The sequence below is a fragment of the Tauraco erythrolophus genome, chromosome 3, assembly GCF_009769465.1.
Source record: "Tauraco erythrolophus isolate bTauEry1 chromosome 3, bTauEry1.pri, whole genome shotgun sequence".
In the NCBI taxonomy this organism is placed as follows: domain Eukaryota; kingdom Metazoa; phylum Chordata; class Aves; order Musophagiformes; family Musophagidae; genus Tauraco; species Tauraco erythrolophus.
In genome coordinates, this window is record NC_141467.1 from 47,303,194 (window position 1) to 47,362,418 (window position 59,225).

Consider the following 59,225-nt stretch of genomic DNA (forward strand, 5'->3'; position numbering starts at 1 on the left):
GGTCTCCTTTTATTTTTTATCAGCTGCTGGGGTGAACGTTATGATCCTGCTTCAGTCGTCTCTGCCATCTTACCATTGTGGTACTCTTCTCCCCAACACTGGGTTTCTTGTCGGAATTTAACTCTGGGGAAGGGCTCGGCCTTGTGCCAGTATTCTGAGAGCGGCTTCCCCCTCTGACTTCACAGCTCTGATGTAGATATGTATATAAGGAGGAAATCCACAAAGATTTATCTGATCGTTATCTCACAGCTCCTAACGCAAAAAGAAACGCAAATCAACAGCCCTCTCTGTTCAAATAGTGCTAAATGGTTGGTCCCTTTAATTAAAAAAAAAGAAAATATTCCAAGTAATTTAAGCTATTTTTACAATCATTAAGTTGTAAAAATCACCAGTGGTTTAATATTTTCTCGTTCAAGTTCCTTAGCTATGTAATTGCTTGGAGGCCTCCCTTTGTATCTAGTGAGTAGTTACAACCAAGCCCCCTTAAAGCCGGAGAGAAGCAGCATTTTCCTGTGGGACGCACGCAGCACAGGTAAGTTGCTGACATAAGGCTGCAGGGACTTCTCCTGTTTTCATATTCCTGAGGCCCTTATATACTCCATGTGCAGTATTCATGCCGTGGGTTTTGTGTTGTCCAGGTGGACAAAGTAAAGAAGCAAGTGAGGTCTAACGTGTTCTGCAACTCTATTCAGCAGCATGTTTTTAATGATGCCATCTTATGCAGGAGCTAGTAACGGGTTCCAGCAGCAAGCACACCATGACCCTAGCAGAACAAGAAAGCAGGCAGAAACAGACCCCCGTCTGTCAGAGAGAGGCAGACTGGACCCATCATACCAGAGGCAGGAGCAAGAGCTGCGCGAATGCAGCTGCCCCCTCCCTCTTCTCCTTGCTGGAACGTCTCAACACATACCATGGTTTCACCCACCTTAAATTAGCATTGGTTTGGGGAGACGCTGCTGAGAAGGTGGACAGGCACAACCCCTCAAGGCGTGTGTTTTTCAACTAAAGCCTGCCCTGGAAACCCTCAGGATTGTCCCAGTGGCAAATACACCCTCATGCGCACCGATGCAGGTCAGAGCAGACTTTGGAGGAAGGAGGGGAGATATTTAAGGCCAGCAAGGAGGTACAAGTTCATAGGTGAACCATGCTCCCGTTTTAATGGGGAGCGAGCTGAGGGCGCGGCTTAACCTTGTGGCATGTGGGCTGCAGCTTTTACTGATACACACACGTGTTTTGGCTTGCAGGAGGAGAAGGAACCTGCACAAGACACGTAAGGAGTAAGGTCATGGCATTTCTTCATCAGTAACAGCAGCTTCTAGCTGCCCATTCCACTACTGTGGGAGAAAAAAAGCCTTAAATATGTTATTTTCAGCATCATAGGAAAAGTATGCCTTGAATGAGGGTCTTCAAGCTTCACATAGGTGAGTCTCCATACTGTCTGCTACACCAAAAGCATTCTTTGGCAGCATGGACCTTGCTAGCAGGAAAAAGCCATTCGAGCAGCAAACGGCTGTGCTCCAGCTCCCCACCTCCTCAAAGGCTGTGCCTTCTTGACAGTGTTTCCAAGCTCGTATCAGCCTCAGATGTGAATTTCCTCAGATTCACCTGGTTTTGAGACAGCAGGAGGAAGAGGAGAAGTAACAGCATCATAGACTCACTGCTGGATCAGGTCACACCTTTCATATTTTTTCCTCAGAGAGATGAAAAGTCACAGAAAACTCATTACAAGTCAGGAACAGACCTCAGGATGGCTCAGTAGTCACCAGCGAAAGCATCCATCCATCTATCTGATACCAGATCCTCTTTCAGCCTGCTGGGAGGAGCGGAAAGCCAACTCCCCATGATGAATTGAGCTCTATTAAAAACAGCTGCTCTGATGAGCATTTCTTGATGGTTTTCTGCTCCACGGAGTCAAATCTACTTAGGAGTCAGTTCTGGATCAGTTGCTGATAAGGAGGCAACAGGAGCAGAGTTTTAACTAGAAGGTCGAGAAGGAGGCACAAGGCCTCTGAAAGAGAAGCTAGGAACCAGGAAGGAGTTTGATTCTCTCTAGCTGGATTTGAGTGTTTTTATTCAACAGAATTACACTAGCATATCTCCAACTGAGCTACTGAGCTATTACAAGATAGTTAAACAAGTCCTTTCATACACTGGGCTTTGTTTCTGACTTCTGTTCGAGACACAGTGGCATGAGTGAAGTCATGTTTATGTCTTTATTTATGAGGATGGGTATGGCATGATGTTCCTCAGATCACGAGACAAGCTTCTTCCACCACCATCGACCGTTTCCATGTTAGGCACTCATCTCTGGAAAAAATATCAATGGCTGGGAGTTGTCAGACCCTGTTCCTTCCCTGTGCAAGTGCCACACACAGCTCAGTCCCAGCTGAAACCTGCACGTGCTGGTGATGCAAGATTGAAGCCAAGAACTGCTCCATAGCATGACCTTCTATATGCATCAGGGCAATGATCTACAGTTTATTAGTGCTTCGTGGCTCCTCTTTAAATTGTTCCATGTCAGAAATATTACACCAGTTGCAAGAGAAAGGCGTGTCTAGTTCTTACCTCTGAAAAGCACATTTGTGTCTCTGCTGTGTTTTGAACCATAGACTTGCAAAGACCGAGGTTTTCCAAGGCTTACCCTTACACTAAATGCAAACATGACCAACGTACAAATTGTACAAGAACTGCATTTGTTTTTCTGTCACCTAGAGATAGTTAAAGAGGAAGCACTTGAAAAAGGCCTTCAGAATGCACTCCCAGATATCTGATTTGGGGCTCCTCTAGTTTATTTGCAGTGTTGACCAGAAACACAATGTTATGATCTGTGTTCTTAGCATACGCTGCACCAGCTTCCCTCCTTGTGCCTATATATTTTTTATTTTTCTATTAGCCAATAGAAGCCAAATTGGACAAAGATGTAAGTAAGTCTTCAGAGTGCACGGCTTATTTGCCAATCCATGTTCTCTGCAAGGCTTCTCCTAGGCTAGAGGCACAGAACTAGGAGCTAAGCTCCCTTGATCTTTTGGTTTCATCACACACTAAATTAACTGCTGCACAGCACCATATACATTTGGGACACAGTATGTTCCATTCATTTTATTTCTCCAACCTGATCTCATGTGCTGGCAGCCCTGGCTGCCAAAGAAGTTAAGCTGCAAGTAGTTTAGCAGTGGAAGACCTACAAACCGAGTGATTTGTCCCATATGGAATGCAGCAGCTGTACAAAAATGAAACAATTAGTGTTGGTATCTTCAACAACTGCCAATGTTACTAGGACGGGTGAAAGTTTTTCCCTCAGTAATATCCTACTCAAGGAGCCACCTGACAGAAAAAATGGTAACACAAAGAAGTTCTCAGATAAATTGTTTAAACAGGTTCTATTTAAGAAAAAGGACAAAAGGGATCAGAAAAATCCAAACAAGTGTTCTTACTCTGTTTCTATACTGTTTACATACTGTGCCTGCTGCGCTGCGGTAGAATGTCATTTTTATGAACAGAAGTCCGTATTTTAAGATATAGTGTCTGTCTTGCTTGAGTTGGAGTATGCTTGCTTAAAGTGCAGGATTTTTTTTAAAAAAAAAAAACTTTTTATTTTTGTAAAGTTATAGAAGATATTTTTCTTCTCAACTATGTTCCAGATTGAACTGCCAGGGAAGTTTAAGCACTTGTTAAACTATTGACTGAAATAAAAAAAACTAACTGAAAAACTAAGGATTTCTCTGCTTCCTATACATGTTAGTTTTTTGTTCTGTTGACTTTCTACCTGTAAAAAAATGATAGATGTCTTGGAAAGCAATAACCAAAAATCCCTCTTTTGAGTAACTTGTGCACAGGAAAGCTCATTTCCTACTATATAAGCAAAAATGTTTTCTTGCATGAGACCACGTCACTAGAAACAGCTCTGATGGATACCGCTGGGATGATTAGGGTTTCAGAGCACATCTTCAGTTACTTGGAATAAAATGGGGCTTGAAGTGTCCAGCAAGTAAAGACGGCGTTGGCTTGCAAGGAGAGTAGTCAGAGTAGTTATGTCAGGACAAAGGGTGGGGTTCAACAGAAACAAAATATTTTTCATAAATGAGATGTAAGCAAACAAACCAGCATTACTGCTCTGCTATTCCATCTCACTTGCTCTAAGGGCTACGATCTGGGGGCAGGGGGAGGAAAGGAGGGAGGGATTAGAAAAGATACTTCTCAAAGAGGAAGAAAAACCTCAAATTAACTGAGAATGGAAAGAAAACCACAGGATGGCAAAAGTATCTTTCTTCAGTTCTGAGAAATTTCACTCCTGCCTCACTTGCACAAAGAAGGAGGAGATGAAATGAAGCCAACAAGAGTTCCACCACCATCATCAAAAGCTTTGGAGTCGATCAATTTCTGAGTTTTCAGAAGCGACTCAGGAGATCCCTGAAAGATGAACTTGATTTTCAGGAAGCATACCCTAAATTACAAGGCGCTCCAAATGCAGTAGCCACAGCTGTGAAGAAGTAGCCTCCCTTCCACATAAAGTGGTGGGCATGGATGAATTCAGGCATAAACAGATTCTGTGTGGCATAATTTACTCACTCCTGACATAACAGGGAAGGCTAGGTAATAAAAAATAGCACCACTCATTATGAATTTTTTCATGAATTTTCCATCTTACTACAAGTATTTACCAAGAATTTTTTCCTGCTAGTCTTCTCCTCTTCAGTGCAATCACTGTCGATTTTTTTAATTACTATTTGCTGCCAGCAATAAATAATAATAAGGAAAAAAAAAATCCAATCCACTGCTGAATCAGGCAGAAATAAACGTGACTGTGAGGAATCAAACCATGAGTAGCCTCAATAGATAAGGAAACAGCAGTGTTGGCCTGAGTGATTATTTATCAAGCACCTTCTCCCCACTTCTCATGAGTTTGCTCCAGGGTATAGGAACAGTCCATTAGATGGATTCTCACTATGGTGCTATGAAGCCCTGAGGACAGCAATTAATTCCTATGTGTCCTCCAGTAATGGGAACTGCCTGTGATTGCTGCCTCAAAGCGGGCAGACATGATTCACGACATCCTTTTCCCATGGGAACCACATCAGTCCCTGTCCGCTGTCATTTCCAAGACAGTCTATTAGAAAATGAGAGCGAGCTGCACAGCATAGTGCTGTCTTCAAATAAAGAAATAGGAAAAGTTTGGGAAAAAAGTTTACTCTTGAAGTTGTCAGGAATTAGATCCCTTAGATTAACTGTGCTGAATTCAGCAATTCCACAATTCCACCCATGGAAAAAGCCCAGGATCTGACCTACTACATACCTTCATCCAGAGGACAGACACTTGCTAGACACATAGAATCATAGAATGGTTTGGAAGGGACCTCAAAGATCATCTAGTTCCAAAACCCCTGCCATAGGAGGGACACCTGCCACTACACTAGGTTGCTCAAAGCCTCATCCAACCTGGCCTTGAACACTTCCAGGGATGGGGCATCCACGACTTCTCTGGGCAACCTGTGCCAGTGCCTCACCACCTCCAGAGTGAAGAATTTCTTCCTTATTTCTAATCAAAATCTCCCCTCTTTCAGTTTAAAGCCATTGCCCCTCGTCCTATCACTATATGCCCTTGTAAAAAGCCCCTCTCCAGCTTTCCTGTAGGCCCCCTTTAGGTACTGGAGGGCTGCTAGAAGGTCTGGCCGGAGCCTTCTCTTCTCCAGGCTGAACAACCCCAACTCTTTCAGCCTGTCTTTATAGGAGGGGGGCTCCAGTCCTCGGATCGTCTTCGTGGCCCTCCTCTGGACTCGCTCCAGCAGCTCCATGTCCTTCTTGTGTTGGGGACTCCAGAGCTGAACGCAGTATTCCAGGTGGGGTCTCACGAGAGCAGAGTAGAGAGGCAGAATCACCTCCCTCCACCTGCTGGTCACGCTTCTTTGGATGCAGCCCAGGATACGGTTGGCTTTCTGGGCTGCAACCATGCATTATAAATTTATTTAAACACCCAGATACTGGATTACTTTTCTCTTAGCACCAAACAGTAGCCTGAAGACTCCCAAAGACGAGCAGAACAAGATACCGACATCAGCTTTTACCAAGTGGAAATAACCCCATCTTCCAGCAAACGCAATTGACAGTTTCACGGCTATGAACGAGAGACAGACAAACCCCCAAACATTCTGCCACAAAACCGAGCTCTGGAGCTGAACTCTCCCGCGGGACCGTGTGGCTGCGGCCGACGGCTTCAGCGCAGCGGCCGGCGGGGCCGGGCCGGGCTGGGCCGGGGCCCCCTCACCGGAGCGCGCTGCGGGGAACGGGAGCGCTTGGGGCCGGGGAGACATTGCCATCTGGCGGCTAAAACCTGCTGAACGTCAATTCTCCTGCCAGCTTTCTCCCCCAAAAACCCAGCGGTAACACGGTCAGGGGAGCGGGGAGACCCGAACCAGCCAAGGTTTAAGGTCCGCAGTCCCCTCCATGGAGGCTGACCAGCAGCCGCACAGCTCCGGTTAAGCGGAGGCCGGGCACGCCTTCCCTTGGTCTGATGAGAGCAAGTAATTCAGACCACTGAAAAGGGCACGGCAGCAACTACGGGGCAGAGGAGTGCCAGCAAGGTAAGAAGGTGACGTCATCATCTCTTATGAAAGACAGAAAGGGTAATGGGAGCCTGGGGAACTGGGCAAGTTAACGGGAAACACATATTGGCCCTTAAACCAGTTTCTCTATTGAGCCCACAGTTTTAGCACACAGAAAATAAAACATACACACATCTTTTAAAGGTATTTTACACGCCTTCCCCGAGGATCAGACTAATACTACAATTTCATTCCACGCGATACTCTGTCCCCACCAGAGGAGCACATCAATCAGGGGAGCGGTGGCAATAAAATAAATCATAGGAACTACACTCAGAAGAAATCTAAAGTTGCGCTTTCAAGAGTTAAGAAACGCCAAAATGAAGCTTTGCCCCTGCAGCCTTCGCTGCAGCCCCTTCTGCATGCCCAGTGCCATACGATCGGGGCAAAACTTTTTGATTCTAAAAGGAATCTCTTCTCCACACTCCAAAAGTGATACTGGGGAAATGACTGCATGGTCTAAGCAGTACCAACCATTTCTGCAGGTTTTGTCTTAAGTTAATACTAGAAGGAAAATACTATTACTGAACTGTAAAATTTGCATTGCTTCAGCATATTCCCATCTGTCAAAAAATGTATATATAAATGGCAACTGGAAAACATAGAGAGATATATACACACAGCTCATATAAGTACTTTATTTATGGAATTACCAAAATTTTTAATGAGTAGTATCATGCATTCACTAAAACTGTTCGAAGAGCTACACGAACTCTCAAATACACTATATGTGCTAAAAAATACTACATTTTGACAGACAATCTAATTTTAAATCTTAGACTATTATTGGCTCAGCCTATTGTAAGAGCAGATGCTTTAGTTTCCACGATTCCAACTAGGACTAGGAGATAACTATCAATGAGACACAAAAGGGAGCATGCAGAACTTGGTGGCCTACAGGCATGAGACTGGGAAGGATTTTCCTACAAAAACAGCTTATTTTCTTTAAACCTAAAAATGCTTTTGCATTGACAGCTGAGATCTTTGGACTTCACAAAAGCAGCAGCAAAGGCTTCTGGATGTTGAAAATTCACCTTGTGTCAGCATCCTCCTGCTTAAGCCTCCCATTTCCCTTTAAAGGTCTCAAATTAATACTTGCAGAGGCTCAGAGTGCATTTGGGAGGGGGTTTTGGACAAGACTGCTCCCATTTGGGCATTTTTCTACACCCAGTCACAATCAGTTAAAATCAGCAATTTTAAGATAGCTCAAAACTCAGGAACAGATAAATGAGGAAAATGGACTAGGAGAGGCAACTGAAGCAGTTAAAAATACATGATACAATATAAAGTCCTATAGTAACCTGGTCCACTGTAACCACCAGTTTGCATACCGGCACCCCAGGAAGATTTCTGTTCACAGATCAGATGCAGATATGAATGCACACACACACACACACACACACGTTTCACATCATCCTATTATTATGCCTGCCCACAGGGGAATCAACGTTTGTGTGGCTCACCTAACAAGCCGCCCTCCATGCACAGAGCACCGGAGGACTCGGGTCACGCGCTGCTCTTTCCGTGCTGCGCTCTCAGAGCAGTAGCCAAGGAGATCAGGAGGCCCCTGTCCGTGTGCTGCCGGTTACGTTGCTGAAAATACTTACTTTTGATGAGCTGCTCCATTTCTAGGCCTCTAGTTTCACAAGTGCAAGTTCTACACAGCTCTAGAAGTGGACTCATAAAACCACAATTATCTTCTTTTCAAAAATCACAGGTCCAAGAGAAGCTTTGAGGTCAGTTACAGCTCCTCCGAAAATCAGATTCCTTCTCCCACCTTTTTGTGACCATTAAATCATTTTATTTCCAAAGTGCCTGAGAAGAGCAGGTTGGAGAAGTGAGGATGCGTATGTGCAGGGTGCTTCCAACTTTTAGCGTTTCTCACCTCATTATTTAGCATTTCCTTGCATCACCTCCTTCCTGCCCCACCCCACACCCCCTCCATGAGCTTACCCTGAAGACAGTTCAAGTTTTTCCCGGCTATCGCCGAGGTGTTTGATCTATGCCCATGCCGCCAGCTTGGCAAGCTCGCCAGCAGTAACTGGTCAAACAGCAGCAAGTGAGACAGGTATCTTTTCAGCTCACTGTGCAGGCTGGCCCTGGATGGGAGCACCAATTTAAATGTCTTTCATCTCAGCTCTAGTTTTCCTGTAATTGGAGCTAGCTGGTATCTGTGAAACATCAACCTCTCTATCAAGTGTGGCTTGAATTAGATTTCAAATTCACATGGGGAGAAGCAGCACAAAGATGCTGCAATCACGTAAACCTTGTCTCTAAGTTAAGTTTCTCCACAAATACACTGACCTTCCTTTGCCATTGTAATCTGGTTCCTGGGGAGGCAGGATGAAGAGATAATTTCACCTAATCAGGAAAGCAATCTGTTCTGATTTTCTTGAAGCTGGGACATGGAACGAGAGGCCCAAGGGCTAAAGTATTTCAAGGTATTACGCAAGGAAGTGAAGTCTGAAATCAGTGCCATGAAGATGAAGGCTGCGTTGGAAATCCGAGGTTAGACAATTGTGTCTTAGCTCAGCTGGCAACTAAATGCCACACAGCCACTTGCTCACTATCCCCACCCCCGGGAAATAAGGAAGAGAACTAAAGGAGAAAAGGGAAGGAGACTCATAGGTTAAGAACAATTTAATAATAATAATAATAATATAAAATTAAAAGTAGTAGTAATAATACTAATATATTAATATATATCTGTATAATGATAATAATATATACAAACAAGGATGCACAGTGTAATTGCTCACCACCTGGTGACCAACGCCTGTCTCGTCCCAGCAAACAATTCCAAAACAGGTAAGTCCCAACACCACAATCCTGGACAAGTGAGAGGCCCAGGAAAAAAAAAAGAAGAGCGAGAGAGCACTCCGACAGAGTGCAAGCCCTCAGAATAATGAGTGCCCTTCTTCCCAGTCAGCCCTCATCTATATACTGGGCATGACGCTGCATGATATGGAATACTCCATTGGCCAATTTGTCCCTCAATCCTAAGTCTAAGTTCAAATCATAAGGAGAGTCGTGGACCCTCTGTCCCGGCCATGCTCCCCCCCAGCTTGCTGTGCTCCTGCACACTCGCAAAACACAGGAAGCTGAAAAGTCCTTGATGTCTCAGCTAGGACTAACACCCAACTACAAACATCAGTGCGCTATCAACATTCTTCTCACAAGGAATCCCAGACTAAAACCAAAACACAGAGCTCTTCTAGCTACTAAAAAGAAAAACTAACTCTGCCCCAGTCAAAACCAGGACCACAATCCTGGGTTTGAATTCAATGAAAATCCTTCTCCTGGCATTCTGCTTACAAGGCTGGTCACCATATTTGAGGCTTTACACTCTCAGGTTGGAGAGAAATTCCTATTCCTGGAGCAGGCCACAGCAGTTTCCAGCATATGCCTGGGGAGAAGGCACCATGTACGGACCTTTCTAACAGCCCAGCTGTCCTGGGAAGACAAAGCCATCAACGAAGCCACTTCTGAAGGAGCCCATCTCATTCTTCTCTTGATCATCTCTTCCTACCACACTCCCTTTTTCTTCACTGACACCAACCACTCCTGAGATGTGGGACAGGTGTCTCATATTTATAATTTCAAAATTTTAAACTAACCTGAGGCGATTAAGGCAATCAAGAAAAATGAGCCACTGCATAAGCTCTCACCTTCTATGAACTACTACCCACTTCAATATCCAAGCTGCACTTTTTAGTACCTCCGATTACAGCTCTAGAGGGCTGTGTCTCCATCCGACCCAGGGTTCAGGTGTTGTTTGCTGTAGACTTTCCTCCTAAGCCTTTCCATAACACAGCTCTGTAAACTCGACTCTCCTACATGATTTAAAGCAACGCCTCTCAACCATTAAGAAACAGAACACCATCTTTATAATTAAGATCATTACTAGCTTCTCATTATTAATACTCCTCAAACCAGCCCTCATACCAGCACAGAAATGTACTGCAGTCTGAAAAGCAGTAGTAACAGCAAACCATACACTAATTTTGAATGAAAACACAGCCGTGGATTTATAACCTCTGGAAGAATCTACAATTGCTGGAGCATCTTTGCTTGCAGGAGTCAAACATGTTTAGGTTCTAAAAAAAGAAGTGCTTGGCTCTCATGAAGATGTGTCTCCGAAAATCAGAGCATAGCTGATTGTATCATCTGTATTTGGACTATCAAAGCAGCAACAGAAAAATATTTTGCCACTCCCATGTGTAGAGTAACATACACCACCACTAACAGCATAGCTGTACAGATTTAGGACTCTGTTTTGTTTTACTTGAAAGGTACAAACAGCGCTGACTCCACAGAAGCTTTTCTGCTACACAGACACACTTTTATGTTCTAAGACTACAAACATAACACACCCAAACGTTTAGCATCTCCTCCCCCCACTCCCCCTATTTTTAGCAGAGGTCAGGCATCATAATCCAGTGGGCACAATCCACTGTTAAACACCTCTCCAACAGCTATGTTTTCTGTCTGTTTAACACTCAGCTTCAGGAACAGACAAGGCAACAGCTCAGCCTTTAGGAAGGTGCTTTAACATCCTGTAAAAGATTCTCAAGCAAAATGAAGCAGCATTCTGGAAATCCAACAAAGACAACCTGGACAAGGCTCAAGGAAGTCTTGATGAGAAATGGGATGAAGTGTGTGCTAGAGAACAGGGGCTGTGCCTAAACCGTCCCGTCCCAATCACTTGTCTCAACACTCATGCCTCAGTTTCCCCATCTCTAAAACCAGGATAAGCAATCCTTACAAGGCAGACTGAGACACTCGCAAAGATCACTATTTAATTACTACCCATTCTGAGAACAGCCTAGACATTGATCACCAGTGACAATCTCCCTGAATTTACCTATGCACGGGAACCTGCACCAGCATTAATAAAAGGTAAATTTTCATGAACATCCTGAAATAATTATTCCCAGACTATGGCAGTTTGGGTTTTCTTGCAGAACCTGGATGATAAACAGATTAACTTAAAACAAACAAAAAAAACCAACACAGCCTCACATAGCTTTTTTTCTTATACACAACTTCAAAAGGTAAGAATTAACTATTTCAGTCCCCTTTCAATTAATTTCTCATCTATTCCAAGTGTCTGTGCTAAGACTGCTTAGCTATAATAATCGCTGCCTGTCTCACGCCTCTGTGCCTGGATATGGTAACACCCTTGAAATCTTTTCTAAAGAAGAGGGAGGGGACGAGTAACATTCCAACACTGCCAGCAACAGAAGTAGCTACTGCATAAACAGGGATTCAATACCCTGCTGGCAGTGTTATCAACATTACATAAACTGGCATCTACCCTTAAAGGAAATGGCACTAAAATATGATGGAAGATGCTTACATCATGATTTAGTTAAAACATAATTTTGTAGGAGATGAAACAACAGATTTCATCCAAAGCAGTTTCCACATCCAGTTCACCACGCACATAACCCCTTGTCCCAGCAAACGAGGAAGAGGCACTGATCTTACCATCTAGCAGTAATGAGAAAGCCAGATAAAAGATAAGAATAAATTGTTTTGCTTTTGCACAAGACTTCATTTCTACATAGCCATTTGTCACTTAAAGGGCAAATAAATAAAGGTGACACCACCACCACTACCTCTGCTCATGCAGCCCTGTCACAATCAGTAATCCTTAAGTATACGCAATCTGCACTGAAAAACACAACAGACCAACTTCGATCATATATTGTAAAAGAAATTCAGACAGGAAATAAAGAAATGGGTCTCATTTGATTGTCATTAGTTTCAGTCCTTCCTACAGGAGCCCAAACTCTTGTGAAAACTGATTCCTGTATTTAGCTCCCCCTCTTGTCCAACATTTAAGCATGCCACCAGACTAGAGCTGCCACAGAAGCTCAAGGCCAGCAAAGAGAGTCTCCCTGGCAGCAGCGGTCAGTGCGACACACAACCTGCCTTCCAGGACACTCCCCCACAAAGCCATTCAACAGCAACCAGCGTAGAAAGCAAAGTGGTCAACTGTTATGCTCACAGCAACGCGGCTAAAAAGATGAGCTACGGAATTTCCATCTCACCTGCAAACACGAAGAGCAGGGCATTTCAGTACTACAGCAAATGTGTATTAGGTTGCTCTGTAACTGTGCAGCTCTCGTTCCACCTTTGCCACAGACTGAAGTTAGTGTTTGCCCTGGCAAGTCAGTTCAAGCATAAATACCTAGGGACTCCAAACAGGAAAAAGAAAACTCTGTCACGATGACTATCATAAACCAGACAAACCATCAGCATCCTCATTGTTGCCTGGATTCAGGCACCTGCTCTTCGCTCCAACAGTGAATCTTCATCCAAGGCAGCTCCATGCTATTTACTAGCAGTACCTAGAAGCAGGACAGCTGCATCACCTGCAAAGCAGACTAGATACACCTACTCAGTACCAGCAGTCTACAGAACATACATAGTCAGGGAGAAGATCCAAAATAAAAAGGACACTACTACATTTGTAACGGTTTATTAACACTTCAACTTTTAATATCTTTGAAGAAGGCCTGAAAGAGAAGTTTTGCTTATTGACTTTGTCTTTTCCCCCTTGGCAAAATGTCACCTTCCATTTCCTCCCTTCACCCTCCCTCTTCCCAAGAGGATAATGAAGTTTCAAGCTAGTGTTTGGTTGCTTGTTATACGTAAATTGGCTTCAATCATAGCAGCAGAAACATGCAAACCTGGGCAACAGTGTCTGTCAACAGCTTTTAGAGAATGCACAGAAATGCACTGATAACTTTGTGCGTTGATACAAATGAACTTCATACATACACATTTTAAGTGGGTTAAATTTGGTGCCTAGAATTACTACAGAAGCTAAATCTTCTATTTAACTAGGCTTTTTTTCCCCCTGAACCATCACACTACTCTTTTTTAAAGTGCTATATTCATAAAAATTTTAAAATACTACTTTGATACTTGTTCCACCTCGCCCTTTTGAGAAATCAGAAGGGCAACCTGCAATGCATATTTAACTGAAGTTACACGTTTAGACTCACACGACTTTATGGGCATCGTCATCTGATCGTATCACTGGGAGCAGTGGAGAGACTGTATTTCCCTGTGCTTACATACACAAGTAAGCAGGCAGACAAAGCAAGAAGTTCTAACCATTTCAGGAACAAAGACAAACAATTTAATCCATATTACATAATTCACTGAATACAGTTGATCTCATCCAAAGTGACTCCTGAGAGCAAAATAGTTTTAGCATTACATTTTATATACAGCTATGAAGGGATTACTGGAAACCAAGAGACAGCCTCCTTATACCATTAGTAAGTACACTGGTTACGAGATCGCTGCACACTTTCACTTTGAAGACATTACTTAAACCAAGTTTTACCACTATCTGTTTGTTATTCATGACAAAAGTTATTTCAATCTGATTTTATCGTTATTTTTACCTTATTTCTGCTGCCAGACATCAAAACCTGAGTCAGGTGCATTGAGCAACGACTCCTTTTTCTGCTCTCAAGTCCTGAAAGTGCTAGCTACCCTTGAAAACCTCCATAGACTATGCTGTAAACATTTTAAGATCTTCCAGGGGATTATTTTTATTTAATTCTTTTTCCCTTCAATGCAGGAATGACTGCTCTGTCTGAAGCAAACTACATCCTGCACACTATTGCTTTCGTTATTTTCCATGTAATCAGTTTGGAACAGGCTATGAAAGTTTGATGTGGCAATGTTCTGATAGAGAAAAAACTAGGAGAACTACACCATCCTGAACCAGCGGAACGTTGTCAAGACCTTAACATAGTTTTTCCAATTACTGGGATGGAAGGAGACTTGAATGCAGACACTGGAACAAGTAATTGGAAACATCTGCTTGCATGCTTAAGTGAAAAGATAAGCAGTATTTGCATTTTCTTCATCATCTTCCTTGCACATATGCAAGATTTTATAAAAAAAGTTTATCACAGAGCAATGACAGAACATGATGCAATTATAGTTTTCTTTTTTTAAAAAAAACAAAACACTAGAAATCAAAGGCAACCAAGATAATGTACATATTCTCTAGAACATTTTTCTCAGCCACATAAGGTGTGCATATCCCAAGGTCTAACACACTTAGCTGCACCACATCAAGTCAAGCTGTCCAAGAGCATACACAATTTTGCTTACAGGGGTATGCCCCTTCTGCAATTTTTCAGTTTACAAGTAATTCCCTGTATTGGACTATGCTTAGTCAGAAGTATAGATACTATTTTGTTCCAATACTACTATTTGTTTTTGTGACATATTTAGAGATGAGGCAAGACATAAGATTAAGTGCAGGGAAGCATTTCAGACCCCCAAAAACGCATTCTTTAAAACTTAGCTCTACATGGTTAACACAGGTAGATGTGCCAAGAGTTGCATAAAAATTACTTTTGTTTTCAAAAGGTGAGCAACTGAGGCTCACTCAGCAAGTATCAACTCTTCTGCATCATGGAATTCATTATGGGTGTCTGAATCATTCAAACTGCATTTCTGAATATCTGCTAAAACAGAATTACAAACCCAGTAAGTTAGTATAAGTGAATTGAGTAACCTTATGAAATCAAAGAATAATGTTGACTCCTGGAAGACACCCAGAAGATCCAAAGATGGAACAGAAGGTTGATTATTACACTCCCGCACAATCCAAGCAAATTGCTAATGTATTAAAAACATTCCGGTCTGGTATTTGTACCCACTGGATATCCAAATTATTCTGTCCCAAAATAAGTTTGATAACCATCCTCTCTGTAGCTGAAAGCAGCCAGAAAACAGTTCTTTTTTTAAACAAATGGAATGGAAATCATCTTTTTTTCTTCCCCCAAACTTCAATTACAACAGTCTAAGCCAGAGACTTCTGCAAATAAACTTCAAAATAGCCATTTGTTACAAGTAGCAAATTACCATGAACAATGAACTTGTTAGGAATCCCTTCTAAAAGTACGACACACACAAACAGGCTACCCAGCAGAAAAATCTGTTAACAATTTTATTTCTTTTGTAATGTTAAATATTATGGGACAGGATTTTGTAAGGATGAAGAACTCTCAACAATGCCTCACAAGGGATAAGAAAGAAATTCTGCAATGATATTAGCAAATTAAGGTAGGAGAAAATTTACACATTAAGAGGCACCATTTCCACCAGAATACTTCTTGTCATATTCCTGAATGAGTGGGATTAGCAATCGAATAAATCATGTTTCAAGAGGTAACAGCAACAGATAAAATTTTAAAGGATTATTAAAATAACATTTACAAGACTCTGAACAATTTTTGAACTCTTATTAAAACCACAGAAAGAAAGAACAATTCTTTATTTATGAATTTTCATAAAGGACTGACTGTGCAACTGACACCTGCTATTGATGACTTAATGTACAATTTTGTCCAGTAGCCGAACAGTTTGTCGTTTTAGATTGTGTTTTCTAACTGTGCGAGATCATTAAAGGCAAAGCCTGTTATGATGCTGTACACAAAAATGGCCACTTGGGCCATACTACCAATGAAGTGGTAGGTAAACAAATCTTTTTCTGGCCAAAAAGAAAAAAAAAAAAGAAAAAAAAAAGGAAGCTGCATTTTGCATGCTTCTCTCACTCATTCTTTCTACAAGATGAACTTCCCTAGAAAGAATCCAACGAAAATGGCTGCAATGACAACAAGAAGTGAAGGAAGAGGATTAGAGCCATTATCTCTGAGGGTCAAAGCTGTGGGTGATCCAGATTTATCCGAGTGCGCTACCTTTCTGAGCCTCAAGCCTTCATCCTGAGGGGGAAAAAAACACAGATGGAAAAAAATTTATGAACACATCTTCCTTACAATTGTAAAAACTGAACTCAAAGGTCAAATTTACTGGTGAACGTTCAAACAAAGTTTAAAAAAAAATTTGAAATAATCTTACACCACACCAAAGTCCAAAACATGAACATAGCAAACCGTAACATTTCAAATAAGGGCAGGCATTCCACTAGTCTCACAATCTGGTTAAGAAGGATTCTGAAATTCTTGCTAGGCACAATAAAAAAAAATCCTGCTTTTACTTAATATGTGTCAGAATTAAACACCAGTAATTCCTTATTGTTAAGGAGAAACATCTGCTTTGTGTAGTGTTTCTCCAAATGTTCCAATGTCACCAGAATTATAGGTGCGGAGACCGCATTATTTCATGGTTCTTTAAAAGGCTACCATGGCAAATGAAATTGCCAGATATCCAAAAGCAAATTTATAGAAAAGTCACATATTGACTAGTTACAGGTTACTGAAACGGCACCTTTACCTAAAGGTACTGCAAAGCAGTGTCTGCTTATCCCCTCCGGCCAAACAATTGTTCTTGTTCGCTAACAATTTGTGATACAGAATGGTACCGCTCTGGATCTCATTTACTTATTCTGAAGAATGAATAACAATACACTTTTATTACAAGCTACTAATTCGGTATCTCTGATTTAGACTTAAAGTAACTAAGACCACCTTAAATAACACCATTTCATCTAAGAAAAAAATTACATAGCTTCGTTATCTCATCCACAACAATCACAGTCTCAATCACGTTTAAAATATACAGTATATATAGGACAGTAAAAATCTTATTACAAATCAATCCTGACATTCTAACAGTCGTACCTACTTTCTGGAACACACAACTATTGGCCTCATTACAAACCAGACCTTTCAATCAGGAAGAGTGAAGCCACTTCAACATAACCATGGAAGTAGAACTTACTCTCAGGTGCCGATTTTCATCCGTCAGCTTCATGATCTCTGCTTGAAGTCTTTTGCACTCCTCCACTAGCTTCCTTGTTTCAGTATCATTAAGTGAAACACTATGTGGTTTTGGCATCGGTCCATCCTGCTTAGATGTATTCAGTACTGGGGCAGGTTTGCTTGCATCTATATCATTCTACAAATATTAAGAATGACTTAGGAATTTTACTTACCTAGAGAAAAATTATCCACAGCTTAAAAATGAAACAATCCAGCTACTAATAATGAAGTTTTTATTTACAGCAATCTGAAAAAAGACTTTGGTTCTCAGTTTGATCCTGATTAGCTCAAATATTAAAAGGCAAGAGAAGACTGTATTGTTTACATTTGGTACTACATGCTACTGAGACAAAAATCAATACTTTAGCTGCTGGACACTGACCCAGTAGGCATCCAAAAGATGGCATAAAATACATCAAGTAGCATTTGAGCTTGAAGGGGGGAAAATAAAAGGAATAAAGTAATCCTGCAATAGTAAGAAACAAAACAAAATAAAAAGAAAACAGGTTGTGTCAAAACTAATATGAAGTATGTATAGCAAAAATATTTTGTACTTATAATACCTCTTACTGAAGGAAAATAAGGTATTGCACAAACAGGCAATTTAGGTCTCACAGCATCTCTAAAATACACATTGCTAATTTTGAATGAAAGTGAAAAGTCACATAAAAAGCTGTGAAAAAGCCAAAATTATTTTAAAACTCTTAATTCCCACAGCTCTGCTCAAAACACACAACAATCCTCAAAAGACATTAATAATACAATTGATTTCACTGTACAACCCAGGTTACCATTTGTAAAAACACAGCATTCATATGGCAATACACTCCAAAACACCTCGTATTTGGATTCAGGATTCTGTATTCCTACTTGCTAGGCTACACAACTGTCTTTTAGACCACCACCCATATTGCATCTTTCATAACCAAAAGAGTCCAAGGTAAGTACTAAACATAAGAGAAAACCTATTAAAAGGTAAAGACATCTATGTATTAACAGATCAACTAAAAAAAAGATGCAAGAATTTCTTAAGTTCCTATGCGAGTACCAGTTATTTGGCCTACTGCATCTAGCTGCATTTTACACTTTTTGCAATGCAGTCATGGACAGCCTAAGAGCCAGATCCTGCTACTCCACACAGGTGCTCCTAACTGGATTTAAAAAGACCAACATATTTGTAACATGAGTAAGCAGGTCAGATCTGTTGCTTTTTTAATTGGTTTGGTAGCTGAATTGAATTCCTTCAGCAGCACTGAAACTTCACTAGAGACCTATCTCCCTGGAACAAAACTCGTTCTGCTGTTCAACCTCACCAACTGGTTTCTTCATGTCAATCTTCTACCTAGGTAAACATCTGAAGCAAGTTGTTGCTGACTGGAGTGAAATACTTGTGTCCTGGTGTAGGTATATCCTGAGATGGCAAGTGAGGTTGACCCTCAGGACTTGGCAGATTTCTCATTGCCAGGTTTAAAGGATTGACTCAACTAAATTGAGTCAATCAAGGATTGACAACTGCTAAAGCAGTGTTTTGCAACTCTACATTGCTACTCAGAAAAACAAAAATATTATGTACAGTCAATACTATGAAGATATCACATTAAAGAAAGTAAAAAAGGAGGTAGTGTTGTTTAATCTGCTACACTTCTCTCACTACATTATACATTTCATAAAACTAAGTATAATTTTTCTTGTATTTAAGATGTAATTTAATAAGGTGAAAAACACAGAAACAGCCAAGTACCTCGATAATAAATGCTTAACCTTTGCAGTTTTAGCATTTAACACACACTTAGGCAGCTCACACCTGAATAAAAGGCTGTACCTCATAAATTATTCTTTACCAAAAAAAACCCCACCAAACCCACCACCAAAAACATTATACTGACATTGCATCTGAAAAAGTATCTTTACAACATACTCCAAAAACTATATTAAAAGAATGGTTGCAAATACAGATATTGGCCAGCTAGCAGCTTTCATTGATACCCTTTATGAATGTAAATAATGAGATGGTTTTTACATGCATGTATTCATGCCACTTTCCCCCAACATGCCTATTAAATGCATGCCCCAACATGACTACTGCAAAAACTAAAAAAGAACTGTAAAAACTGGACAGTACTAAAAAGAAAAGTCAAGGTCATAAAGTGAGTAAGGTTGTTTACAAAAATCCTACTTTAGCACTCTAATTCACAATGTTAAGAGCAGTACCAAAGGAAAAAAAAAAAAACCCACAACCCTCAAAAAACCCAAATAACCCAGAATATACACTATTAAGTTTCTATAAATTGGGATTTCAAGTATGCGGGTAAAAAAATGTTAATGCATAAGAATTTAGTCATATTCTGCAAAACTTCTAGGTAACTGACAGTCAACTATTATTCCAAATATCAGGCAACACAAAACAGACATCTTCAGTCTTCATACAATGAAATTGTCACCTCCTACACAATTAGAATAGATTTTGCCTGAAGGCAAGAGCATGAAAGAGGTAATGGGATTTTTTTTTTGTCTGATTATCTGCCCTTACCACTACCTTGAAAATGCATTTAAGATTCCCAAAGTATCCATTAATTTCTAATCAGTACTTCCTTTTCTAATTCTGAATTAGCAACAGAATTTTTAAAACTGAAAAACATTTAATACTTGAAAAAGCAAATTATGCAATGCACTTTTCACTATATGCAGTATTCAAGAGTGTCCTTTTTTTCCCCTCAATGATAGCAATAAACAGCTAAAGCAAATCAATAATAAAAAAATAAAAATAACCAAAGGATAATAATTTTTGGGACTAGTTTCCATTGCTGGAGGTTTTTAAGACACAATTGGATAGGGTGCTCCCTTTTGGACGAAAGGTTGGATGAGATGGTACTTCAAGGTCCCTTTCAACCTGGGGTGTTCTACAATTCTATGAATCCTTGAAAAGTTACATACTAAGCACACCTCCTATCTGTTTAATTTAGCACAAATTCCTACAATCCATTTAATCAACAAATCAAATAGGTTTTTAAAAAAAATCCAAAACAAATTTCAGTGAGATCCTACCAGTCGGCACATGACAGTTTCTTACTCTTCTCTTACTTACCAGTTTATCATTTTCATTGGGCATTTCAAATACACATCTCAATTTGGAGTCCATTAACTCATCAGGTTTTGCTTCTTTCCACTAAGACAACAATTAATATAGTTACTTAACATGCCAGACTCATGCAAACATCTGAACAGTTCATAAGCTTGGTCTTAGCACTTGCCTCCTATATAGTTGAATATTGTCCTTACCCTAGCTGGAATTTTCATACTTCCTTCTGAATAATGGGTTTTTTTGTTCACTTTGACTGCTGCAAAGTAATGAAAGCTAGAAACAGTCAAGTCTTAAGTCGGGAAATGGAAATGAGTAAATTCAATGCAAAGATGGATCCAGAGGTTTGTAGGGAATAGGGAAGGAACACTTTAACACACAATGAGGAACAAGTACTGTCTGAGTTGGTTTAAGAACAAAGTTCTAGCCCTATCACTCCTTGGTAAATGTACTTCTTATGTCCCATATTGGAATGGAATTCTAATGGTTATCAATATATTTAAATAATTGTGTAATATGTTGTAATCTCTCTGCTTAACTGCCAACTTTCAAAGCATACACTTCATGTAGTTGAATTAAATCTTTAGGCTCAGAGACTGATCTGAAGTCTGCAGCAATTTTTTCCAACAATAGGTCTTCTGAAGTTACCTTAAAATTGCCAGTCTTACAGACTAGAATATCCAGGCTTTTCATAACATCCATCCTTTTCTTTTTGTGCTTTTTTCAGTGGCATTAGTCGTACAGTAACATATAACTACAATTAGCGATTTTCTGCAAGATCTTTTTCTCAGTATTCTCTACTTGAACACACTGACAAAGCAGTTATTTGAAAAGTATTTCTAAAGCAGATTTTTACACATTCACCAAATAGTTACGCTTCACTTACCACACACAACCAAGAGCTATCAGAGCATATTAAGAAAAAGTAAACCAGACCAACAAGGAAGAGAGATGTTAACTTTGCAGCTACATGTCTCAAAAGCTTAACAACACCAAAAAGGTTTTCCCCTATTTCCAGTGAAGAGCAATGCCATAGTAATCTTTGCCTTCATATAAGGGGGCAGAGCCTAAACCAGCAGAGGTCTGGTGGATTTCAGTGATTTATAAAACCTCATCTTCATCTTTTGTTTCCCCCTCTCCTCCTCTGCCTTCAGTGAACATTGAACACACCTGTGTAAACTCAGACATTCTTTAAAACTCTCTATAGAGACAGAAGCCTGTGTATCATCCCCTCCACCTTTATATACATGCTTATGAGAGCTCACATACACCCTAAAGGGCATGTTCTGACAACTGAAGGCTTCCTTCTCATTGCTGACAGCTTGTAAGGTCAGAAACAGGTGTCCCTACTTTTGAACTAACAAGCACAAACCTAAATCTCTTCTTTCTGGATTTTTCATCAGACCAATCTTGCCTAAGAAATGAAACTACAACACGTTTTGTTAAAACAGAAAATAAATCTATCATTTGTGCTGTGTTTAGCCACTTGGTATCTTGTAGGGAGCCATATCTTAGTCTTCCAAATGTTTTAATTCAGTATAATCCCATTCAACATTTCACTTAAACACTCTTCAGACCAAATACGCCCATTTCATACAGCTTCAGGCTTGTTTAAATATACTCTTGGTTCCTTCAAATACAATCTGTTTATCCCCTTCTGATTAGCTGCACATAAGGTATAACATGCTCATATTTTAACACTGAACTGACTTTATCTTAGATTCACTCCTATTGCCAACCAGTTCACTAGGCAAGTACTAAGAACTAAGCTTGTATTTAATATTAAAACCCCTGAATTACGCACAGAAGTCATACCTATTCAGAGAAAACCCAATTCTCCAAAAATAAATTCCAAAAACATGACTCATTTACACTTAGGCTTGAATTTTTAAGGGGGGGAATAGTCATTTTACCCCATTTTTACTTACCACTGCCTCCATGTCTGAAATATTTGGTGGTGCATAGGTTGTTTGTACCATAAACTTATGTTTACTCTTCTCATTTGGGTCATAGTCAAAAGGCTGCAGCATTACTGTTAGAAAGAAAAAATAAAGCATAAAACTGTGATTCTTCAGCTAACCACTGTAAAAAGCATGCTATCCACTTCAGATTTGCTTAATGCATAAGGCAGTGTTGAAAAGAGAGCAGATATAAACTGTAGCAACAGGTACCAAGAGGAGAAGTCTTAAAGTTTTTTCAGAGTCTGGTGTAGTTGACATGATTATTTCTATAATTACTACAGCTAAAAGACTTTTTATATACAAGCATGAAAAAACAGATCCTGTAAAATAGACAAAAAAAAACCCCACAAACACAAACAAGGAAACACCACAGGACTTTCTATGATTAAGTGAATGCAAAGACAAAACAATTGTAGCACACATTATAATAGTTACTCGAAGGGGAAAAAAGAAAGAAAAACAACAACAAAAAAGAGAACGTACTTTAATCAGACCATCAAGCAGTGGGGCAAGTTCAAATGACTTCTAAAGGTACATTCATCTAAGCTGGAGGAAAAAACCACTAAAATACCTCATTCAAACTACAGTTGTTATAGGAGGTAAATCTGCCTGGGGCTTTAATAATCTAAATAATAATCTTTAAAACACTTTCAAATTGAGCTCAAAAAAAATTATAGTGTCAGGTTTTAACATTCTTAACCATAAGTCCAGTCTAATAGTTAACATTTGTCCAAAAGTACTCCAAAACGTAGGTACACAGTTTAATTCTATGGCGAGTTTTGGGCTTCCACCGCATTCTACCAGCAAAGAAAGAGGGATGAGATTCAAAATCAAATTCCCTGGAAAAACAGCTTTAAGAGAAACATTAAAATAAAACTCATAATACGTGCTCCTTGCATTTTATCTTATTTTCTCTCTGCATTTTCAGCTTTCAACATACTTTAATGCAGATTTTAAAAAACCTTCTGCATTAAAACAGGCATTTTTGACACAACATAGTTGGTTCTACAAGTACTAGAGGTAGGTTCAGAGATATGCAAGCAGTTGAGACTTTCTGAACGACAGCCTTTTTACTGTACTTTCAGCTTTCCAAAGTTGAAAACTCTGTTGGACAAGAATGGACACTCATGTTTCTGAAGTTATTATTTTGAAGTGTGAACAAGCTCAGTGAAAAAAATTACATTGACAGAATTTATAGCCTCCGTTATATCTACAGCACTACAATCCTTTTAAAGGAAAGCTTTGATTACAGAAGCACAGTACCTTCATCCATCCAAGTTGTACAAGGCCATCCAGGAGCAGACTGTATTTGTTTATATCACAGAGCGGCTGTCCAGGTCACCCTGGTATCACCATTTGGTATGTGGTTTCTTTAGTTCAAAAGGACTGAAATAACATGATCTCTATAATACAGGCCAAGTGCAAGGTCCTACATCTGGGTCATGGCAATCCCAGGCACAAATACAGACTGGGCAGAGAATGGATCGAGAGCAGCCCTGAGGAGAAGGACTTGGGAGTACTGGTGGACGAGAAGCTCAACATGAGCCGGCAATGTGCTCTTGTGGCCCAGAAGGCCAACCGCATCCTGGGCTGCATCAAGAGGAGCGTGGCCAGCAGGTCAAGGGAGGTGATTCTCCCCCTCTACTCTGCCCTCGTGAGACCTCACTTGGAGTATTGCGTCCAGTTCTGGAGTCCCCAACATAAGAAGGACATGGACCAGTTGGAGAGGGTCCAGAGGAGGGCCACGAAGATGATAAGAGGGCTGGAGCACCTTTCCTATGAGGACAGGCTGAAAGAGTTGGGGCTGTTCAGCCTGGAGAAGAGGAGGCTCCGGGGTGACCTTATAGCGGTCTTCCAGTACCTCAAGGGGGCCTACAAGAAAGATGGGGAGAGGCTGTTCAGGAGGGCCAGTTGTGATAGGACAAGGGGTAATGGTTTTAAAATAGAGGGAGGTAGATTCAGGTTGGATATTAGGAAAAAATTTTTTACCATGAGAGTTGTAGAACACTGGAACAGGTTGCCCAGAGAGGTGGTGGATGCTCCATCCCTGGAGACGTTCAAGGCCCGGTTGGATGAGGCCCTGAGCAACCTGATCTAGTTGGAGATATCCCTGTTCCTTGCAGGGGGGTTGGACTAGATGACCTTTGAAGGTCCCTTCCAGCCCTAACGATTCTATGATTCTATGATAATACAGACCAGGGGACCAGAACTTTTACAGGATATAGTTGCATAATCCAGGGGCATAATATAACAGTTTGCGGAAATTCTTGAATACACAAGGTTTGTTATGGTAGCATTGGGGCACTACTGAAGCAAAGGGATGGATACACAACCAGCAGAGTCTACCTCCAACCATGCTGTCTGCCTGGAGCAGACCCTGAAACCAACTATTACGTTAGCCCCTTTGTCTCCTTTCAGAGTCAAATAGTTGCCTCACTTCAGATAGAGTACAGGGCCACACAAGTTATATTTAACTTTGTGTATGTGGGTACACTTGCAACTTGGAGTACCAGAGGATGAGGACTCAGAGTGAACTGTAGAAAGAAGCTATTTTACAGTGTACATACACTTGTCTTCCACAGAACGTGAACTCCAGTTCAGTATATCTTTACAGAAAATTAAAAGAGAAGCTGAAGTAAATTCAGATAAAGATTTAAAAAAAAAAAAACACCACAACATACACAAAAACACACAAGAAATTGCATTTAAGGAGTCCCATCAACAGGTATCTGTAAGTTTATCTATTTTACAGCAATGAAAAAGCTATAGCAGAAATACTGATTCAGCTTAAAAAACACATTGTATGCTCTGAGCAACCTTTCCATATATTCTAAACCAATTCAGTCGGTAGACTTCGATACCACTACAGTTTTCAACAATTCAATTATATTTTCCACAATTCTGAATCTTCACTGGATGTATAGTTCGACCTGCTTCCCTTCACACAGAGAATGAATTCTTCATGGTAGGCCTGAGCTGCATTAGTTTATAAAATCCTAAGTACAGTATCAAAACTAATAACTTGGCATTTCCAAATTCACTGGTACCTATGAAAAAAAATTACTTCTAAACTTAATTACATTGCCATCTGACTTTAGGCCTTAAATACTAGTTACAAATTGCAGGTGTTTGCTACAGGACGGTTATATCTTTTTTTTTTTTCCTTCAATGATACAGTATAATCAAAGGATAAGTGAATAATCCAAATCAGATATATTTCACAAATAAAGCACCTAAGGAACTGCAGTATTTGATATGCTTTTAAACAATTATATTTGGAAAGTTTTAGAAGTCAAGTTTCCTTAATCATTGGTCTCACTGTGGTCCAAAACCTAACTGATCAAACTAAATGCTTCTTCCAGATACGGATGCTATACCAATTTATCTCTAAGAACTGTTCCATCAACAGACTACTGAATAGCATGCAGTACTTCAGTTTCCTAAAGCCAAGGGAACAGATGGAGTAACTTGAAAGACGGCAAAGTCAGCTTTCCATCATCAGAGAACTTCTTCACACGCTGGCAGAATCCTTGGATAACTAGTTAAATAACCTTATGTTCTTTGACTACTCAGCAACAGCTGAAAATCCGACGGAATCAAAAAGCAGCAGAAAAAGACAATTCACAAATTCAAAGAGCTCTTCAAGCCCTTCAGTTTTAAGTAATCATGGAAAATCTCATTAACATACGAAGCCACAGTTTTCACCATGTTCTCGGAATTTCCACGTAGTCCAGAGATCACTTCTAGGGGAATTGCAACCAACAGTTATGAAAGCAAGCCTCTTATCATTAAGCCTAGGTTTTCTACACAGGAGGGCTTTATCCCCACAAAATAAATCTTAACAGGGTCTGAAAACCAGAAGGAAAAACAGTAAGAAGTAACAGTAACAAGTTGTGAAGGAAGAAGAATAACACACTATATTCTGAAAAGAAAAATCAACACGGACTACCTGCTACAATAATAAATAGTTTATTTAGGGCATCAAGGTAAAGAAAAACAGGTATTACCAAATTAGTGTTTTTGGAAAAAGTGTACAAACATGGCTGAAGAAAGTTACCTAGTGATTCACAGTTAAAGTGATAAACAAAAATGCCCATGGACTTCCTTAAAATGACTGTTCAATCACATCAACAACGAATTTAATGACTGGCTTGACTCTGAATCAGCACAACGCATTATATAGGCTGAAGACAGCTAACACTACCAGCATTGAGTTTTGAACACAAGAGTTTCAGCCCATGGTATCCTAAAGTTATTTCTCCCTGCACGACAATATAAGAGAAATCTATTTTTAATTATACGAAAGACAAGCCAGCACTGGAAGCCCTCATTTGAGAAACTGAGGAGATAAAGTGGGTCACTAGAAAAATTATCTGCGCACTTGGCTTACCAAGTGATCCAAAAAGAAACTACACGCCTGAAAACAAAAAGATGAAGCTGACACTGTGGGGAAGAGAACTTACTCAGAAAAGCATTGTGAAATCACTGCAACTAAACAATTGCACATGAAAGTGTCTTGGGGTTAGTGTAGCTGAATAACTGCATGGGAATCCAGTAATATAGAAAAGGGGATATCAAAGATTCTCTGCTATGCAAACTGAAGTCGAGCAGTATAATACTGTTTCCCTTTATTGGTAAACTCAAAGCTGAAATATTGCTTACAGCTCCAGTATTGCCTAATTTAAAAAATGGAAATATTCAAAGCATTAAAAGGATGATTTATAACTATGGAAACACACTTTACAACAGGCAAATGGAATACTTCAATCTATTCAATTCCCTGAAGAGAAAGTCCAGCAATATCTTGATTGTGATGTATGACTACCCACAGAAAAGATCTCCAATACCAGATCAAACACACAGTTAAGACAAAACGGCTTTAAGTTGAAGACGGAAATCAAGTAGGCTTTTAACTACTTGAATCTTGAACCAATTCTCACTAAAATGATCTTTTCACCCACAAAATGATGGACTGTCCATGATAAGCAATACTGAAGTTTTAAAGGGACACATTCTACAGATTGCATTAGATTAGAAAACTGGTGTCTCTCCTGCAAGGAAAGTTATTCTAAAGTTTTAATCAATTATAAAGTTTGCCTGAGTTATTCCTTGCAACATTTGAACGTATCAGCTGAAGCTAGTTCTCCAGCTTTTTTTAAACTTCCCAAAGCGTAAAAGGATATGAATCTGAAAAGCTCTGAGGATTGCTCCATGTTTCCCTTTTGCTTCGCTACAGCTCTCCAAGGGTTCTACTAAAATCAGCTTTCTAGACTTAGGACATCTACGAGCTCACACCTGTATTGCCTGTGATCTCCACAACCTGTAAGATCACAGCCTATAAACAGGGGATTCCCCTCTCTCCAAGCTGGGAAATATGGTAGGTCCAGAGAAATAGTTTCTCACTTCTTACAGCCACTGGTTTGAGAATCCCCTTTATTCTGGAGATTCCCACCTCACAATGATCGGGAGTATGACCTACAAAAATCATTTACCAAATCAGAAGACTGATACCTATTTTGTTTCCACTTTCTTGAGAACATCTACTCCCCATGATTACCAACTCCTGGTCTTTTTGACATTGTACAGTCCAGTATAGGATCAGACCATTACGCATCCAGCTATTAAGACTCTGTGATTGTCAGAATGAAGCATGTAAGCCAAACCTGCATGCAGTTTCATAGAAAAAAGAAAATATTGTCTGACTTCAGGGCTCACACTGTGTTGAAAAGGAAGGATTCTTTTTTTTTAATCCCCTCACCCAACAAGCAAAAACAGAGTAAGGAGTGAGTGTCTCTATAGTGAAATGTACTAGATTTTTCATATTTAAGGGCTACAAAGTGCTCCACTTACCTAAAATAACAGAAAATACAATTTTTTAAAAAGTAATTTAATGATTGCTAGTTAACATACACTACTGTGAAAAATGGAAGAATTATGAAACAACAGCACTCAGGGACCAATACTACGGTCAAAACAACTAGTCTACAATTGTGAATTTTTTTTTTTTTTTAAATGCCAACGAACAGTCAAATGTTAACACATCAGAGCAGCCAAGCAAAGTCCTGCTTCAAGATATAAGCATGAATATAGTAGTCTGAAGCAAAAGTACTTTTAATGTCACTGCCCATTTCCAATTTTCTTTTCCTCCTTTCACAGAGAGCCACAGATAAATGTGACAAATGGCAAGTATTTCTGTACGGAGAATTTTTCATGTATCATTGCAGCTCTACATCAAGTTGACATTGCACTAATGAAGGGAAACAGTTTTATTTTTTCACAAATCTTTTTAAAAAGCTGACATACTTCAAACAGCCTCTAAGATCAAGCATTAAGGAACTTCATGAAAGGCCTAAAAACACCTAAGCTAGAACTGCACATATTTGCTTTTACCTGATACAATTACAGACGATCCTGGGTCAATAATTCCACTGTTTGGCCTCACACAGTATCGACGAGGCGCTGTGGTCTTCACTTTGAAGCATACTTTTCTATCTGATGGATTTCGTAGCTTAAGATTTGTAGTTACTACATCTGTAAAGGGACCTGAAAAAAGGGTTGGCTTTTTAAATATGCATGTATCGCTGGAAAAGAAATCTGTTTATACAGTACAAATTAATTTTAAAATGTAACTTGATGGCAACAAATTTCTAAAAGAAGGTTAAATCATACATGTGTTAAGCACATATAATTGTTACATGCAAAGCATGCTCTATCACCTTAGTTATAATAATATACATTACGGCAATGAACAAATAACTCAAATAGAACGACAGACAAGCTGCTGGCACAAAAAAGTTCATATATGCATATGCTAATCTTTTGAAATCCTTCTTAACATTTTAAATACCTAGAAGATAATGGTCATATGCAAAAGTAAATGTCGGTATATTTCTCTTTAGGAATAGAGGCAATACATACTTTGGAACACTTTCTAATCGTTTTAAGAAAACACCATGATACTGAAATATTCTAACTGCTCTTGAGATTTCCACTTCTGTTGCACTTCTGAGCTCTTAACAGACTTAAAAGAAACAGACATCGAACTCCTCTTTTAAACTCAAAATAGGCAAGAGATGATATTCTGTTTATGCATATACTCTAACTGATTCACAGAAAAGAAGTTCTAGTTGCCGTATTTACCTGTTGGATGCAGTGTACTGTCTAAACTGTGTTTATGTTAAGCCACCAGGATAGGAATTGCCTTTAAGACTGGATCAGAGTTTTTCTTCAGCAGCTAGAAGAGCTCCATGTTTTGATTTTAGTCTGGGATTCCTTATGAGAAGAATGTCCATAGCACACTGATGTTTGTAGTTGGTGCTGAGGCATCACGGACTTTTTAGCTCCCCATGTATTTTCCCATGAGCGGGAGCACAACAGGCTGGGGGGGAGCATGGCCAGGACAGAGGGTCCACAACTCTCCTTTTGATTTGAACTTAGACTTAGGATTGAGGGTCAAATTGGCCAATGGAGTATTCCATATCAGGCAGCGTCATGCCCAGTGTATAAAGGAGGGCTGACTGAGAAGAGGAGCTTTTGCTCTTTGAGGAACTCTTTGGAGGGCTCTCAGACTCTCAGAGTTCTCTCTCCTTCCCTTCTTCTTTTCAGGCCTCTCATTTGTCCCGGATTGTGGTGTTGGGACTTACCTGTTTTGGAATCATTTACTGGGATGGGACAGGTGTTGGTCACCAGGTGGTGAGCAATTACACTGTGCATCCTTGTTTATGTACATTATTATCATTATACGGATATATATTCATATATCATGATTATAATTATTAATTTTAATTTTACATAATTATTATTATTAAATTGTTCTTATCTCAACCCACGAGTCTCCTTCCCTTTTCCTCTTTAATTCTCTTCCCCATTCCCTGAGGGTGGGGGAGGGTGAACAAGCAGCTGTGTGGTGTTTAGTTGCTGGCTGGGCTGAACCACAACAGAGGCATAATTTCAATGTCAAGCTGCAGAAGCAGGTCTTCCAACAGAGATCACCACCATGTGATGCCATACAGTAACAGCACGAAAAGCAAGTAAGGTTCACAGTGTTCTGAGGTGTGTTAAATCTCCCTTATGCTTGTGTCAACTGAAAGCAAGACTACACAGGCACTAAAAGAATATAACTTAGAAAACGGAATTTCATATGAACATGAAATTTTTTCGATATTTCATGTGTACATTAACTTTTAAGAAACTCTAGCATTCTTTAAAAATTACACATCAAATTACTACAAAATAATTTTCATCAGTATTGAAAACATGACAACTACTTTTCCATTAAAAAAAAAAACACAAAGAAAGCAAACTTTAGATCAAATAGGATGAAAAATATACATGATATGAACAAGTAGTAAGGAGAAACCAAACCACTACTTGCATGAGGCAAAGTCAGTCAGTTCTTTTCTGGACACCTTATTCCACAGAGGTGTCTGCACTGCTCTGAAGGAAATGGTACCAGCCACTATCACACACATCACTACACTATAGGGCTCACTATCTGACCCATGTCTTCATTTCTATAACTCTCAGTCCAAATCCTTGATTTTGAGGGAGTGATAAATAGAGACTTGAGACAAAACACCAAGATACAAATCAATAAAGGACTAAACCAGGAATTACTGAGAACCAGAATACCGAGATGCAGATGAAGACACACGTGAGCTAGGTTTATATTCAATGAGACTCTTGAGAAAATAGGAACTGGTATTACCTGTCTGAAACGTCATTTCTAATCTGGCTTTATACAGAGATGAAATACTCACCCTCTCAGTTCAACCAGATTAGACAAAGCCCTCAAGAGGAAGATTTACAAAACTACCTCAAAGTTTCCTGCCACTTACTGTTGATGACTCTTGCCGGATCCAGTTGCATTTGCTTATAGAGTGTGACCCAAAAATAACTCCCAACACCCATACCACAAGCTGAACTAAAATCAGGCAGCTGAATACTCCTCTAAATCTGAGACTGTTGATACACTCAGAAAAGAGTAAACATTTATTTTTCAAGCTACGCAAACATTTTTGAGGAACTTATTCTGAGTGTTTTACCAACAGACACCTAAGCATCACCTTTGCAGTGCCCAGCGGCATACAGCACCTTGAGCCTGGCCTTCAAAGGTGTGGTTGTTGTTTTTTTTAATTGCAACTCTAGACAACTTGAGGAGCACTGCTTCTCAATCTTCTCAATTACTATAACTAAGAAAATTCCGCTCAGAGCAAAAAAAAGGCTCAGTTCAGCGGCTCATTTTGAAAGGCACAGCCATCAAGAAAAGGAGCTATATTATTGAAAAAAAGCTTATTTCAAGACAACGAAGCAGTGGCTTTATAAACTGATGATAAACTGTTTTTTAAACTTTTTTTTTTAAATGTTCTTTTTCTTTTTAGACATAAAAGGTGCCCTTATGTCTGCCTTCTCAAAGTGCATAATGAGACAGGATTTAAAATACTCTTCAAATGATTCAGATATTTACTGTCAGTTTTAATACCACAGATTATTAAAAAAAACAACCTGCTTTCGTTCCCCAGGTACACGAATGTAGTGACTACCTTTGCATTTCTTGGTACTTTCGAAAAAAAAGAGCCTTTAGCTCAGGGACATTTTTTACTATCAGACATTTCTTTCAGAGTGGACTGAAATCTTTTTCAAGGTCGATAGCACCCTTCTGACAGCTTTACCTTCCACCTACCTTCTAAAAGCTTTAAAGAAAAAAAAAAAGCTGTATAAAGCCTCTCAACTCACAACCATCAGACTTAATAAATAGCTGGTAACAAACTAGTGCACAGAAGGAAAAAACTACTCTGTCCCTACAGAACTCAGCTGTGTTGGTAGTTTAGTGGCAAATCAACAGACAGCACTGATCTCAGCATGGACAGGGAGGAGGAGACACAAGGACAGTAAATCAGAAAAAAATATCTATTACTATTCAGAGGAATCATTCTTATGATGTAAATTAGTATGACATATCATTCAAAAAAGAAACCATGCAACAGCAGAAGAGTTCCCATTCACACAAACAAAAATACCACTACTCTATGGACAGTGGGGAAATAAAAGTACAAGCTGGCACTAACATCCTGAGTGCAAAAGTATAAATCATGACAATTTCTTGAGAAAAAAACAAGAGAAGAGAGGGGGTGAGGAAGAATCAGAAAGGAGAAACGTTTTAGGCTAAACTGCACAGACCACATCTAACCAAAGAAAAGAACAGGCAAAGATGGATACAGACATTCTGCCCATGCACCACGATGGGCAAACACATGCCAACTTCATCTCAGAAAACATACAGCTACACTAGGACCGCATTATATTCTCAAAAAGAGCATCTCCCTGCTTGCATGACACCCAGGCCAAAGCTGTTTTTTATTTCTGCACTTAAACCTCCGACAGGCTTATGTCTAACTACACCCACCACACAAAATACTTCATGAGTACTCTTCTACTGTTGTTTTACAATACTTCCATTGTAAACTGCTTAAGACTGTATTTTATCTTATATTTATACAACTTAAGACAATGGACTTCTGGATCTGTAACTAAGGTTTTCAGACGCTGTGATAATTTAACTAATAAAATCCTCAAGCTACACTGATATAACTATGATGTCTGACAACAAGAGATCATTGCTTTATAAACCTGTAACTTCAACCGAACAATCTCTGACAGTCAGAGCTACTTTAAAGGGCACAGGGAGTTCAACAACCCACTTAGTAGTGTAAATTCAAGACCCCAATTACAGCATCTCCCTAGAAACAAAGTTGTGAGAGTGCCAGGTTATTCCAACTGTTTTGAATGGAGCAGTGACAATCCATGCCAAAAATCTTCCTGTCTCTTTTACTTAAAAGAGCCTTAGAAAGGAATGACAGACACCTGCCTAATCACACTCGGAAATACTAGAGAACTCCAAAAACATTATGTACTGAATTTCTATTCCGGCAATCTTACAGTGCAGCCACCGCAACAGCTCGGACTACAGCAACTAGTGGGCAAGAAGAAATGACACCAATTCTGCAGAGCCAGTTTCCACTACTGAAACACAGTGCCAAGTTTCTCAGCTTGCCACAACCTTGCCAGTTACACTGCAGTAAAACCAAAATACTATGTATCAGTGGGCAGGTAGGACCTGTACAGAGATCTTTTCGATCAATGGTGTCATTTTCTCCTCAAATTCACGTCTCCTTCAGTTCCTCAACTCCAAAAGTCATCCTACCGCCTGGGATAGTCAAACATAAAGGAAAAAGTGATGATGTGAATATGCCTTTCTAGAGCGGGAAGGAAGAGCTTAGACAAAGCGCCGGTATCCCTGGGAAAGGTGAGAGATCACTGCCAGTACCTCTAGCTGTTAGTAGTACAGAGAAAACAAAGAACTTCTCAGTAGCAAACAGGTTTGGTTATCAAGAAGCTCCATTCAAGATTAGTAAGGCTGATGATTCACACACAGAGTCTGTCACAGAACATCACCTCTACCTAAAATTCGTTAATAAATTATCATTTTATTAAATTACATAAAATCTTTGATAATTAGAAGGCAGAGAACTTGTAGAGTTGTACAAAAATGAGCAAACATTACTAAACAAATTCAACAGCATTTTATGCTAACAGCTTAACCATTAAGTATATTGTCCTCTTTGATTTAAGACACTGAACTGTAGCTGTTATAAAAGCTAATACCTAAGCTGCCTCTGTCAGAAAGCACTCTATTTTACGCATAGAATTGAAGTTTATTTAAACTGTAAACTGGCACAGTAAAGTGATATATTCGGCCACATCTAAAAACCATACAAGAATACATTAAAAAGTACGCAGACTGGCAAAAGGAATACAAACTCCTTAAAATGTGTAAGTTAGCACTGTTAACTTCAAGAACTATTAGGATTATATGCTTTAAGTGGGATGCTGTTTTCTCACAACTGCTTCATCATCTTTGAAATTTCAAGAGCACTTGAAATATACAGAACACTTCAAGGCATCTTTTACCAAAACAAAACCAGGCAAGGCAGTTTTCTTTCAGCACAAGTCAGGCTGGGCAGCCAAAGAAAAACCGTTAACTGCATTTAACGACTTGAGCCCTAACAAGTGAGAACGGAGTTAAAGTCAGTAACATTATAAAGCTAGCAAGACAAATTTTGAGAACGCGTTAACTGACTTTTATGATAGACCTCACAGGAAAAGAGTAAGATATCCATCAACTCATTCTGCTAGAATTAATAGTAGCAACAAAACAAAGGAAAAATAAGTTAAATTGACATAGCCCCATGTAATCTGCATACATACGATATAATAAAGAGATATAATAAAGATTTTTTCTAATTAGGACAAAATTTAATTGTTTTTCTTTCCCATCGTTTGACATAATAATCACGGAATGGTTGAGGTTGGAAAGGACCTCTCGACCAAAGCCCCTGCTCAAGCAGGGACACCTAGAGGCACTTGACCAGGATCATGTCTACATGGCTTTTGAATATCTCCAAGGATGAAGATCATATAATCTCCGTGGGCAACCTATGCCACTGCTTAGTCATCCTCATAGTAAAAAAACAGTGTTTCCTGATGTTCAAAGGGAACCTCCCATGTTTCAGGTCGTGCCCATTGCCTCTGGGCACCACTGAAAAGAATCTGGCTTCCTCCTGTTTACACCTTCCCTCCAGGTATTTACAGACATTGATAAGATCCTCCTGAGTCTTCACTTCTCCAGGCTGAACAGCCTCAGATCTCTCAACCTCTCCTCACAGGAGAGATGCTCCAGTCCCTTCATCATCTTTGTGGCCCTACATTGGACTCTCTCCAGTATGCCTGTGTCTCTCTTGTAGCAAGGAGCCCCGAACTGGACCCAGCACTCCAGCTGCTGCCTCATCAGTGCTAAGTAGAGCGGAAGGACCACCTCCCTCAACCCGCTGGCAACATTCTCCTAATGCAGACCAGGATACCATTGGCCTTCTCTGCTGCAAGGGCACATTGCTCGTTTATAGTCAACTTGGAGTTTACCAGGATCTCCAGGGCCTTTTCTGCAAAGTTGCGTTCCAGCTGGTCAGACCCTAGCCTGTACTGGTGCATGGGGGGGTTGTTCCTCTCCAGGTGCAGGACTTTGCACTTCTTGTTGAATTTCACAAGACTCCTGTCAGCTTGTAGCCAGCTCCCTCAGCACTCGTGGGTACGTTCCATCAGGGTCCATGGACTTACGTATGTTCAGTTTACCCCAGTATTCCCTGACCTGATGATCTTCCACCAAGAGTACCGAAGGAAAGATGTCTAAAATGAAAGACCAGTGTCCTATAGCAAGTCAAAACTACTTTAACTGACAGATAAGAAGCCTAATCTTAAAATATACACAAAGTACTTAACTGCTCCAAACAGAATTTTATAGTACTTTCTGAAAAAAAAGCATAGGTAGCGCAGCTGACACAAAAGAAAGTGAGAGGAATGTTTATTTCCATAAATTAGTTGTAAGAAATTCATATTCAGACCTCTGTGAAAACAATCTGAAGAGAATCCATAACATGCATTGCCAATGAACATAATTCCTTCCTTCTGAAATACTAAAATCATGACCACTCAAATACCTTCTTCAACTGGACAAAAAATTCCAACTGTAACAAACCACCTGTGTTAAAATTATTCACAGTCTATGAAGCATAACCGCTTAGGTTTCATGGATTAAACACTTCAACATTATAGGTCTGAATGATCAGGAATAATGAGTGGATGAAGGTATAAGATTAAGAATACCTACAAATAACCATGGCTCTCAGGTAGACATCCATATATCAGAGCAATAATACAGAACCTTTCACTTCTTATTCTACCCTAGCACTTGAGAAGCAGTTACTAGTTTTACCATCAACATGCACGTAAGCGTCAGAATGCAAAAAAGGCTTTATAAGCAAGCTGACACACCTCAACGTCCGCAGCTCCTGAAAGATGATTCTAGGCTAGCACTGTTTATCACGGGTAACATCAGATTTTATCTGAGCTCCCACAATGACATGCTGTCAGCATCCATGCTGATGATGTATCTGTCAAAGATTTTTCCTTCTGAAAAAACATGCTGAGACAATGCTCATTTTTTAATCCTAAAAGAGCTCATCTTGCTCTGTCGAAGGGGCAAGAAGAGCCTATATAAGGCTACACAGCTTACTAGCAGTGCTTGTGCAGATGCTGGCATGCATACTTTACTGCAGGCTGGTGTAAGAGAAATGGGAATCAAAACCTTTTGCCTGCCATTCTAACAGAAAAAAGACAGGAATACAATACAGTGGCATTTCAGCAGACAAAACAAACAATTTTTTTTCCTTACATTTTCTTCTGGATCAAAATTTCCATATTTACCCCAGCTTGTTACTGACATGTTGTTAGTGCAATAAGCATCTATATCAAGGGTAAAGTACAGCCAAAGAACATTACCATGAATTCTGGTAAAGAGAACATTATCTACTTTATATATTAAACACAGACTAAAAGGTGATTGGACTGCATTCAGTGTTAAATATGGACAAAGGTTTCCTTAGCCTCAACAACAAAAACCCCTCTATTAATAAGATGGTATAACACGGAATAACTCCATCCAAAGATACTAATACTTGTATTTAGCTTAAGCTTTAAAATCTAGCAGTCTGAGTCCAAGTCAGTCATATATGTCTAATAGTAGCTCATAATTCTACAAGCATAAAGTCTTAAGAATCTACTGATAGTGTTATTCATCCCAAAGCTTTCTCACCATTGAAATAACAAAAGCAACAAAAATATTTTACTACTGCTAACATGAACATTTAAAACAGCAAATTATGATAAAGTCCTGAAACAACTCAGTAATACGTACAAGCAATTTTTCAGTACAGATGCAATATTAACAATTTAGCTCAGGGCTGTGTTATAAATCCTTCCCACTGGAGCAACTATTCTCTTTACTTGCATGAGGTAGGATAACTACTGAATTTGATAATTAGAGAGGTTCTTAGATTTCAAAGAATACTAGTAGATTTGAACAACAGAACTAAATAAACAAGTAACTTCTCCCTTTCTTTCTCCTTTTAAACTTGCTTTGTATTTTAACCTGCTATAGCTTACAAAAGGTTTCAGTGATGCTGAAAAACTCAGGTCTGCTGTTTAAAATATGCAAAATTCAGTAGCTTAAAATATGTGTGCATCCTCAAATACAAAATTTCCAACTGGATACACCTTTCTGATCTGAATTGCAACATACAAGATACTCTTCAAACTCTACAGCAGTGATCAGAAGACTTGTAATCATCGCAGATGGCAGCTGTAGGGGCACATAGAAAATCAGTCTTTCCACAGAAAGATCTGACCAAAAGCTGTTACTTAGCAATTTTCCTGGTGTGCTCCAAGAACTGGGTATAAGAGACCAGACCCCAACATTAAACAGAACACCACCGCTCTTGTAGTTTTCACTGGTTTCCTTGCAAGTAGTATCCCAACAGTATAACAAAGTAACGTTAAAAACACATTCACAGCCACTTGATGCCAATTCATTTTTGTACCAATCCTATCCTTTAGGCTACGTAACTTTTGTATTCCCTAGTGCTTATCTCTTCTGATATATTTATAGATAGCAATCAGATCCCTTTTTAGTCTTCATAAGATAAACAAGCCAAGCTATTCTACTTCACTTATGTGAATAAATTTTTCTTTGCACTATTCCCATTTGGGTTCATTTCCTCCGACTAGGTGTTGCCAGGGTCGCATTCTCATAAAGCTTGATCTATGCCATAAGCCTTGACATTAATAGATCGCTCACTACAAAACTACAGTCTCATATTTGCCCCATTTCATGACTCATCACACTCGCAATAAACCTGTGATTAAGTACTAGTCTCTAGTTCTACTCCTTCATGACTTCCAACTACAATGAGAAAACAGCAGTTCTATTATTAACACATAAACGCACTAATCTTTTTTGCGTTCATCACATCTCCTAACTCTGCATTACCAATGAGCTCTATCAGCACAGTCCCATCCGTATTAAGGTCATTAATGAAGATACTAAACCAAGTTCAAACATGACACTGGTCCATCCTTTAGAAATGTCATTAAGCTTCCAATCCCCCAACAGCTGTGATACAGTTTATTTTATAGCTTGTCCCTTCTCCACCTTACATTTTTCCATTAAGCTCTTTTACCTGCAATTTAATTATTAGTTTTGCAGATACCTCTGTATCAAGTAATTTATATTCAGATCATGGAACAGACTGTCCTGGAAGATATGTCAAAACATATGGAAGACAGAGAGGTGATCAGAAACAGTTAACATGGCTTCTCCAAGGGCAAATCGTGCCCGACTAATCTAGTGGCCTTCTACGATGGACTGATGGCATCAGTGGACAAGGAAAGAGCTACAAATGTCATCTACCTGAACTTCAGTAAGGCCTTTGATACAGTCTCAACCACCATTCTTACCTCTAAATTGGAGACATACAGGTTTGACGGAAGGACTATTAGATGAATAAGGAACTGGCTGGGTGGTCATGTCCAAAGAGTTACACTCAATGCCCCAATGTCCAAGGGGAAACCAGCAACAAGTGGCGTCCCTCAAGGTTCTGTACTGGGACCAATACTATCCAATGTCTTCATCAATGACACAGTGGGACTGAGTGCACCTCAGCAAGTTTGCAGATGACACCAAGGCGAGTGGTGACCTTGATTTGCTCAAGGGAAGGGATGCCATCTAGAGGGACCTGTATCATCTTGGAGGGTGGGCCCATGTGAACCTCATGAAGTTCAACAGACAAAGTGCAAGGTCCTGCATCCGGGTCAAGGCAATTTTCAATAGCAATATAGACTGGGGGACAAACGGACTGAGACCAGCCCTGAGGAGAAAGACCTGGGGATACCGGTGGATGAAGAAAAATCTAACATGAGTCAGCAACGTGCACTTGCAGCTCAGAAGATCAACCATATCCTGGGATGCATAAATAGAAGTGTGACCAGCAGGTCGACAGAGATGATGGTTCCCCTCTACTCTGTTCTTGTGAGACACCCCACATGGAGTATTGCATCCAGCTCTGAGACCCACAGTACAAGAAAGACATGAACCTATTAGAGTGGGTCCAGAGGAGGGCCACAAAAAACATCTGAGAGCTGGAATACCTCTCCTACAAAGAAAGGCTAAGAGAGCTGGGGCTGTTCAGCCTGGAAAAGAGAAGGCTCCAGGCAGACGTTACTGAGGCCTTTCACTATGTAAAGGAGGCTTATAAGAAAGACAGACAGAGACTCTTCACTGGGGCCTGTAGTGACAGGACAAGGGGCAACAGAGTTAAACTGAAAGAGGATAGGTTTAGATTGGACATAAGGAAGAATTTTTTTATGATGAGGGTGGTGAGACACAGGGACAGGTTGCCCAAAAAAGTTGTGGAGGCCCCCTCCCTGGAAGTGTTCAAGGTCAGGCTGGATGGAGCCTTGAGCAACCTGATCTAGTGGAGGGTGTCCCTGCCCACAGGAGGGAGTTGGACTAGATGATCTTTAAAGGTCCCTTCCAATTCAAATCATTCTATGAATCTATGAAATAATACAATGACATCCAGTAAATCCAGTGGCAAGATCAGATATTATTTGGGGATGCATACAGAAGAGATGGAAAAAAAAAAAAGACACAGAGAGAGAAGGAGGCCTCAGATAAGAATGGTACATTCTACCTAGGACACTCATGCTGCATTTTATTCCACGTTCCATTTACCTCCATGTCTTTAATTATTCTTTCCTCTAAGGCTTTGCATACTATCGAGGTCAGACCTGTTCAAGCATTGAAGTGTCAAATTAAGAATTACTTCAAGTGAGACCTCATTTTGAGAAGCACAGGAGGGAAAAATTCTGATATGACTATCTTCTTATAATTCAGGCAAACAATTATTTTTCTTTTGCTTTTCTTCCTTACTCATGTTATTAAAAAACAAACACCTTAAGTCCTACACCAGGATAATATTCAGCAACTATCTTAACTCTCAAGACTTTGTTCATATAGAAATAAATTGAAAATATTTATTTTAAATAATCATGTATTTCTAAATACTTTCAAAACATAAAATGAACCATGACATCTACATTGCCAAATATTTCACAATGCAATGAAACAACTGTATACAATACAAAAAAAAAAAACAAAACACCTAGCACTAAAAGGCAAGAGAAGCTAAAGAGGTCAAGATCACTATGCAACAGATAAAGTCTTACTATCTTAAGGAAAACAAAGTCACTAAAACTCTAACTTGTGTTTCTGCATTTTTATTTTCAACAATACCATATCATAAATTATCTCAGTAGAGTAAATTTGCTTTTTTTTTTTTTAAGAAATTAGCTTGTACACACTTATCTGGCTCATTTGACAATAAAAGCCTTGTAATTCTACAACTTTCACACTGGAAAATGTAATACTTATCTAATTGGTCAGTGATTTTTTTTTTTCCATTTCACACACAGCAAGTTCTCTCCAGCAGCTTTTTCTAACTTGAATTTATGGCTTGTAAGCTAAGCATGTAATAACCCTTTAACGACTGATAGTCACAAAGATCTAGTTAACAAACATCTCCCAAAGACAAAGTTGGTCAGAAAGTAAAACATTGACAAACCACAGTCAAGTTGAAACAGGAACAATTTATAATACCACAATGGGCAGTCAGTGCACTAAATATTCAGACCTATTAGCTAACGCATAAAACAGCTCCTCTTGTTCATGGCAAGTTTCTACTTTTCAGCTTGGCCTTGAACAATGGTACAGTGTTTATGTATAATAAAGTATTTTTTACAATATTAATAATGATGTATTACAGTGATCTACAACACTTGCTTAGGCTATCAACAAGCATAACGAGTAGGCACTTTATACTAATTACAATGTAAAGGTGAAGCTTTTATACCAATGCCTACACTTCAAGTACAAGACGGTGAGGTTTGGATAGTGTTTTCCTGCTTAGTGAAGATGGAACGCTAAGGAAGAGAGACCTATAAATTGCAGGTAAAAGACAAAACTTATAAATCTTCACTGCTGTATACCTCTATCATCACAGGAAAATTCTCTATTATTGAATCTTAAAACAAACGGCAAGCTAGATCTGCCAAAATATAATCTAACACCTATAACACACCTGACTTCACAGATCAATACAACTCCTTTTTATTAGTCAGTTTTAAATGCAGTCTAACCCCATGGTAGAAACACATGTATTAACATAATATCACCTCATAAGCAACACCTGGTAAAAAAATTATCTTCCTTCACACCAATCATTTTGTGTCTCAATTTTCATTAATACCTATAATTTTTTAAAAATTTAAAATACTAACAACTATTACATTTAAGCCAAGAAACAATGGATAGAAGTACAGATGCATGCAGAGAGTAAACAATTCCAAGAATCCTTGGATTTTTAAGAAAAAAAGAAAAAAGACTACTTGTTGAATACTGAGTCATTCTATGGCATGTTCAATCTCTGCCATTACACAACACTCAGTCAGCAAAAATATTAACTTAAATGGAATCATTTCAAAGTATCAAAAAAACACAACTGTGTTAGTTATCACTTAAAACCAGTTTTTCCCCTCTACACTCCCATTGTTTAGTTTCAAAAATATTCTTGAATGAAGACACCAAAAAATTGACATCCCAATCGCCTTTTTTTAACCAATCGTAGAAAGTCGAGACGTCACAAATTTGCTGGTACCACGAATAGAGTGAAAACAGGCATAAAATTTGACATAATCAAGACACACAAACAAGGAAGCAAGATCACATTTGAGGACTTCAAACTCTGCTTACACTAAAAGATATCCTGGGCCAATTCTGGCAACAGACCTTGAGGGCAGGGGATGGATTTAACGTTGAGCTATTTTTACCTTTAAATTCCACCTTCTCGATTTGCAGCAACACATAGCCTCTGGCTTTCAACGTTACCAATAGCAGTGTAACGATTACAAAATAATCTACAGCAATATTTTGGTATTATTTAAAAGGCTGTCAAAATCTGTATTTCAGAATGAGCCGTAATACTTCAGTGAAGTGCTCTCTACTCCACCTGGCAAGAGTCATTCGAACACATACCAGCTGACAGCTGATTTCATACACTAACAATCCTGAATTATGAATCAGATTAATAATCGGACATTAAACATCACCTGTCAGACTGATGTCTCCCAGTAACTCAAACCATCAAAGGTAAAATTTATTGCACACAGACATGCTCAAAAGTTGATTTTGATCTGCTTACTTGCTGTCTTATTTCTAGCCTCAAGGTAATTAAAAAAAAGGAAAAGTGCACCTCGTTATTTTGAGACCTTTACAAAGGCAAAGTAACTGGATTTCACACGCTTGCAAGCAGGAACTTCAATAAAGGATATCAATATAGAATATTCAGACATTTTTATAATGTCTGATCATTGCTAGTCAGGCACCTCTGAATCACATGCAATTCAAATTCTGAACACTGTCTACTAATCTTCCAAGTCTCATCAAATCAACTAGTGTTGATTTTCAATTAGGTATTGCAGAAGCATGTCTTATGACTGGTTTAAAGATCTGGCAAAGGTTTTTAAAAATAACTATCATCCAACACCAACTTAAATACATGTTACAACTGCAAGGCTGGCTTCTTTGACTTAAGGAAGACCTAGTTCCCAACACAATGCTAGAAACCTTTGAACTGAAAACTTCCAAGTGCTGCTATTTAGCTACACAACTGGTTTTTCAAAAAAATATTTTTAAAAAAAATTTACTCACAAAGAACCAATTCCAGATTACCATAACCTTTACTAGAGTTACAGTGATTATATGCATGAGTCACATGAAAAGACCCCAATAAGATGTTCCACCTTTCAAATGAGTTGCTTTTAAGTGTCTCATGTTTCAATTCTTCCTATCCAGTCTTAAACAAATCCAAACAACTTCAGACTTGAGAAGCTAAACAAAATACATTAGACTAAAACACAGAAGAAAGCTAACCTACAGGATTAATATGGCTGAAGACCTAGATACAAGAACCATGAGGCAAATTCTCAGTGCTCCATAATGAAACTCTTTCAGAGGTATTATGTAGTGCATCAACTGCCTCTTAGTTTCATCACTTTTAAGTATAATTTTTCCCCTTGTCACATTTGCACAACACTGAAATGTACTTATTTGTTTTGTGGGTTTTCTTGGGTACTCCTGATGGTTCCACAATCCAAAGAAATCTAGTTATCACAGAAGCAGAAGGAATTAATCAGACTCCAAAACACTATTAATGACTGAATTTCTAGGAATGCGAGGTACTCTAAAAACAAGATTCTAATCTTTCAGTCACCAAGGGAAATATGTAATGTGTTAGCCACCATGGGACATGTTCTTTAGACCTCCCCCTGAGTTTTGTGGAATAAAATACAGGATAAACATATTATACCTTACTTTTGCTGATCGAGTAAAGTAGATTAGGGGGAAAAAAAAAAGCCATAAATCAAACAAATTAAAAAACCAACCAAGCAGAGTTTCATCAGGTAATGATGAATTTAAAACTTTGCCAAACAATTCCATAAGTCCTATGTGTTTTTTAATTTAAATCATTGTTTGCATGGAGGGCATATTAACACATTTCACTGTTAATCTAAAGATCAGCAAATCCATTACAAGTTCCTGAGGAGAGAAAACCAACAGAACTATTTGTTCAGTTCAGACGTTTAGACTTAACCTGTATCTCTGTTACATATGCATCAACAGTATTAGGTAAATAGTAATAATGGATAAATGTCCTAATAAAATAACTTTGCATAATCAGCTACATGGAAAAAAAAATTAAACAGTTTTATGATTTTCCTACACTAAGCTGCACTTCTTCTGAGTCATACATTCTCTTAGTAACCAATTACTTTTTAAAAGATAACACTCAGAACTCCCTTCTGCCAATATTGTAATCTTCACTGCAGTACTTCAGAACTGAATTACTGTCTGTGGTTCACAAACCTCAGAATAATAAGCAGGCAGGAAATATTTATTGAGAGTGCACTCAATGCTCTCTCAACAGATAGCTCTTTCTATAGTATATTACTGTAATAATATAGTGATAGAGAGTGCTTTCCATGGAGTATTAATACTGCAGTCTCATTATGCTTCAGATTTTGTTTTTGCTTAGTCTGCTCTACAGAAATTTTCCTAATATATGCATGAGCCCGAAATCAAAGGTTATGCCGAAAGAACACACATTTCGTGCTCTAAGTACATAAATACGCAGCACAATAAGAATCACTGACTGAAAATGAGTTCATACAGACACAATTTCAATCTAGTATTTATTCTATATTCCCTGTATCACTTTGTTTCATACCACATAAATGCAGCTTACTTCCAACTTGAAGACAGCTCAACATCTGAAAGCTTCAAATTAGACACAGTAGCCTTTTTTGTATAAAAACCGAAAAATTAAAAATCATGCATTTTCCTACAACCTGTTCTTGAAATAAGAATAAAGTGTATTGAAATGTGAGTGCAGCCAGACCTGGCAGCATTTTAACAACACAAAACAGAAGCAAAAAAGATAAATCCCCACTATAGTTTTGACTCTGTCTATGAATGTGCCTTTTAAAAATTTAAAAATTGAAGCTATCAAGAAATTAATGTGTGATCAGGCAGATTTTGGTTTCTAATCTATTTGATGGATCAATAAAACAAGTATAGGTTGTTAAAAATCTCTTTGATAAATCATACTTAAGCTTCTTTTCTAAAAGCCAGGCCAGCGACTTCAGTATTTTAGGGGAATACAGCGTTCTTCTATGTAAACATTAATTTGTTCTAGTTGTCCATTTAAAGATTTTTACAACATCATAAATTCCACTCTGTCCTCTAAAACAATAAAAAACGAGTCTACTAAAAATGGAAAATAAACCAGAAACATTTATAGGATTAGGCAAGTACATGTGCTGACACTAGCCACAAAATTTGAAACATAAGTTTAGATAACATTAACAGGTCTAAAAAAAAAAAAATCTAATATTGCTGATTCTCAATCTGAAACGTTCAGAGACTTTTCTCAAAGCCACTTATGGGTATAAAATATAATCACAGGATACTATGGGAAACTATTTATCCTATCACGCTTTTCTTTATGCCCTTACCTTTCAAGGTTCACTCATTTTTGGAAGAGTCTGCCTTTTCACAACTAATTTAATAGGAGAGAAAAACCCCTACATGATAACAGAACTAACTGGGACCTGTTTTGAGAGAAGCATGTCATGCCGGTCACAGTCACGCGCTCGGCACGCAACACCCGCTACGCAGAAACTTCCAAAACGCACACGTTCCTTTCCTTCATTCCCAAGAAAGGCGTGAGCTGCCTGTTCACGCACCGAGAACCTGCCTGAAACGTGACAACTTGAGGGGAAGGGCGGGGAGTCACTCGCCGGGCCAGCGGGCCAGGCTGCATCCGGGCCAGGGTGCGAGCGCCGCACATCGCCCACCGCGCACCCCCAGAGCGATGGTGCAGAACCGCACCGGCCCCGCGGGGACGCCGGCGGCGGCCGGGGCTGGGCTCCGGCGGGCGCCCGCAGACGCCCCTCCGGGGCGCGGGAGGGGGAAAAGGTCGGACGTGAGGGCAGCCTCCTGATGCGAGTCTCCTCCTCCTGCTCGCCTCCCCGCACGGCGGCAAGGCTCCCATCGCCCGCTTCGGAGCCTCTCCGACCCGCTGCAGGCAGAGGGAGACCTCACGCAGGGACAGTGGCGGCCACGCAGACCCCCGCGGCCACAGAAATGACAGGAGAGCGTCTCCTCCTCCCCGGCCCGGGCCCCGTCCCCTCCCCGGGCCCCGCGACTCCAGGGACGCGCCTCCCGAGCGGCGCGGTGACACGGCAGCGGCCGCGCCGGCATGCGGGGAAACGCGCGGGGTTAGGGGGCGGACTGCCGCACCGGCGACTCCGGAGGCGGGCGAGCGGCCGGCCCCCGAGCGCCCCGCCTGGCGGAACGGGCGGCGGGCGGGCACCCTCGGGGAGCTGGGCCGCAGCGCTGCCGGGGCCGCGGACACGCTCCCGAGTCCCCGCGGGATCCCAAGATGGCGGCGGCCGAGCCCGTTCACCGGCTCGGCGGCGCCCCCCGACCCCCCGACGGACCCGGCCGGGCACGGCCCGGCTCCACGGCCCGGGGCGGGGGGGGTAACCGAGGCGCCCGGCGGCGGCCCAGCGCCGAGGCGAAACAGGACACCCCGCCGGGCCGGGCCGTCCCGCTGCCCCCCTCCCCCCCTGGCTCCCCCTCACCTTTGAATTTGAGGTCGGTGGGCGGATCGAGCACGAGGATCTGCTCGTGCTTTGCCAGAGCCCCGGCGGCCGCCATCTCGCTCGCTCCGGCGGGAGGAGGAGTGGGGGGAGGAGGAAGGAGGAGGAGGAGGAGGAGGCGGAGGAGGGGCGGGAGGGGGAGGCCGGGCGGCGGCGCCGCTCCCTCGCGGAGGGCGGGCGGGCGGTGGCTCCGCGCGGTTGCGGGCGCTGCTGGCGGGGCACGGGCAGGCGGGCGCGCTGCCGCCGCGAGTCCCTCTCACCGCCCTCCCTCGCCCTCCCCGCACGACTGGCTCAGCGGGCGGCCGACAACACCACCCCTCCGCGGACACGAGGGCGGCGGAGGCGGCGGGGTCCGCTGTGCGCATGCGCCCGTGCGCAGCTTGCGCCCGCGGCTCCCCCCGCCTCCCGCCCCGCCAGTTGGAGCGAGCGAGCGCCCGCCCGCCGCGACCCGGCCCGGCCCGCTTCTCACAAGCAGCCCTCGCTGCAGCCGCCGGAAACGCAGGAGCGGAGCGGGGAGAAGTGACCTCCCTCTCTACACACACACACACGCGCGCCGCGAATCGTTCAGTGCGTTGGGCGGCTGCCGCGCTCTGGGGGGAACTACCGCTCCCGGCGTGCCGCGCGGCGGGCGGTGGCCGGGCGGGCGCAGGACGTGCCGGGAGGTGTAGTCCGTGAGGGACGCTGAGGCGGGAGCGGGCGGTCTCAGTGGGCTCCCGCTTCGTGGGACTGTGAGGAAGGGTGACCCGTGGGTGGTTCGTTCGGCCCTTCCCAGGAAGCTGGAGGAGGGAGGGCAAGCCTTGGCGCCGGATGGTGGGCGCTAGAGCGGCAACTGGTAAAGGGCGAGGGTCAAACTGAGTAAATAGTCTCAGGCTCCCCATGGCCGCTGAGGGCTCTGGCTTGGGTGTCGTCTGCGCACCAATGAGGCTTGGGGTGTTGGCGCCAGCTCCCGGCTGCCGCAAGGTACCCGCGTCGGGACGGCCGTGGCCAGGCCCAAAGGCCCCTCTGCCACGCTGCCAGGCAGCACCTGAGTGCCAGGGCGGATGGGTCTGGCTCTAAAACAGGCCTGGAAAACGGCCAGAAACTCTCCTTGAGTAGGAAAATTGTTGTTACGTGAAGGCTTAGGGGTATTAACAGGGAGTTGACGTTGAGAGAGATTGAGCTCTTGCAAAACTGAAATGAGGAACAAGAGCCATTGTTTATTAGTAGGCAGGATTTGCCATCCATCTTACTTGCGCTTTTTGTCAAACAAAGTGTTTTCACCATAAGCCTTTTCATTAATACCATACTTCCAAGCTGATGGTGTATCTTGGGGTATTTGAATACACTGGTGACAAAGAAGAAAGATAGCCAAATCCCTCTGAACCTTGATGATTCCTGTGTCCTAAATCTACTTCTGAAGAATCTGGCTGTAAGATATATAAATTTGTATTCATCTAAGGTTGGGGTACAGGTGATGGAAATAAAGTAGTAGTAGCAGCAAGGCTTGTGGATCACGTAATTTCTTTGGTGAATACCTCTGCCTCAGCCACAACCACGAAGAAAGGCTTTTGAGGCCATTTGGCAGGGGAGACCCTCTGAATAATTTAGGTTCAGGCTCTGCCTTGTCTCCAGCAGAGCCTTCACCCTCCATTTTGGCTCCATTCTTCAGGCCTCTCTTGCCAACAGCAAATACCCATGTGACTTTTAATACCGTCAATGACTGAAGAAGAAATAAATGAGAAGTGCTGTAGAAAACTACCTCAGAGCAGTTTTACCTGATTGGAATTGGCTTCAATAGGTGGAGTTACGTGGCATATATGTGAAAATGTTGCTAGAGGTTTGCAACTATTCTGGCTGCAGTTTTCCTGCTACAGACTTACTTTATGATGCGCATAAAACAGCATCTTAAATTACATTCTTTATTTACAGTGCAATACTTAGAAGTTATTGTCTGGTGGTCTTCTGGGCTTTGTTAGCAAAACCAATGTTCCACTCTTTATGCATTCTTGCCCTTGGGATCTGGAAGATAAACTGGAAGATAAAGAGGTTTTTTTTTTTCTTCTGTTAACACGGACATTTAGTCTGTTACCTCTGCTCTGTTTCTGTTCATGAATCCACCAAAGATTAAGCCATGGTGTACACTTCTCAGAAATGATAATTCAACTCCAGAATTACCTGGTGATTATGTACCAGAAGAACTTCTGAGTCTTGGCTTGCAAAGAATCAAGTCATGGGGAACAGCTGCAAAATAGTAAATGCCACAAAAGGTTCTGTCTTTTCTCCTTTTAATGGGGTTAAAAAATAACAATAAAAAGTACAAATTCAAAAAAAGCTCCCTCGATGCAGATTTAGAATACAGAAATACCTCTGTTTTCTAATTCTCTTATGCATCTCTGGTATAGGAAAATCCGAGGCAAATCAAAAGTTAGGATCCTTCCTTAATATGACAACAGGTCTTAGAGGTTTTCCCATGTACGGTTTTCAGTGCAAACACCTTGGTAGACATGGTTGCACTATAGATATACCTGACATCAGGGGGTGCATATGGTTTGGGGGAGGACTGGGATAATCCTTATCACCAGCATATCAAGAGGCAGTGAAGGAAGACAGGGCACAGCCTCGAGTAGGCTGTGGCTCACAGTGAGAGCATCACTGAGGCTGGAAGGGACCCCATGAGGGCCGTAGTTCAATTTTCAACTCAAAGCAGGGTCAAAGCTGAATTCAGGCGAGGTCACGCAGGGCTTTGTCCTGTGGGGTCATTAAAACCTCCGAGGACGGACATTTCACAGCCTCCGGCTCGGTGCTTGCCTGTCCAGCTTCAATCTTCTCATTTTGTGTTACAGTAATGGCAAAGTTAGTACATAAACATTGAGTGGGTTGATTAGTGGTAATTATGTATGAACATGGTTTTTTTTAATGTAGTCTTTGTTGTTGTTTGAACACATCGAGAACCTTAATGCATTAATCTGTTTTGCTGCATTTAGTATCATTTCTGATCTAATGCTTTTATTTCATCCAGACTGATGTAACTTTTTATATTAAACAACACCCGTGCTGTTGATCAGCAATATCTAGCAACCTCTCCAACATCTGATTCATTTCATTTTAACACCTCCTAGCACAGTTCAGGAATGAAATCTCAGATCTATTGCAGTCAATAGAACTCACTGATTTCTATGAGAGCATGATGTCATTCCAGAAGTATCTTTAGTATATTCATCACTGCTTGTGAAAGGATAACATTTGCTTAATCTGAGGTCAACGTTTGTCCTGTGTGTTCGTAGATCTTACTGGTTTTCACATTGTGAATTCAGTATCCTTGTTATGGTATCTCAATTGGGAGATGATTTGACATTTTTCAAAACTGTTTGCTATTAAATACTAAATAAGCTCTCTCCGTACCTGAGAAGTAGCAGAGTAGATTCAGGTTCATAATACTGAATTCCACTATTTATTATGCAGGTAGTTTATTCAGTCTTTCCAATTCTGAACTTGAAAATGTCTTGCCGTAAAACAGTATCATGACCTTTGAGATTTCTTGATGTTATTAAGACTGTCAGAAAAAGCCACGTTACTCGTCGTGGGGAAGTTCTACATCTCACTCAGTAAAGTATCTCATGCATCGCGCACGGCTAAGTCAGTGAATATTGCAAAACTCAAGGGTAGAAAGGTAAGTATGTTTTAAATTCTCTTTTAAGGAAACTTCTGGCCTTTTGGTATTGCAGTTTATTTTCTGAAATACAAAGCTGTTCATACAGCAAGCTCTAGTTGTCATTTACTTGACTGCTCAGGAGTTTCATATATTAGGTCCACTTATTTTGTAAATCAAAGGCAAAATTGCAGTCCGCACTTACTATTGAAGATTTATGGTATTATTCAAATGTTGCCACAGGCTGGAAAAGTAGGTCTGAGTGGAGTATCTTCATGTTTGTTCAACTACAGTGTATTTTTTATGCCTAGTGACGTGATTATAAAAACATACAATGCTGTTGAATACTCAAGTAGAGAGAGAAGCTAGTAACACGTAATGGCATTCTGATAAATAGCTATAGTGTAAATCAAATTGTATGTATTCATATTTGAATTGACCATATTCAAATTGTCAGTATTTTCATATTTTGGACCTGGTTCTGTTCTGCCGAACGCAAAAATGCCCTACACCGTTAGCTTATGTAGGAACAATACCACAATCTTGTCTTGTCTTTGTGGTTTAAAGTAGCCTTTAAAGGACTGAATGATTCCTGAGCCAATTTCAGATCTGCTAAAAGCCATCAGTGCTTTGATAAAGGACAGAGTTATTAAGGAAAGGGATTTCTGAATGCTGTTTTCAAGAACTGGTTCTTACAGTTCATATACGTTCATGAGGGATGTAATGAGACAATCCAAGATACCAAATACGGAATGTGTATGTGTTGGTGGTTGTGTGCTGGTGTTGCATTTCTAAAAATGCACAAACACTTTGCTAAATAGTAGCCAAAAATCAAGTATGAATAGCTAAGTATACAAACTTAACTATGTAGTTGAAGCTCACCTCCAGAAGAGAAAAACTGTCTTAAATAACAGTCTTAATCTGAGAAGTAATTCTGCAGAAAGAGCATGACGGTGCCCTGTGGTTGTTGCATCTCTTTTCCAATCCGATATTCTTGTAAACAATAGCATGGTCTTTCACAGTCTCAGTTTGGAGAACTCATCTGGCAACCGGGATCCAAATTTCGCCTTTCATTTGCTCCGTTAACACGCGTAGCAGCTCCACAATGCTAATTCTGCCCTCAGCATCTCCTGAGCGGTCCCAGGAAGCCATGGGGTTATATTTGCACATTACGCCTAGGTTCAGTTCTAATGGGTCACAAGGAAAATAGGAGCAAATAATGTCATCTCAATGTGTGAAAGACAAGCATTGTACTGAGACTGTGCGTGACGGATGAAGTGCTTTCCCTCTACTGAGCGCCGCATTGAGCAGAAGTGCTTTCCCTCCACTGAAGTGCTGTGTCCAGTTTTGGGCCCTAGCCTTCAGGAAAGATGTGGGATAATTGAAGGGAATCCAGAAGAGAGGACCTGTAATGACTAAGGTCCAGAAAACAGACAGATCGATGCATGAGAAGAGATTGAAATACTGAGGTTGTTTAACCTAAGGAAGAAAAGATTGACTCACATGTTCGGTGGTGGTCTTCAAATACAATAAAAGCTATTGCAAAGAGAAAGAAAATAGTCTGCTCTCGTTTACTTTGAATAGGACAAGAAGTAATGGGTGTAGATTGGAGCAAAAACTGATTTAGAGCAGATATGAAGAACTTTTCAAGAGTAAGGATAATTAACAAAAAAGATTGCCTGGAAGCGCAATCCATGGAGTCCCAGTCGCTGACCTTTAGCAACAGGTTAGACATCTGTTGGGAGATATAAATTTAGCTGATCCTGTCTTGAGATGTGACCTCTGAAGTCCTTTCCAGCCCTATGAGTCTATCATTGTGTAAATTCCAGCATGCTCAAAAATTAAACTGATCATCTGCAGTGGAAATGTCCACTCCCTGAGGTCTGAGCTACAGTCCATTAAAATCAGGGGGAATTTTTCCAGTGACTTTAATAAGCATTGGATCAGACCCTAATTGAGTGTGTAATTTGGAGCTGCATATGGAATTTGGTCCACAATTCTGTTAATGGTATTTGCAAAAGAGAAGAATCCAACTCCTTTTCCCGGGGTACATTAGTTTGCAATGGTTACAAGAGAAAGTAAACACACGCTGAAGAAGCAGTGCTAGATTTTTCTTACAAAATCGAGTAGAATTGACTGAAGACAGACACAAGGAGAAGGCCTCTGAGGAAAAATTAGCAACTTTTCTCAAGGAAGAACATTTTGGATAGCTGTTTTTTACATCAATTAAGCAGGGCCAGACAGAAAGAGACAGCAAAAACTATGTTAACAACGCTTTAAAAATAAATAGGTATCATGGACATGAGAACGAAATGTTTGTTTCTGCTGAAAGATCAAATTAGCTGAAAGCTTGGAAATAGGCAGAGCAAAAGAAGGGGAGACATAGAGGAATTCGAACTGGCAGTGGATTCAATTGGTTGCATAGTGACTGATGAGGAAAGATGCATTCCTCGGTAGTCTGTTATCAAATAACACAAAGATTTTCCTCCACTCTGAATGATCGATTAAACGACAAGCACTTACTCCAGCTCAAGCTCTGCCTCTGCAATTGCACACCTTCACGCCGTCAGGAGGAATACTAATATGTACAAAGTTAAGAGTTTGCAGATTTGCAAAATCACAGCTCCTGTGGGCATCCGCAGCCGCTCTGCTTTTGTGGGCTGTGCACATCCTCTGGAAATTCTTTCTTTGTTACCCTTGTGTTGTGGCAGGAAACAGGCAAATGCTCAAAATGCTCCTCTAACAGCTGCGGGAAGCTAAGGTTACTAATACGTGGCTAATACACACATGAAAGTGCTTTGCTCCTCATTAATTGATTATGTCTAGAAGTAAAGACACAAGGTTTCTAGAATCATCTCCCCACTCCCGTTTGTTTGTTGCAGATGTGTTCTGTCTCTGCATGCAAGCTTGAACACTCTACCTGAGAGATCATTTATGAAATATTTATTTACTTTGCATTCGGGGAAGAAAAAAAGAAAAAAGTCTGCAGAATATTATTGATGGAATCTTCGACTGCCAAATACTGAATTATTTATAGCTTAATTGTACAAATGATACCCATGAGGATCTGTTGGATTGCAATATGCAATTGATACACTGCGCAAAACCAGGGACATGTCTTTCAGACTCCGTTCTGGTACTTTGGTGGGTCACCTTAAAACAGGTATGAACACTTTGCAGGCGAAGCTGGAATACCTGACGGCATTTTTGATGTCACAAGGGGTACAACGGCCTGCACAAAGCCCCGGGTGGCAAAAGACGCTCTGACCTGGATTACCCGATGTGGGATCTTTCCACTCTCAACACATGTGCGCCTGTCGGCCAGCGATCTGTCCTGCTGTGCACGATTCCCTGATGCTCCCCTTCCCTGTGGGCAACCCAGTGCCTTCTGCCCTTCAGCAGTTCCAACCTACGCTATGGGCACTGTAACCGTGTGCACGGCTCTCCACCTACAACCAGGAATATTCACCATTTTTCTCCCCCAACACCAAGCACTAACAGGGAAGGTTAGAGGAACGTATCCACTCACTTGCTACTTTGGTCCCAGACTTACATACCTGTTGCAGATAAATACATAAATAGATGTTTCAGTGTTAAATTCATAAAGGTAAATGCTGGTAAATATTTTGTGAGCAAGCTTTTTAATACAGATTTTAACTGTGCAATCATGATTTTAATTCCACAGATTTCCTGGCTTCAATTCTGCTTTTCAGAGGGAAAGACAGTGTAGTGCGTTGAGACCCTTCTGCTCTCACTCCATTACCCCAAAACTACTTCTGTCCTAATTTGCTGAGTTTTTTCTCCCTTCCCTCTCTCACAATCCACATTGCTTCTGCCTCTCTCTTTCCACTGGCTAGAAGACAGACAGGCCAACAAGGTTACTCTACTTTCACCTTCAAATGAGGCAGGTGTATTTTCTCTTCCTTTTTCCCTAGTATGAGAAAAAGCAATTTAATATACATTAATAACAATTTAATATAAATTAATAGCAATTTAATAGAAAACTGTAGTCAGACACTGCAACCTGGAATGTGCTTTTTTCCTTTGCCTGGCCATTCTTTGGCTTTTTACCTTTCCCAAGCAAGGCGCATAATAGAAATGAGGAAAATGAGAATCTGTAGTCGATCAGAGAGTAGTTTCTATTCATCCAGCACCCTCCCTCCCTGGGCCAGAACCAGAGACTTCAGGGAGTCCCACCACAGACAAATAGTGGATAGTATCTCTTCTACGTTGAGACTCATTTTTAAATAGAATCATAGAATCATAGAATGGTTAGGGTTGGAAGGGACCTCAAAGATCATCTAGTTCCAACCCCCCCCCCCGCCATGGGCAGGGACACCTTCCACTACACCAGGTTGCTCAATGCCTCATCCAACCTGGCTTTGAACACTTCCAGGGATGGTGCATCTACAACTTCTCTGGGTAACCTGTTCCAGTGCCTCACCACCCTCAGAGAGAAAAATTTCTTCCTTATATCTAATCAAAATCTATCCTCTTTCAGTTTAAAGCCATTGCCCTTTGTCTTAGCACATATACCCTTGTAAAAAGTCCCTCTCCGTTGGCTGAAGCACGATGTTAAATACCCTTAAGTCATTTTATTTTCTTCTTTCTTTCCTTTCCAGCAATTTTGGTGTCATTTGCAAAGTTATCAGCAAAGAGTTTATGTTTTCTTCCAGATCATTGATAAAGACATTGAACTGTGTTGGCTCCTTTGAAGCCGTTAAATAACCCATTAGAAGAGAGTAGAAACATGCTGATGTAGCTGCTAATTGGTACGCAGAGTATTTGATACAGGTAAATTGATTTTGTATAGTACTGGGTTTTTTTACCAGATTGTCGTGCAGGGCTACATCAAATGGCTTAAAGTAATCCATGTGTATTAAGTCAATATATCTACCTTAAGCAACTGCATTTTAGTCTCATCTCATCTTGTTGCTTGAATGCACCTATTTTCCATAAAAAATAAATTGTTTAACGTTACATAAACTACTACCCATGAATTAATTTCTATTTGTTTCCCATATCTCTTTATTAGTATTTTGCCCAGAGTCTATGTAATACTTGCAATTATCCAAACCCATCACATTTATTTTTTACAGTGTGCCGCATTCACTTTACCAGTCATCTGAAATTTCCCCTGAGCACCAATATTTCTTCAGAATAAATGGTTCTGAGAGTATCTCCACCATTTTTTGTCATACTCTTGGGAGCATTCAGCCCTGAAGATTTAAATGTGTTTTGCTTTCACTGATGAACATTCTCTCACGCATACAGTGAAAGGGAAAGAATTTTGTATCACTTCGTTGTTATAACAGAAAAAAAATCCAGCTTTTGAAAGTAGCTTAGTAAAAACTGTGCTTTCTTACCCAGAAACTAGTCCTCAGGTGAATTCAGTTTCACTCACATCAAAGGCAAAGAAGAAATGGTTGCATTTTGCTCTTATTATCTATTCAGAGACAATACAATTGTGACAGAAGCAGCTGAGCTGGATTTTGGCTTATGCATCAGGAACAAAACTTTTAACCGAGTTAAAATATTGGATGTTCAATCTTAGGGGTGGCTAAGCCAAAAAGATCACTCTCTAGGCAATTCTCACATTCTAAGCTGAGTTTCCAAGTCTGGCATGTAATCTTCAGCAAATCTTAGGAGGCTTGATCTGGATAGCTTTGATGGACAGCAAAGCAAGGAACTGTATCATTATATTTTTACTAAGGCACATTTTAAACCTGAGAATTAGGCTCTTCCTTAAAAACTGTCATGCATTTGGGAAAGCTTGTGTGTTCTAGTGGCATCACATGGGAAATTTCTTTTTTTTTTTGCTTTATATTTATTGAAAAGTGAAATAAGGCTTTAAGTCTTATGTTTGTCTCTTAGAGAGTGAACTGGATAGAGTTTTCTGAATGACTCATTTGGGCCACTGACTCAATTTTAACAAATTTCAGTAACAACTCATTATAAAAGACTGGACAGGATGGGAGGGGTTCTGGCCACATTATGACTGACCTGACTTCCAGTCTTTTCAGCCTGGATAACATAGATAGATTCATTCTTAAATGCAAGCACAAGTAATTTGCTTGATGAGGTGACCACAGCATCCTCTATTAATTATCTGACTACTTTTCTAGAAACTAGAACAGTAGAGTTTACCTGAGATGAGATTAAACAGACTTTTGCACATATTCAGTTTTCACTGTGTTTTTTGCCTTTGTATGAGTTGAGTAGCTAATAAAACGCAACACTGCTTCATTGTGTCATCAGCAGATACCAAATGACATCATAAGGAAATGAAATATTTGCCGTTGCCTCACAAGAAAACTTAGAAATGCACAAAACCACCCATGAAGCCTATTCTTGTATGAGGCAATACGGCAGCCGGTTCTGATGGAAGTGATGGAGTTGCCATGGAGGCCTGACAGTGTGGTAATTCAATATACACTGAGTCAACCTCAGGCTTCAAGACCTCAGAGCCTTGACTCAGAATTGCTGTTATTCGTGGCCTCATAGAAAGATGACAGTTGAAGAGAGGATGGATACATAAATTGGAGGCATTTACTCCGGTGGGAGAAGGGTAACAATTTACACACTGTAGTAATCAGTCAAAATCTCACTCTCCGTAGACCAGCTCTAAGTATGAAAGACGTAGGTAAATGGCAACTGTGACATTGTAGTAATGGTTCTGTTTGAAATTGGAGATGATTGCAAAATTTGATAGAGAATTTTTCCATCACCTCGTCACACTCTTTTTATGGCGTGGCTGTGTATAAAATCAGATAGGCCACCTAGCTGGAAGCATGGCTTGCTTACGTTTCCAGCATAATCTGAAGATATCAAAAGAAAATCACAAGTTCCTGAACTCTAATTTCCTGCCTGTGGCTGCCTGGCTTAAAATATACCTTGGAATTATCTAACATCCAGGATTTTCTTGTGGCTTGGAGCTCCTGCTGAATGGAAGGAAAATTTCCAATGCTGGTTGAAAATGGCAGGGCTCACGTCTTTGCTCAAACAAACATCTTGGGGAATGGAGACCTCTCATGGGAATTCTGGCACCATTTCACCAAAAAAAAGCTACCTTTCTTCAAAAGCAGACCTGTCAGAGGGCAGCCTCAATAACTTCAGGCTTTCCTGCACTACCAGAGACATGGACTGAGTCATCTTGCCAAATAGCTAAGTAACCACTTTCCCAGAGCTTTGAAACCCGTAGCTCCCAGATATCCTCACCTCGCTGTCACTGATGTGATGCGAAACAGGCTTCTTGGACGGAGGCTCTCTTTCTAATCTGGTAGTTGCTTCAGGCCCTGTAATTTTTTTAACTGTGTACATCACACAAGGAAGGGTGCAATTTTCTGCCGTGGTATGCATCTTTCACTGGTGTGTGACTCGCAGAGAGATGAGGCGAGGTGTCTGAAAGACATGCCCGCTGACAGTGATGACTTGATGAGTTGTGCATTTTCTAAGGCATCAGTTTCCTGCTGGGAAAAATAAAACAAAAATCCCTCCATTGTATCTTTCAGTGATGAATGTTGTGTTATTGTAAAGCCTTTATACTCCCAGCAGCAAGTACTTAAGTACATACTACGTGCTGTGGTTAAATCAGTCGATGCAAATCTACTTGGATACATTTATCACCACCTCATCCTTTCTTCCTTAGCCTTCTCTGGAACCATTTGCCCTTCTTGTGAAAAACTACCTGTCATTCCAAGACACCATTCAGCCAGAATTAAGCTTCACGAAAAGCTAAACCAGGTTGGCAGGGTGGCTATGTAAGTGGAGTGAGATGTATTAGCCAAAGCCCTTTGTCCAGGGCTCCGAGTCAGTAACCGGTGTGTCATGGACTACATGAATGCGTATCATCTTTTATTCAGTGGACTTTGTGCTATGTAAATTCAGGCATACCCACAGGTAAAGATACGGTATCATTTTTACAGGTGGAGTCTAGCCACCTGATGCCCTCTTAATCTTGTATTTGTTTATGCTCATTTATTAGCTAGGGTTCTCAAGTAACAGTAGTGGTAACATGGCGGTACCATGAAATGCATGTGTATGCACTGTTTGACCATTTATAATGTGATATCCTTTTTACCCCAAGTCCAGATTTTCTATTTCAGACATCACTTTTGTTCCTTCTCTGTCACCCCAACGGGGTTGTGAGCCACCTCAAAGAGTATCTTCCCGGGTAGGACATCCTCATGTTTTTTGTCCGTTCTTCTCAGTTCTAAACATTATTTTCCCTCTTCAGAATTTTGTAATCAATGTGACATTCTGGCCATGTTCTCATTTCAAGAGACCTATTTCCCCTCCAGAAATCTCACCTCCTAAAGCAATTTTTTTAAAAAAAAAAAAAAAAAAAAAAAAGAATGTGGCGAAAAACTTGTTAAAAAAAAAGTGTTTCCTTTTCTGGTGTCTCTGTCATGAGGAAACAAGCTTATCTGTTGAGAGCCGTTTCTTAGACCATTATGAGTTCATATTTCCAGCATATCTCAAAAGCCTCCTTTGTATTCAAAACTGCCAAGAAACTGAGTCACCGCCATTAGATACGTCAGCTGCTAATGAGATTTCTATCCCTCCTTACGTGACTGTGGGGAGAGCCATTCCGGTGTCAAAGCCTGTGCTGTAGGAGGAGAGCTGGTTAGGTGCCAGCAGGCGGTTCAAGTTGCCACCTTGAAAGCAAATTTTCCCTGAGAACCAGGAATGACCTACAGAGTGTAGTAAAACTCAGAGGACAAACGGTATCTCTAAAGGGAATGGTGCCAGGAAAGCTATTTCCTTCTTATTTGGGTTCCTGACTGTTTCAAGAAATATCACAGAAAATTTAAGTCTTTATTTTGAACGTCCTTTTTTTCTGAGAGCTCTTACTAGATTCTTACTACACATTTTATGCTTTTTTGGTAAATATCCACAGTGCAAAATCATCCCATGTGATGAGTGATGAACACAGACAGGAACTTGGATATTTGGTAGTGATTCTAG

General features: G+C 40.6%; 1 protein-coding gene across 1 annotated transcript; it reads right to left on the bottom strand.

The window, feature by feature from the left end:
* Positions 1–15,575: 15,575 nt before the first annotated feature.
* VAPA (VAMP associated protein A) lies at positions 15,576–46,743 on the bottom strand. The gene is made up of 6 exons (XM_086608566.1): positions 46,613–46,743; positions 28,793–28,945; positions 22,370–22,473; positions 20,448–20,528; positions 17,322–17,498; positions 15,576–16,363 (listed from the first exon to the last, which is right to left on the bottom strand). Exons 1-6 carry the CDS (start codon positions 46,686–46,688, stop codon positions 16,205–16,207), a joined length of 750 nt encoding a protein of 249 aa, XP_086464692.1. The 5' UTR covers positions 46,689–46,743; the 3' UTR covers positions 15,576–16,204.
* Between the last annotated feature and the right edge of the window lie 12,482 nt (positions 46,744–59,225).

Bases quoted from the DNA above. Each gene is read 5' to 3' on its own strand.
- VAPA (XM_086608566.1), bottom strand. From the start codon at position 46,688: ATGGCGGCCGCCGGGGCTCTGGCAAAGCACGAGCAGATCCTCGTGCTC. The intron at 17,499-20,447 runs GTAAGTAAGAGA...TAATATTTGTAG, and splicing joins CCAATGAAAATGATAAACTG to AATGATATAGATGCAAGCAA. The intron at 16,364-17,321 runs GTAAGTTCTACT...TTTCCCCCTCAG, and splicing joins ATGAAAATCGGCACCTGAGA to GATGAAGGCTTGAGGCTCAG.